This window comes from Acomys russatus, chromosome 11 (assembly GCF_903995435.1).
Source record: "Acomys russatus chromosome 11, mAcoRus1.1, whole genome shotgun sequence".
Taxonomy (NCBI): Eukaryota; Metazoa; Chordata; class Mammalia; order Rodentia; family Muridae; genus Acomys; species Acomys russatus.
Window position 1 is genome coordinate 16,819,561 of NC_067147.1, and position 72,089 is coordinate 16,891,649.

The following is a 72,089-nucleotide window of genomic DNA, read 5'->3' on the forward strand; positions in this document are numbered from 1 at the left end:
TTAGGGACAGGCATAGGTTTCAGTTACTCTTACAAAACCACAGAAGTATGTAGCTCACACTTTCTCAGATGGAAAAACAAAGTCCATAATAGTTTTGCCAATAAAGGGCTAAGAATAAATGAAAATGAAAACAAGTCCAGGGAACAAAGTTCAGGATCCTGCTTTAAAAAAAAAAAAAAAAAAAAAAAAAAAATTGCTTGAGGAATGCAACAGTGTCCTCTGCTGGTCAATTGCATCAGTGCATCTAAAAGAACATTATGATGTGTGGATCCGGGGGCCCAGGGGTCCTGCTCAAACTATGGCACTAGCCAAGGACAATACATGCAGTAAACGTCGAACCCCTACCCAGATCTAGCCAATGGACAGGACATTCTTCACAGTTGAGTGGAGAGTGGGGTCTGACTTTTACACGAACTTTGGTGCCCCATATTTGACCACGTCCCCTGAATGGGGAGGCCTGGTAGCACTCAGAGGAAGGATAGCAGGCTACCAAGAAGAGACTTGATACCCTATGAGCGTATACAGGGAGAGGAGATCCCCCTCAGTCACAGTCATAGGGGAGGAGAGTAAGAGGAAAATGGGAAGGAGGGAGGAATGGGAGGATACAAGGAATGGGCTAACAATTGAGATGTAATATGAATAAGTTAATAAAATATATTTAAAACAAGATCTGGTTTGTTCTGTGGTGTCTGTAGGAAACTGTTTAAAATAAATGAGTAGCTTTAAAGTAACATGAAGACAAACCCTGCCTTCCTTCATTTGGTTATTAGAAATATCTCACCTAATATATGCCAGGTGTGCTGTAATAAATCAAATGTTATGATGGAAAAGTGCTTTTCAGATGAGAGATACCATGCTTTGAATGCAAATGCAATTTACTTTAATCAAAATAGCCGCCGTGTCCTTTTTAGATATTGCCAGGCTTCTTTTAGAGTATACAAATTGATTTGAGATGTTTTCTGATTTTTTTCTATTAATAATTTCTAAGTGGTGTGACATGAATTTAATCCCAGCGCCTGGTAGGTGGAGGCAGACAGACCTCTATGAGTTCAAGGCCAACCTGTTCTACAAATCTAGTCCAAAACAGCCAGGGCTACATAGAGAAACTCTTTCTCAAAAACACCAAAGAAAAAAATTTTGCATCCACAACTGAGTGGAGAGAGGGGTCTGACTTTCACACGAACTCTGATGCCCCATATTTGACCACGTGCCCTGGATGAGGAGGCCTGGTGGCACTCAGAGGAAAGATAGCAGGCTACCAAGAAGAGACTTGATACCCTATGAGCATATACAGGGCGAGGTAATCCCCTTCAGTCACAGTCATAGGGGAGAGGAATAAGGGGAAAGTGAGAGGGAGGGAGGAATGGGAGGATACAAGGGATGGGCTAACAATTGAGATGTAATATGAATAAATTAATAAAATATATTAAATTTTTTTGAAGTTTTGTTCTGTTTCAAAGTTTATCTGTTTAAAGAAACGCTGATATTTGAAAAACTTTATAAAAAATAAATACAACTATTACTGTATACCCCAGAGGCTTTTAGATAAATGAACCAACAAACGGCCATAAAGTAAGTAAAAAATCTTGAAAGAATCCTGTTCCACCAAGGTGATGCTTTTTGGAAGGAATACTACATGCAGTGTGTTTTTTCTGCCATCTAGTGGTCTTGTCAACTAACTTTCTTGGAAGATTTCTGAACTTTTCCTCAGGAAAGGCTGAAAAGCAGTGAAAACTGAGAGAAATAAAGGTGAAGATCAAACATGGGGAGAGCAAGGGAAGGAGAACAGAAAGCCTATAGAGAAAAGAGAAACCACGAATGGGGGCATCTCTGTGAAAAATTGAGGTCCTAAATCAGAGTATGCCTCTGGGAGAGTAGGTGACTGCTCCCAGGAGACTCTACCTGAGACTCCTAGGTGCAGGAGGCAGGGAGACTGAGGAGGATACCTTCTAACTAGACAAGACTCCTAGTAGAGGGATGAAAACACCAACACACACACACACAAACTTTGATCCCAAACCTACCCTGTCTATAAGACATGCAGCGATAAAGACAGATCAGATGCAGCAGAGATTGAAGGAATGTCCAAGCAATGCCTGAACCAACCCAATCCCATGTCATGGAAGAGAGCCAACCCATGACACTATTAATAATATTCTGCTATGCTTGCAGACAGAAGCATATCAAAGTTTTCCTCGGAGAGGCTCCAACTAGCAGCACTTCAAAATAGACGCTGAGAATCACAGCCAAACATTGGGCTAAGCATAAAGAGTCTTGTGGGGAAGTGGGAGCAAGGAGAAAAGGACCCTGAGGTGACAAGGGTTCCACAAAGGGACCAACAGAACCAACTAACGAGGGTCCAGAGGGGCCTGTGGAGTCTGAAGCATCAAGAAAGGACCATGCATGGTCTGGACCTAGGTCCTCTATGTAGATGTAGCCATATGTAGCTCAGCTTCAGGTGCGTCCGGTTGCCTGCTTTTAGATGCCTTCCCCCTGGCAGGACTGCCTTGCCAAGCCACAGGAGGAGAGGATGAGCTCAGATCTGATGTGACTTAAGGAGCTGAGATGGGTAGGGAGGGGTGTTCTCCTTTCTGCAGAATAAGGGGAGGGGGAAGGGAGGCCAATTAGAATGTTGGAGGAAGCCTGCTGTTTGAGGTTGCAGTACTCCAGGTCAGGACAGCCACTCTGTGCTCCATGTTAGGTGCAGGACTCCCTCTCCCCAGCAGGGCCCCCAGCTCTCTGCCTTACTCCATCTGTTGAGTGTTTTTAGACATAGATGCCCATAACCACATTTGATATATGGCCCTTAACACAGCTCCCTGCCAGCTCTGCCCTCCAGTGCCTATAGGATAATTAGGTACTATGTTCCTTTTCTTATGATAGGAACATGCTGCCAAATGCAAAACAAGCATCCTAATAGTGCCTAGTTCCAACCAATTATGAGTGCCTATCCTGGAAGCTCCCCACCCACTCCCCAAGAGCTATAAAGCCTTTGTTATGTCTGGTTAAGTTTGAACTATCTCCTGAAGTGGTTCCCTGAGTGTTCCATCACTGTTGTGCTTACGGCCTGCCAGGTCCTGCATCTTGTTTTCTGCTTGGTGGGCTGGTGGAATTAGGTATCTCAAATAATTTGACAGCATGGTGTTACATCCATTCAGTTACAGTGTTAGAAACACATTTCTGGGAATAGGATTCTCAGGGCGAAGGGAGAAAATAAAAGGACACTGGAGAAGTCAGAGTGAGGGAAAGGGTACCAAAAGATAGACTGACTCTCATTTTCTCCATTTCACCAACATGCATTCAAAGAAAGGAACGAATAAGCAAGACATTTAAACCACTCTTAGTTAAATGGTTTAACATTGAGGCTTGACTCTTGTTTAGAAAATATTTTTAATGTTTGACTTATAATAGAATGAAAATTGAAAAGTAAAGGGGGAAAACTTGTCAGGGTTGCGGGGGAAATGGGAAGTTAGAAACGGGTGAACTAAAAGGCTTCACTTTACCACAAATTTTGGATAAAGGACTCAGTTAAGTTATTATATGGATTATATCAACCTGAACACCACAGATCACATGTATTAAATTTTAGGCAAGCATTCTTGTGGGAGGGAGTATAAGCTTTGTCACAGGTGAAAGCAGTCTTGGCGGGCTTTGCCCTTGGACACACCACGGATACTCCCTGAGATTAACCTTGATTAACCAGGCATCCTGGGCCTGGAATTCAGGAAGCAGACGTGGGGACTCCACCTGGACTATTGTGTTTCTAATCGACCCTTAATGGGAGAGGGAGACCGCCCCTTGTACGTGAGAGACAGGCAGGCGGATCAGCTTGAGCGCAGGTGAATTGGAAAGAGGATCAGCGAACAGGCCAGAGGCACCAAGGGACCCATCCCATGGAACGGATACTGGAAGGTTCACTCTTTTTTCTCTTTAACCTCCTTTCCCTCTTGTGTAAGCTAGTTGGGTTGTATAATAACGTTTACTTGTTAAAAAACAGAGCCAACACATTCTATTTGCCCTTTCATTAAAACAAGGAAGTTTAAAACTGTTACTACAGGATAAATAAGGGAAAGAAGAATATCATTTTGATGACAATTTATAAGTATCTATAAAGGAAAATGAAAAATTAGGTTCTTGAGCAAATTAAAAGTTAAAATTGAATAGGCAATCTTACAGTACATCAAGGTAAAATAAATGGTCCAAAAAAACATCTTTTATCTTCACAGCACAGTAACAAACCATAGAAGGTTATTTTATTTCAGTTTTACACAGACAAGAAGCCTTGCAGAATTCCTGAACTGTTGGATTTGAACATCCAAAACGTGTCACTAGTTTATCGCAGTTTTTTAATTCATCATAATGAAGGCATGGGTTAGCTGGAAAAAAGAAACAGAATAGTACATGACATTGTGCTTAAAATAGTCATAACCACAGAGCAGAGACATTATCTTCCTAAGAGGCAAAGATTAATGTTCTATATAATAGAAGATTCAGTGATTGCAGTGAGCTGACTCAATCTGAATGCAAAACAACTGATGCACTGAATCAGATCCCTTTGAAGTAAAGGACAAAATTCTTGTCTTGACTTAATCCCTTTTACTTAATCTCAACTTTTTAACTGGTAACACTACAGCTCAACAGACTGGGGAGGAATAATCTTTTCCACACCTCTGTCATTTTGATAACAATAATGCCATAACAACAATAATAAAGCACTAAAGTTTCAGTCATTAAAAAAAATTTGCATTTGGTTGTTGAAGGATATAGGTACTCTTAAGAGGAAGCGACAGAGGACCTCCAAAGTCTCTCCAAACACATGTCCATTCCAGCGGCTGATCCGGCAGGGAACTGTCCTCAGAAGAAATCATTCAGCTGAGAGATATCAGTTGTGGCTTTTATTGTATAAGAGGGAAAGAATTGCAAGCTAATGAAAGAACTGCAATCAAAATCCTTTCCTCAACATGAAGAAATAGACCATGGAGATCTTCCTCCTTCTGAGAAAGAGAGAGAATTAAGTCCAGGTCATAGACTTGGAATCCTTCACAAAACTCAAGACAGAGAAATTAAGTTTCTGAGAGTCCAACGTCTACCTCTATAGTACTGCTTCTGAACGGAGCCTCTAGTCCTGTGTTAGCCCTCTGATGTGGGCTAGATAAAATAATAATATGCAAGGACAGAACAGTCAAGTTCACCCCTCATATTTGCCTCAACATATATCCTAGTGTGTGTAATCAGGGGCTCAAATTTGAAAGTTAGAAAGGAGAGTCTCAAGGCGAGAGTCCTGACTCATTTCATAACAGGCTCCTCAGGAAGAGAGAGACACATGAGCTTTTCTCTGTATGGAAAGAAAGAAACTGTGGACCAGGAATTCTGTAACCAACAATGCTATACTTTACAAAGAATGGAAGATAAACACAAACTCAGAAAAATAAGACCAAAGGGAGGTTTGACCATGCTTGTCCTAAAAAAGAAATCCTAAAGATAATTAAGTAAGCTGAATAAATGTAACTATAAAATGAACAAGGGAAGTATATAAGTCAATGGTAAGAGTAATTCTTCACACAAATTTAGGATCCTTCCAAATTAAAAATGTGACAAATAAACTTCCCTTCCCCTTAATATAAATATTAAAACTAAAATAATTAAAATTAATAATAAGTTAGTTAATACATTCTATTAAGACACATAGAAAGGTGTAAAGTGAGACTTTTTAAAAGTTACTAATGTAAGAGAAAAGTACTGCAATTATAGGCTTTCTTATTGATTTATTTTCTTTTTTGTTTATATTATTTTATCATTATATTATTTTTAACACTTTTAAATTGTATAATAAAATCTAAAGGGGGTATTTCACATCTGGTCCTGGTTTCTTTACTTGACAACCTATTACAATAAAAACAACTATAATAGACAAAGAATAATAAGCAAGCAATCAAAATGTATTACTATACTAAATAATCTAACTACAAGCAGACTGTAGAAGAAGAAGAAAGGGAGATACTTAATAACTAAAAAGCAGTGTTGGCCATGGTTGCTATAAGATTATGGAATTATGGAAATATGTGGAAATTACAGAAGTACATAGAAATTGTACAATTTATTTATCAATAACCAATGGAATGAGAAAGAAATGCTATACCCATTATTGACGACTTTGAATGTAAGAATTTATTTCATTTTTCCACTTAAAAGACATAGTAAATTATTAGACAAGAAATAATACAAATATATGTTGCTTACAAGAAAATCTCTGAGGACACACATAGACAGACAGTATATAGATGGATTAAGATATGCAATGTCAATAGTTAGAAGAAAGCGAGACTAATGCAGATGAAATGGACATTAGGCTGAAATCAACACAATCAAAGAAGGTCAGTACATAATTAGAAACATTCAGTGAGTGAAATAATAAAAATTCAAGTACATATGCATAAAAGCTTATAAATATATAAACCAAACATCAGCCAGCTTCCAAATAATAATATTTGAGTTTAGAACTCGACTTTCATCAAAAGACGAACTGTGCATAAAGAAACTCAAAAAACAGAAAGTTAATTCATGAAGTAGATCAAACAGACTTTATACATAGAATAACCCAACCAACACTTACATAGCACCCATTCTTTTCATCCACATATGCAAAATCTTCTAGGATAGATAATATGATAAGCTAACACTAAGGTTATAACACTTTTAAAATAGCAAGCATTTTAGAGGGACTGGTAAACTGAAAGAAATATGCATAATTTGTGATCAGCAGTAAGGCATCCCAGGAACTGTCAAGAATAGCAGTCACACTTATTTAATAGTTTACCTTGACTGGTTCCAATTCATACTTTTAAGCTTTTGGATGGGAACTTGAGTATTCATACATAGATATTCTAATCCTCCTTTCAACAGTAAAGTCAAAGAGTTTGTGCTTTACTCTGGGACTGAGGGGAAGGTAAGCAGAAAAAAAACATGTAGCTATATCTCATGATAACATTGAGATGAAAATTGTAGAAATATAGAACATGGGTTAATGCTTTACTTAAATGGCATGTGGTCCTTAAATCAATATCCTAGCTTCAAGCAGCACAAATTACAGAACAAAATCAACTCACTGCACAGTCCATCTTCGCAGTGATTTGGACAGTCTCTGCACGGTGAGCCTTCCTTATAAGGCATATTTAGTGAGTACTGATTATTTCCCCTTGAAAAAAGAAAAGAAGTAGAGTTATAATGAAAAAAAAATATACCACTTTAAAATATGTATTAACTTATGTCAGCAACAGCTAATTCAAAAGGTAAATTGTTTTAAGTATGTTTGGAGCAAACAGAGCTAACATTTGCAGTATTGTCTTTGTGCTCAGCCACTACCAATTCTGTCTAAGTATACTTGTAGCCATTATGCCCCTATCTCTAGCAGTCATATCCTGATAGGACTCAGGACATCTGTACAATTAAGTCCAGATAGTGGGGCTACAGGGTGCAATTTATATTTATTTATTTATTATAATCTTCACAAGAACTTTGGAAAATATTTTGGAAAACCTGTGGTTCTTAATATAGTTAAAGGAAAGATACACAATTCATTTGCATTGGATCGTTTTTAACTCATACCACATGAATGATGAAAAGCATGACACCAGTTATTGTGTTTTGCAGATACACTCTATAAGTCACAAAAACACATAAGCATGGATAAAACTAAAGAAAGTCCTGGGTATGGGAAAGAGTATAGAAGAAAGAGTATAGAAAATGTTGGAAATTTCCCAAAGTGCAAAGAATTCTTGCCTATTATTATTATCTAAATGTTATTTAGATAATATGCAGTTCTTAGTTAGTGCCACTTTTAAAGTTACATAAGATGCAATGGAGACAGGTAGTCACTTAAGCAAGTGTTGTAGAAATCCTTTATAATCTATGAATATTCCCCAGTACAGTAAACCTCATTTAACATGTAAATATGGTTTATATTTTATGACTTCTCATATTCAATGACAAACTCAGTATCTTGCTGTTCTGCAGGTATACATACTCTCCTAAGACACCATAGTGTTCATCTAGAAAATGCATACCGAAAAAGAAACATAAGGAACTGTCATCAAATTTTATCAGTCATTTCAAAGTAGAAATTAAAGCCAAATATCCAAGGTCTTTGGCCAGACTTGAAAAACCTCTGTTTCCAACTGTCCTTCCCTAAAGTCACTCCAATAGGCAGTCATATTTACCTTACTAGAACCTTCTGCACAATTGTACATGATAGGACAAGGATGTACCTCTGCTATTCTCTGAGCCAATTCGTTATATCTTCTAGAATCTGTGCCTACGACCTGTGATGGTATCAATTAGAATACATTAGTTTATATTTAAAAATGGCATTTTAGTTTTGTGTTTGTATTGCATGCATGTGTATAATGTTTGTATGCATGTAATATGTATGCATATGTATGTACAAACACATGTGTACAGGTGTTAGTGAAGGACTGAAGGAGCATAGAATGCCCTGAAGCTAGAGTTATGGGCAGTCTTGAGACTCCAGTTTTTGGGTTCTGGCAATAATTCTTGTACTTTGTAAATGAAACTTCTCTTCAGTGCCGTATCAATTTCATTCTAAAGGAAACACATGAGTCAACACTGGGACCAGAAAGCTGAGCAGAGGGTACAGCACTTGTCTAAATAGCCTTTCATTGCCTAAGCCAGTTCAAATTCACTTCCCTGTTTGATAAACACTTTCTATTGAATGACCCATCGCAAGGCCACCGATCAATTGTTTGAATGCTTATTTATATCTTTTAATTACTTATGTAGTAAAAACAAGATGAAAAATAAAGGTTTCAGAATGCATATGTGACATTTAGCTAACAATCTAACTACAGAACATTAATTTATAATACTTGAAACATTAGACAAAAATATTTAGAACATTAATATATTTAGAAAGAATAATAAACTAGTATTACATACTCATGACAGTAGTGACACACATAGAGGTACATAGCTGCCTTTTGTCGGCGACATAATGCGACATCACAGCCAATAAGGTAGGAAGAGGCCCAGACCATCTGCAAAGATAAGAGATGGCATTATTACAAATTTGCATGCTCCCTAAATGACGACATCGGCATCATTATCAAGATTCAATGTAAACATGTAGGAGGTAAAGCAACAGCTCAGTGGCTACGAGAACCTGCTGCTTTTTTTTTTTTTAGAGAACATGATTTTGGTTCCAGCACTCATTTGAACTGCCTAAAACCATCTCCAAATCCAGACCCAGCATATCCAAGGCCTTCTTATTACCTCTGTGAGCACACTTGTCCATACACACACAGACACAAAGACACACACACACACACACACACACACACAAATTAATCTTAAAAAAAAAAAAAGCAATTATGTCTTTAGTTTGAATTCAGCATGGCTCTTACTCAGAAGGAAGTCATATGAAAATCTCATGTGTTTAGGTCACTTTACTGGAACAAGAAACCTGTTATGTTAATGCCCACTTAAAAACCAGGAGCAATGCCATCCATTCTGCTCATTGTCTCTATATCAAACCTATGTGATGAACAAGTGAATATGATAAAATTCGTTTGTATATGAATCAAAGCCAAGAAGGGGATTTTCTTATTGGTCAAGCATAGGGTACAATGCTTAAGTGGCTTTCAATGCAAGTTAGACCACATCAAATTGCATTTCTGTGTAATGTTTTTGTTTGGTGTGTGTGTGTTTGTGTGTGTGTTGTTGTTGTTGTTGTTGTTGCTTTTAGTAGTTTCTTGGTTAGGCTTCAGTCTTTCATCTCTAAGATGGATATAATAATGCTGCCCTGTGCATCAATGTGTACAGAGAGAGTTAAATATGAAAATGTCTAAGAAGTTGGAGGAGGAAGTGAGGGTGAAAGCAATGGAGCCTATTGTCTTCTCTGAGCTCTGCAGTAGCCTGGCTAGGATTTCCCTCAACTTGCTGTTGTTGTTGTTAATCAGAGTGGTTTGCTCTCGCTGATTTTGTAAAGCATTACTTTCTCTTCACAGAGGGAAGCTTTTGTGCGTGTGAATTTCTGTACACAGCATGCAGCATTTAATTATCTATAGTGAAGAGGGTTGTGCTTTCTCCAAATCCATGGCTCAACCCACTGCCCAAACATTGCATGACGCAACTCAATATCTGCAAGTTTCACATCTCAATCTGTCTTACACATGTATACTGGCCTTATGAAATTTTGTTGAACTCCAAATGTTATAGGACATACACTTAGAAAAATGATAATGAAAATAGAATATTTATTTTGCTATTTTCACATTGTATATTGATTACAGTAAAAGTAGTGGGTGTATTGCTTCTCTTTTTCATTCAGCTCATATCCAAGAAAAAGCACAAATAATGTGAAAAGTATTGATGTTATGAAACAATTCTATGACCATATCAATGCATTTGCATGGCTCTGCAGATAATGAGAGCATTTTTCCTCTTAAATGTAAGCAAATAAAGACTAATTTCTTTTTAAAGGTTATTTATTTACAAGAAAGGATAAGCAGGTTACCAAGATGAGACTTGATAGATAGCCTATGACAATATAGTGGGGGAAGAGATCCCCGTTGGTTACAGACCTAGGGGAGGGGAATAGGGTGAAAGTGAGAGGGAGGGAGGAATGGGAGGATACAAGTGAGAGGAAAACAATTGAGATGTAATCTGAATAAATTAATTAAATAATAAAAGTTATTTCTTTAGTTTTTGAGTTTATTATATAATTACAGCATTTTCCTCTTTCCTTTCCTTTCCTCCAACTCTCTTATATACTTTTCCTGATTTTTTTTCAAATCCACACCCTCTCTTTTCATTAATTGTTGTTTTTTACATGTATATGTGTTTTTCTATATTTCCTAGTACCTTATCAAATGGGAGAAGTCACTTTTATAAGTTTACTTGGCGTGTCACTGAGTTCTTTTGACAAATGAAAGGATTATTGAATTCAGTAGACTCCATTGCTGCACAAGGCTGAAAGAACTGAAATCTTTATGAGTGAAGAAAAGGGTAGAGCTGACTTTTGTATGAATGCGTTATAAGGCTGAGGTTGATATCATAATATGTTTGATTGGTTTTTTTCCCCATTAGGTTCTCATTCTATTGAAGCCTTCTAATCTTATGGTATCACACAATTAAATTGTTAACTATTAAGGCATCTTGTATTTTTAACACATTTCATTTATATTCAAAGGTATTAATTTTGAAAGGAAAGACTACCTGCTGATATTTATTAAGGAATTCTTCACAGACATCTATGACTGATTAATTTATATTATATTTTGGGGAACTTTTCGTGTCAATCTTAACTAGGATTTACTTTATGTAAGTTATGAGACTCACCAATGAGTACTTCTGAGGCTTCTGCTTTGTGGACAAGAACTATTTCCTAATATTTTCCATTTGAGAGATTTAAATATTCTTTCTTCTAGCATACATTTTGTTACTTTATATTTAGTGATTCAAGTTCTGTTTTCAAAATTGACTTAGACTCTATATGGCACACAAATGATCGTTTAAAATTTTTGAATCAAATTCAGCCAATCCCTTGTTTACTGTCCTTCACTGATTGCTTTCTGCATTTAAAATAAATGTGAGTTCTGTAATGGCTGACAGGTTTTACTCATATCTCATCACTTTGTTTCTGTGGGGAACACCTCTTGTATTCCTATTGATCACTTTCTACCTTTCTTTAACACCAAGAATGAATGAATAATAAAATTTAAGTTAAGAAAATTATTCTGTTTAAAAGACACAATAATAATACACTACTTAGAATCTTTAGCAAAGAACTTTAAGTATTTTAAGGGGAAATATGCAGCACATTAATTACAAGAAATTAAAAAAGATCTAATGTGGTTTGAAAATTGATACTGCTCCTGCACAGTGTCAGGTGTTGAACATTTTAACCATTGGATAGGTTTACTCTTCAAGAAGTATGACTGTCCAACAGATACATGAAAATTGTTCAACATATTTAGCTGTTACATAAATTCAGCCAACATTTTGGTATGATTCCAGGTCACTGCTCTCAGAATAATTATCCTCCAGAGAAATTAAAAGAACAGAGACAAATGCACACTTGTCTCTGCTATAGTACCATTCACAATAGCCAAGCCAGCACAGTTACCTGTCAATAGATGAATGTGTTAGAAAGATACAAAGTAGTTTGTTAAACCACAAAGAACAAAATAGACAGAGCTATGGATCTTGATCTTAATGAGCCAAGACAGTCTCCTTAAGTCAAGTATTAGGCTTTGTCTCATATAAGAAATTCGTGGTTAAAAAGAGACATGGTGGGAGAGGAACTGTTAGAGTGATGAAAATGAGAAAGGAGGTGGAAAAAGAAATAATAATCAGGATGTAATGTGAATAAATTATTTAAAGAAAAAAAAAGAAATAGTAAGTGTAGAGAGTGAGTATGGTCAGAACATGTATTGCATGTATTCAAATGTCATAATAAAACTTACTTTGTACAATTAATATATGCTATTAAAAAAGCCAAGTGGGCTGGGGAAATGGCTCATTTCCACATAGATCCAGAGTTCAGGTCTCTAAAACTTATATCAAGGCTCCAGTGGGTGTGTTAACCATTTGCAATTATAGTACTTGCTTTTTATTTTATCATTAAAACATAAAAATATGTTTATTGATAACCTCACACATGAGCCCTATATCTATTACCCTTTTGCTCCCCATAGACTTTAAACTTCTCCAATGAACCCCTCAATCCTTCTTTAATCACTAGTATTACATATATGTCTAGAAATGTACAAATTGTATAGTCAACTTATATGTAGATGTGTGTTCAGAGTTGACACTGTCTTTAGTTCGGTGACACTGCAGTGACCATCTTTAGTTCCTCAAGGTAGGACCACCTGGAATCTCCCCTGATGGCACTGGCCTGTTGAATGATGTTATCATAGGCCTGGTTACATTCCAACTGTAGTGTTGGGATTTCACAGGTTAGCTTCCTGAGAAGGGATTCAGTACTTCTCTGTTATCCACACATTTATCCAGCCATGTGTATATCTAGAAAGATCCAGATTACCTGAGTATAGTGTTCAGTTTCAAAGTCATCATCTGTAGATGGCCATTCTCCATATTTGAAGTACTTGGACTCATTGTACCAGACTTCAATTACTTTTGACCAGGAGGTGGGGTAATTTTCCAAATTCATATTTTCTCCACAAAATGTATCTGAAATGAAGGGAGATGACTATAAAATTTTCATTAAAAATAGAACGCAGAGGTTTTCTTCATTTTATCTCACAAATGTTTTAATGACCATCTAGGCACGGTTTTATTTAAAACAGGAAATAAACTCAGTTGTTTAAGTGTTGAAAATCTTTAGTTTTGTCAAATGAGCATGTGGTGCTGAAGTCTAATAAGACATTGGCATTGACAGAAGGTGAGAAAGCTTGGAAAGGATGGCCACAGATGTCTCCATCTCTGCTTATTGTCTGACAAAGGATGATGGAAAAGGTCTGGATGAGCACTTGCGAGCTATAACTGAACTCTCAAATGGAAAGCAGGTGCAAAGGGTATATATATTCTTCAAAGACGTTGGGTCCATTTGTCATACTTGCCTTCTGTGAGTTTTGGTCCTGAGGAATAATCTGTCTGTCTCAATATTACGAGATCCACGAGTGCTAATGTACTGATCAACATTTTGACATGAGAGTTCCAATGGTCTGTATATGGGGTTGCAGTTGTATTTTTAAAAAGTAGTTTGGAAGAAAGCATTACTTACTGTGTTATGTAATTCTCTAGGAGACACTAAAGATTGGGTAGTACTTAGTTTATATGGCAGAACCAAACCCACCTGTGGTAGGGCCCCAAAGCTGAGGAAATCCCCATTCTGATGTTATCTACACCTGAGATACTCTGAATGGAATTAGATGTAATTTGTTCACCGAAATTTTTTATTTAAATTATTTATTCAGATTACATCTCAATTGTTATCCCCTTGCTTGTATTTTCCAGTTACCCCTCCCTCTCTCTTTCCTCCTATTCCCTTCCCCTAGGTCTGTGACAGAAGGGCACCTTGTCCCCCACTATAAGATCACAGCCTATCAGGTCTCTTCCTGGTAGCCTGCTTACTCTTCCTCTGAGTGTCACCAGGTCTCCCCACCAAGGGAAAGTGGCCAAATAGAAGGAACCAGAGTTCATGTCCAAGTCAGTCCCTGCTCTCCATCACAACTGTGGAGCATGAGCTGTCCATTGGCTAGATCTGGATAGGGGTTCTAGGTTTACTGCATGCATTGTCCTTGGTTGGTACAGTAGTTTGAGCTGACCCTCCTGGGTGCAGATCCACCAGCCTTAATGGTCTTCTTGTAGGTTTCTAGGACCCACTGGAGCCTTCGGTTTCCCCATTCTTCCTTACCTCTCTTTGAAAGGTAGTCTATATCTAAAGTGTAGCGCAAAGCCTCACCTATTGAAGGCTTCTTCCCTGGATGCTGCCCGTGACTGGAGTCACAGAAGCATTGATAAATGAAGCCTACCTGACAGAGGTGGGTCTTTGAAGATACTCATGTCAAGAGTCTACTTTCCACCTAATACGTTTCCCTCTGTATCCCATGATTTGTTTGTTTGTTTGTTTGTTTTCTAATCAGGGTGAGCAGCCTCCACAGTTGTAATTGCCATCACATTATTTGGCCTCAGTTCAGCCCCAAATCACTCAAGCTAAAAACTATTGGCATGTACTTTCTAAAGCCATGAAATAAAAGCTAACCTCCTCCTTTTGAGGTGACTTTTAAAAAACATATACATCTATATTACTACACGTATATACAATAAACTACATACAGCAAGAAGAACCACAAAACAGTCAGAAACTATATAGATGTTACATTCCCGAAGTGATTTTTTCCCCCAGGCCTTTCATTCCAGTGTTGGAAGAGCTGTTGAATACAAGTCACATACGTACTATCAATCCTCCTGTCAAGTGGGTCACTCTCTGATGGATCGCAATACCTCGCCACGGTTCTAGCATTTTCTGCAGCAGTTGGACTCCACTTCTGTATGGCAAGGAAAGAACATCCAGGAACACCGTGAAATTAGCATTCTCAACATAAGATTCTTGCTCTTTGTTAAAAAAAAAAAAAAAAAAAAAAAAAAGAAAGAAAGAAAGAAAAAGAAAAGAAAAGAAAAAAAAAAAAGAAAGAAAGAAAGAAAGAAAAGGAAAGGAAAGAAAGAAAGAAATGGAACTTGCAACATCTTTTCTTATGGAAGCTGAACTTTCACGTAGTTAAATTTTGCTTAAATGTTCTAGTAGGAATAAAAAGGAGACAAATGTGCAACTCATTTCAGTTTCTGGAGAAATTGTAAATTCAAAATTAGGTTATAACATTCAGAGCAGAGCTTATTTTTTAGAATTTAAGGGAAGAAGTTCAGGAAACAGATTAGTATCAGAAAACCAACCCGATACGTTGTCAGTTGTTTTTTTAAATCAACCTGACAGAAACTAGAGTCACCTGGAAAGGAGGAAGCCACACCTGAGGAAATGTCTCCATCGTTGTAGCCTATGAGCACTGCCTATGGGGGCATGGTCCTGACTAAGGATCATGACTTGGGGTGGCATAAGAACTCTGGTGCCCACTATTTGGCCACTTCGCCTTTGGTGGGGAGGCCTGGGGGCACTCAGAGGAAGGGGAAGCAGGCTATCTGGATGAGACCTGATAGGCTGTGATCATACGGTGGGGGAGGAGGTCCCCTTCTGCCACAGACCTAGGGGAGGGGAATGGAGTGAAAGAGGGAGGGAGGGGGGAATATGAAGACACAAGTGAGGGGATAACAGTAGAGATGTAATCTGAATAAATGATTTAAAGAAAGTTAAAAGATTAAAAAAAAAAAAAAAAGAACAAATAAGATAAAAAGAAAGCAGGCTGGGAAGCCATGGAGAATAAGCTAGCAAGAGGCGATTTTCCATGGTCTCTGCTTCAGGCCTTGCCTTGCCTTTCCTCAATGGTATATCTGTGCTCTTAAACTGTAGGCCAAATGAACCCTTCCCTCCACATGTTCCTTTGGCCAGTGTTTTATTACAGCAACAGAGGAGCCAACAAGAAGGACTGCAGGCACGTCACTTTAGCTCTGTGAGTCCCAGTTTCTGTCAAGATGATGCCTAAATTATGCCCAAGCTTTGCTCAGCAAACTCACTGTGGCCATCCTCACAATAAAGCTGTGATATTCCGAGTCTCTCAATTATGTGCTTAGCAAAAAGAAATGACCTCTGTGACTCCAAGCGGAGCCTCGAATCCCCGCCTCAAATGCGATTAAAGCGGTGAAGCAGTTAATGTCACGAGACTGGGTTACAATTTCTTCCAGCTCTTTCTTGCAGTAACTAAAAGAGGACAGCGATATTTTTCTATGTGAGAGAGGAGAGGGGAAACATAATTTTAAAAGCTTTTAAGAATCCTAGCATTTGAATCAGTTCGTCTAGCATGCTCTGAACTCTTCGTGTGGGTGGGACAAGAGTTGTATGCGCTGAGTTGAAGCACCTTGCTATACACCGCTCAAACACAGCCGTGACACCCCGACAATCCTCCAACCAGCATCGTCACAGTCTGCTCACACCCCATGTGGCATGGCACACTGCCAACCACCATTACTGAATTTACTTGTTTTAATCACAGCTTTTGATGTAAATTCTCTAAGGATGTAAGGGCAGCTGCAACTCTTTGAAAGCAGCTTCCTCTGATTCTTTTGGGATTTGTGTTCTGACCAAGTTTTCAGAACACAGAAAGTTCACTGGGTTTAATAACACCTTGGGGGCAGCAGTAGCATTATTGCCGGCACTCTACAGAGAGGGGAAGCCAAGTCCCTTCAAGGCTTTGAAAGCATAAGTACTGTGTGTGTATCTGCTGCCATCTAGCGTCCATTATATGGCTTTATTCTTCTGGTTGACAGTAGCATTCAAAACGTGGTTATTGTTTTTACATTTTTCAAACAAGAAAGATTACTTTTTCGTGTGTGTGTCGAACTGAGGAAATTGAAAAGACCAAAAATTACATTCTGTCTGCAGTAAGACTTCTCAATCAAGAGGATTTCCTAGCTGTAGTTATTTGTTCATCCGACAGAGAGAAGATTGGATATTATTTATCAATAAGAGAGTTAAGATCAGGGTCCCTGGAGATGTCCCTCTTGCACTAAGGATTTGGAATAAAATATATAATATGTTTGAGACTCTTTAAAAAGGAGAAAACGTTACTGGGGAATTAAATAAATTAATTTTAGAAATTAGATGAACAATTTTTCTGGTGCTCACCATGCCGCCTAGGTCAGATTTGAATACACAGTGATCCTCCTGCCTCAGCCTGGGAGTCTGTGTGAATGCAGTTCCTCTAGTCATGAACCACTATGATTGTCTGAAGAACATGTCTCAGCAGTAATACAAACATGCATACCTATGACAACTGATGCTTTTAAAGTTGCTTATCAAATAATACTGTTAATTTTTAATGTGGTCCAGAGATAAATTCCCCAAAACTACATTTCTCCTTTTCTCTCGTTGCTTCCTCTCCATCAATACAAGAGCATACTGTCAATTGGGGTCACCCTCTAGGACAGTGGTTCCCAACCTTCCTAATGCTGTGCCCCTTTAATGCAGTTTCTTTCTTTTTTTTTTTATTAATTTATTCTTGTTACATCTCAATGTTTATCCCATCCCTTGTATCCTCCCATTCCTCCCCCCCATTTTCCCATTATTCCCCTCCTCTATGACTGTTCCTAAGGGGGATTACGTCCCCCTGTATATGCTCATAGGGTATCAAGTCTCTTCTTGGCTACTTTAATGCAGTTTCTTATACTGTGGTGACCACTAACCACAAAATTATTCTGTTGCTACTTCATAACTATAATTTTGTTGCTGTTATAAATCATAATGTAAATATCTAATATGGGAGGGTATCTGACATGTGAGCCTCTACGAAGGCTTAGACTCACAGATTGAGACTGCTGCTCTAGGGCCTGCACTGTACCTGAACATCATTGCTCTAGACTATTCTGAGCTCAAGGATACTTGACTCAAGTTCTTCTGCTCTTATAACATAGATTTGTTGTGATGAGCAGACAGTTGGCATATTCACAGCTCAAAGGACTAAGTACCAATGTATGAAATACCACCAGCGTCCCCAACATCACCACGGATGCTGTTCTTTAAACTTACCATTTTCAGCATGTTCTTGGCTGGTGGAGACACTCTCCTCCTGAAGGCATTGTGTGCATTGACAATTTCTTCTTGTGGGTCTGTTTGTAATTCCGTGACCAGTTTATAATAGAGGGCTCTATAGAGTTTGTGACGCTACCAGAAAATTATTGGTTAATATCCTTTCTTTAAAGAGGCACTTGACACATGAACTGTATTATATATTGATCTATAGGCAACGTGAAACTGGAACTTACAGGGAACCTCCATAATAAAACAATAAAGCAATGTCTTTTCTCACATTCTGTTTCATTTAATTTTAGGAAAATCTAATCTCCTAAAGCAAATTCATACTGTACAGCCAGAATTCTCTAACTAATGCAATAATCTAATATCAATATATTTGCCTCAAAAGATCTAAGGTCCTTGTGAATTTTGCTCTGGACTCTGTAAGTGCAGATATTTTCTTTTATTTATACTTGAGACTTGGGCTGTAGTAACCTAGACTACCAGATCATGAAGGCAGACATGGACTTCTGACTACCCACCTTTCTTTGTTCCTCTGTAATGCAGACTGTACTTGGTGTTAGCTCTGATTTTGGTGGGGAGATGTCATTCCACAAAGTGAGAGGGAAAGAGGAAGAAGCCTTCTATAAGGCTCAATATTTAGCCTCCTAGAGGATCTTTGCATCATGGACATCAGGTGGAGGGATATCAATCTGATACCAATCCGCCACTCCGGTAGCTGATGACAGTATCTTTTCAACAGTAACATTATGTGAATTCTTACCACTTTCAACATCTCTCCATGGCTGATTAGCTGATTAAACACACACACCCACACACACCCACACCCACATTCTACAACAAAACTATTGAATTTAATTTATTATACACTCAGATAAATTAAATTTAGGTGCATGCTGTGTTGTTGTTGCTTTTTGTCCTATTTTGGTTGCTAAAGAGGAATTATCATTCACTGATCACAAATTGTTAGATCAGTCCACCTATTATACCACTAAGGAAGGTTTTCTTCTGTGATTACTGAAGTCATCACTATAGTTAACAACATCCTCATGATCATTGTTGTCATCTTTCTGTGGTCCTGGTGATTGAACTCTGGACATAACACATACAAGGCAAGTGTTATAACACTGAGCTATAGCCCTTGCCCAAAGATTTTATTTTTATGAGCAATCAGATGCAGGCATCGTATATTTATTCCATTGCTTATTCTCTCATGCATCTTTGTAATTGTTCCTTTCAATTTCATATTTAATTTTGCTGTATAACATTCTTAAAATCACAAACAATGTAGCTCAATTGAAGACATGGTCATCTGGGAGGAAAAGTAACAACAGCAGTGCGTGTTAGTCTACTTTCTTCTTTCTAGTCATGGAAACACATGGTTAAATTGTAAAGAAGTTCTTGTGTATGCTTTCATTAATGCCTTCCCCCATCCTTCCTTTCCTTTTTCTCTTCCTTTACTAGCTTTTCTTCCTTTATTTATTTACTTTTCTTATTGTTTAGAAAAAGGACATACACTTGGGTCCAAGAAGTTAAAGTGAAAGTGAAACATTAAACCCCATAACTTCTGGTCATCGAAACGTGACAGTTCATTTAGTCCATATATTCTTTGGTTCCATTCTTGCCTCTGCTGTATTAAGAATGGAACTTGTGAGGCTAGAGAGATGGCTCAGAAGTTAAGAGCACTGACTGCTCTTCCAGAGGTCCTGAGTTCAATTCCCAGCAACCACATGGTGGCTCACAACCATCTGTAATGTTATGTTATGCCCTCTTCTGGCCTGCAGGGGTACATGTAGGCAGAGCATTGTATAAATAAATCTTAAAAAAGAAAAAAAAAAAAAAAAAGAATGGGACTTGTTTAGCTGCATTATTAAGTGAATTAGGTGAGTAATAAATACAGCCATTTCAAAGCAGTGCATATAGGCTTCATGTGGGTCCCCTGATATGGGAACAGGTACTGTCTCTGACATGGACTCTGTTGCCCGTTTGTTAATCACTTCTCTCTGGCAAGGCAGCCTTGCCAGGCCACAGAGGAAAAGGATGCAGGTAGTCCAGGTGAGACTTGATAGGCTAAGGTCAGATGTTAGGGGAGGAGGGCTCCCCCCTTCTGAGGACTAGGGGAGGTGAGAGGGGGAAAGAGGGAGGGAAGGTGGGACAGGGCAGAGACCAGGGAGGGGGTACATAGGGATGTGAAATGAATAAATTAAAAAAATAATAGAAAAGGAAAACATTTCATCCAAGAGTTGTGTGGCAACCTTAAATACAATACAATTCCATAACATGACAATCTGTACATACTCTGACAGGCAGAACCGGTAAAAAGAAAGTAGAAGCAGTGGTGGATAATAGCAACAACAAGAAGCAGTTCAGTGCCATTCCTGGAAAACAAAAACAAAAACAAAATTTTAGATTACTCTCACTATGTAGAACAGTATTTCCTAAGATACCTTAAACTACTTCTATATTGTGTGTTTTTTCTTTTTCTTTTAAATGGGATATGAAAATAAAGTTCAAAAAAAAAAAAAAAAAAGAAAAAAAAAGTTCAGTATTATACTTTAGCTAAGGAGACTCAGAAAATAATATACAGTGGATTCAAATGATATGGAATTCTTAATGCAAACTTCTTCAGTTACAGAGTATGAATATGTGCAACCTGTGTTAATAGGGAATTAAAGTAACAGATGGCATTTAAGTTGTAAACCAACTGGCTAAAGCTAAAAGATATTATCCTACGCTTCCTTCGTTGATTTAAATTAATTCAAAAGGTGCATAACTATAAAAGAAAAAGTAGAGACACAGCAGCAGAAGCGTAGTACAAAATAGACTCCACCAGCCATGGCTCCACCAGCCATGCCTTATTTGAAAGAGTACACAGAAGAGGTGGTCCTGGTGCTCTTAATATATGCATGTGGTTTAAAGATATTCTATACATTCTATTACTCTGTTAAGAACAATTGTCTTTGTGTCTTAACCTAATTGGTACTAGTGGATTTTTACTCTTATTTAATAGTTAATTCTAACATATTAATGACTATAAACTTTTGGCTGGAGAGATGGCTCAGAGGTTAAGAGCACTGACTGCTCTTCCAGAAGTCTTGAGTTTAGTTCCCAGCAACCACATGGTGGCTCACAAACACCTATAATGTGAGCTGATGCCCTCTTCTGGCCTGCGGGTGCATATGCAGGCAGAGTACTGTATATATAATAAATACATAATTAAAAAAAGAATATAAGTTTTTAAAATGGGATGACACTTCTTTCTAATAACCTATTAAACTTATTATGAAAAAGCACTAGTTGTCTTTTATGGAATTCTTTCATCTTGAAAAGCAAATTAGTCAGGTTTTGAAGAATTAAATAGTCAACAGAGCATTTGTGCTTTTTTCTATATCCACATGGTGGTCCTGTCACTGCTCTCAGGTGTCTTATGTATGAAAAACCACACTTAACATGCCGGATGCTTTAGAAAACAAACCATCTAACTTTGTTCTGCCTTTTTTCATCAACTCTTTGCTCTTCATCCTCATTTTCTTCGATGTTTCACACATCCTCACAAACAACCATGTCCAATGATTATCACACATAAGGGGGAACTGGGAGTCCACAAGAGAAGAATTTAGACATTAAAAGCCAGCTCAGGGCACAGCCCAGGCTAGGACAGGGACACAGTGCAACAGATCTGCCAAGAAGAAGTAAAGCAACATTCAAGCCAGTCATTTTCTTATCTTATAGTTCTACCCAGCTCTGCTGCAAAGAGCTGCTTCTTATGTATATAGTACAGGAGGTCAGTGAAGTGGGCCAACACTGGCTTGTACTCACCTCTTTACTGTTTCACTCCTTTACTCTCATTCTTGCTCTAGCTCTGGTTCTCATTTATATTTCTTCCTTCCTCTCCTTCCTTCCTTCCTTCCGTCGTTCATTTCTCTTCTTGTTTTTTTTTTTTTGTTTTTTTTTTGGGGGGGGTTTTGTTTTTGTTTTTGTTTTGTGTTGCTTCCCTTTTCCCATGCCCATTCTTCTTACTGTTTTGTCCCCAACGCCTAGAGACAGACTTGGTTTTTGATATTTAACACATCTTTCTCTCCTCCCTTTAGTTTGTCATTAAGTCAACCTCCCACATATCCGCCCTATTTTTTTTTCCTTTCCATTATTCCTACTCCTATGTATGGTGTATGCTTATTTGCTTTGCTTTCCATCTAGCACCCTGACACTAATCACTATTTTCACTGTGACTACTTAACCATTCTTCTTTTCTCTTCTACTCATCACAACTAACCTGATACTGTATACATGTGTCCTTTGCTCCTTAAGTCAGCCAGTACTTAACAAGTGTCTGTTTAAGGTCCCTGCTTGTCTATTACCAGAATGTAGTAACGTCTGGATAGCAACCGCTGCAGCCATTACCCAGCCACAGCCACAGACTGGTGATAGAACCTGGTGTCCAGAATACTAGCTGAATAGCTGAAAATATCACCACGCCTTTACTACAACCGAGAATCTACAGAAAACTGCAAATGCCCATTGGAATAAGAGGAGCAGCCCGATTCAGAAGAAACAACCAAAATCTTTAACTGACATCTAACCCAGATGGGCAGATTCCAGCACAGAATGTGACAATCTGATAAGCTATCTCATATCCTGAGTGGGAAAGCATATCATAGTCTATAAATCATCTTTAATTAATAGTAAGCTATGATATTGTAAAACATATATTATCACATAAAAATTAATTGGAACATATGTATGTGTACATATTCGTGTAAACATTTTAGATACAGAGATATCTGTAATAAATAGATGAAAAATCTTTGTTTTATGTAATATGCATAAGGAATCGAACAAAATAGTATATGCCTGTCACTTATTATTTGTGAAAAATAGACATAAATACAAAATCTCTGATTCTGACTTCAGAAAAGTGATCATGGGCCAACTGATTTCTCATAGAATTATGATTATTTTAGCAAATTTGTCTCATTCCAAGAACTTCGGTTTAACAAAGATTAGAGTGATTAAATGGAGGAAATCTTTTTTTAATAAAAATACATTTTATTACACATGTATAAAACAAACTACATACAGCAGGGAGAACCATGTGACAATCATGAGAATCATGAGATCTATAAATGTTACATTCATAGTGGTTTGGCTATTTGTATTTGTCGAGCTTAAAGTAAATGTCTTTCCTGTCTTGTTGGGTCTAAATTTTTGAATGAAACCCAATAGCTATTCTATCTCAACTCTAATAACTTAACTTCTTTTTTTTATTCCTTCTCAGGTATCGGAGGAAATCTGCTAACAAAGCAATCTCAAATCCCAGAGCCTGCCTTGGCTTTGGGGCTGTGGACAGGTAGGATGTGTCCACTCATGATAATGTTCCTTGGAGAATGGAAAGTACAAAGAAAGTAGGGGAACTCCTTATGTTCTTTAAAGTCCAAATAGCACTTAGAGTGACAGAGATAAAATAAGAAGATACTATTTAATACATAAGCATCATGAAGGCATGAAGGATTTAGCATGAAAATAGAAGCATGTAGCCATAAGAGGATTGCTGTCAGTCTAAGTAGATGAGATTATAGACAGTGGCTCTCTCAGGCTGTGATGGTATACACAACTCAAAATCAAGAGTTAAAGGGTGGAGTGAAGGAGTGAAAAGTAGCAGGAAACATTGAGTGACATAATAAAAAATGCTAGCATAAACATGAGAGTTGGAGAGAATGAATCAGAAGCCAAGTTAGGCTTGGAGGAGAAATGGTCTCAGTTTAGAAGCCATGTGCCTCCAATGTGAGGTTTGGTCCCTAAATCACTGGGGCGTGGTGCTCCCCAGGGATTGTCCAGTGCTAAGTATCCAGGGTATCTTCTATGATTCTCCACTGACCACACCAGAAAATCTGAAAACAAAGTTGACCTTTTGTCTGAGATGCTAACTAGTTGTCCAAACTCAGGTAAAACAGACACAAAGGAGAAAAAAATTAGTATTTCCTTTTGAACACACTTGTTTTATATAAAATGTGCAACTAACTTTCATGTATATTCTTTAAAAAAAAAAAAAAGATAACACCCCAAACTTGAAAAACTGACTATATAAACACGCCTTCATAATGTTAAGCTTTGACAAACGGACCGTGGGCAATTAAAAGTTAATATTTAGTGAAAAGAAAGAGAAAGAATGTGGGAAAAGTCTGAGGACGATCAATCAGTGCCCTGTGGCCAACATTTGGGAACATTTCCTTGTCTAGGGATTGTTAGACCATAACCTAGTGAAGAACAGACTCTTCCTTGCCGTGACTGAATAACCAGTAAGAACTAACTATGCCAAAGGCCTATTTTTCCTGCTTAATCTTCTTTTCCTTGGCAAATATGCTAACTGCTCTATTGAGCAGACTACAGAAAGGCAGTCAAACCACAGGGGTTCAGGTTGATCTCTTTGTATGTGTGTGTACACCTGTGTCACATCTATAACACTCAGTACACACACTGAGTCTTCAATATCAGAGTAGGTTATTCAACACCTGAGTAGTACACGCCCCATTGTGCCTACAGCCCCCTAAATAAAACAGCATTCTGAACTTCATGGGTATGTATTGTTTTGACCAATACTTAACCTTTCTACAGTTGGCATTTGTATGTTTCAGTGCTCGTTTCTTTTCTACTAAGCCCACCTGAATTATTCATTGTGTAGACAAAGATGTTTTCATTCGTCAATATAGCTATGTAGCAGTACACCATATATCTAACACATAATGTATCAATTTTATCATTTACAGATACTTTGATCTTTTTCATTGAGATTTTAGTAAAAGTTAAAATGAACATTGTAACCATAAATCTTTTGATACAAAATGTTTATACTCCTTTTGGGGAAGGGGTGTACTGTATAACCTAGGCTGGAACTACTGGGCTATATACTTTTGATTCCTTTAGTAAATTTTTACAAATGAATTTTCAAAGTAGTTAATTTTTTAGTGAATTCATGCCTTTAAAAAACAATACATGCTTCTTGTCCTCACCCACTATTTGTTCTTATTTGCACCATTATTTCATTACAATTTAACATGTTTGTCCCAACACTGAGTATATTTTAATGTTTTACCAGACACAAGATGCCATCTTTTGTGTAGTCTTCACTGAATATTTTGTCTGTTGTCATAATTACTTGAGTATATACTTTTATTGGCTTCTGTAGTTATCTATATGTTCTTTATAAGTTTTCAAAATATATCACTGTTTTTTTTTTTTTTTTTTTTTTTTTTTTTTTTTAGTTTGTGGCTTATTTTTAAACTCCCTTTTTTCTCATTTTATTAGTTCTTTGAGAATTCCATACAATGTATTGGATTATATTTACCTCCTTCTCCAAATCCTTCAATACCCACCCCTTTCCTTCTCTAAAAACCCAACACTCTGTCCTGTCTTTTTTTGGGGGGTGTTGTTTGTTTGCATTTTAATTCCATAAAGTACAATTTGTGTTGGCCACCTATGCTTCAATATGGGATCTTCCATTAAAGTTTGATCAAACTACCCTGGATCATATCTTTAAAGAAAATTGACTCACTCCTTTCCAAAAAACATCATGTGTCAATAGTTCCTCAACTATTGGTGGACTTCATGCTCACTTCTCTTCTCCATGTTGGGATTTTTGTCTGTCTTAAACTTGTTACTGATACCTACATCTTGTACATTCTGTCTCAATCACTGTAAGTTCATATCTAAAATATCCCTACTTTGTCCAAAAAATACCCTATAGACAATGCCCTTGGTTATTAGTTATATTACCCTCTTCCTCAATAATCTCTAAGCCGTTGAAGGTGGGTATATGGTACAAATGTCCCATGTTCAGTTGTATATCTTATTTGGCAAAAGTTTTAAAATTATATGTCTAGTTTTATTTTCACCTAACTATATCTAATGCTGTGCTCGTGTGTCTCTATGATAATTTCTGGTTATCTGAATAGATAAGTCATGAAAGTATTTTTCTTGTGGAGATTTATCTAAACTTGACAAAATATTGAAAAATACCAAAGCTTGAAAACTTGCACTACTACATTTTAAAACTTATTATAAGGCTGGCACAGGGAAGCATTGTTCTCATAAGTTTAGAAAAATTGATCAAGGGAATATTATAAGATACAAAAATAAATTTAAACATATCACCTGACTTATGACAAAGGTTAAAATGAAATTAAGGAAGATTCTCTGGAATATCCACTACAAAAACAATTGAACTCTATCTCACCTCTTAAACAAAAACTATTTTACATGCCACATATTTAAAAGTAAATAGTGCATGATTTAATACAGATTATATTTGTTTGCCATAAATCCACCCTTACTTTGATAATAACTCATTTTGTGTGTCTAGTCGTAAATCATGAAGTAAATTATCATCTTTTTGCTTTTCCTATTTTAATTTTTGTTTTATTTTACTTGACTATGTTTTATAGTAATGGTCACTGAAAAAAAAATGTACTCACAAACATTTGAAATATATAATAAAAACAATATTGTCTTAAAGAAAAGTACAGAAAAATAGCACACACAATGGACAACAGAAGCAGAGCAGAGAGAGTAGTCCCAGGGGGAATGAGAAAAGACAAAAGGCACAGAAAAGAGACAGTGCTGAGGAAGGCTGTGAATTTTTTTCAGAATACCAGATCTCTCATGAAGACACCGAGTACTTGAAGAAAGATGGAAGTATGGTAACTAGAACTGCAGAAAGCAATTTGGACAGCTAAAAACAGCTCTCCTCCCCTAAGTCGACAGTTTTTTCTGTAGATTGTTTCGCTTGTGTAAAGGAAAAATGTTTATCCTATCATCCGCACAATGCGTCATGATTCCCCAAGATAACCTGCAGATGAAGATGTGTAAGTCTACTACCTCCTGGCATGTGACCCACTCTTGCTACCTACTTGCTTTGAGTGCAGCTTCAAATAGATTCAGATGAAATAAAAGGTGTCCAGACACCACTAATCTTTAGTTGGATCTATCTATCTATACACTGATAGTGGGAATGCAAACTAGTCCAGCCTCTCTGGATATAAATATGGAAGGTTCTCAAAAATGTACCAATAAGATTCCCACATGAACCAACTATATCACTCCTGGGTATTTACCCAAAGAGCTCCAAAGTCATCACAGAGACATTTACAAACCAGTGTTCATTGCAGCATTATTTACAATAGCTGTATTATGGAACCAACTTGGGTATCTAACCAACAACAGAGAAGCTGGGCAGTAGTGGTACATGCCTTTAATCCTAGCACTCAAGGAGCCAGAGTCAGGAAGATTACTATAATTTCCAGATCAACCTGGTCTACAAAGTCCCGGACAGCCAAGGCTACACAGAAAAATCTTGCCTTGAAAATAAACAAACAAACCAAAGCCCCGAAACAAACAACAGTGGATTGGTTAAATGTGATGTTTCTTTTATCTATGCACATATAGATAGAAAACTATATAATCAAATCCTTTCTAGCCGTTAATATGAGCATTGTCATGTCATATGACTATGAGAATTGGAAATGACTGAAGATGATATTAAGTAAGTTAAGACAATCTCGTAGAGACAAATGGCACATATTTTCTTATTTGTTATTTCTTGATATAATATATTTACATAAAATCATGTAGAAATATATGATGTACAAGCAGCACTAAACAGGAAAAATTAAAGGAAAAAGAGAAGGGGAAGGGAATGGAGGTAACTATCAGATGTAACTTCAATAGCTTATGAGAATGAACTCAACACATAACACTGTCTTGTTCAGAACGTACTGATCATAAATCCTACTAAAACTGTAGAAATGACTGACCTTTGCTTTTGGTTCACATCAGCATTAGTAGACGTTCTGTGTGTTTTATTTTATAACAATGCTGCTGAATTGTTGCATATGCACTACCTTTACAATTAAATGGACTGAAATATGGTGTATAACTTACCCAAGTCCACAAAGTTCTTAACACTGTGTGCTGTTAAGGATTAGGTCTTTGTCTGCACTGCATCCTGATGCTTTAAATGATATTTCACTCTGAAGATGTGCTCAATGAGGCAGTCAGTACAGGGGAAGGAATGACTTCAGTGCGCCAAGGAACAGCAACACAAGTACTTTATGAATGCAGCATGTTCAGAAGAGGGCTGTAGCCTATAGATTACAAATCATGATCATGGGTATACATCTATTATATGTAATAACTTACAAAACACCACCAAGAAAAATTATCAATGTTAAATTATTAGGCTGAAAAGAAACAGTGAAATTTACCTGCACGACTCTGTAGAATCACAAAGGAATAGAAAGATGACTGAAACGCTTGGTGGTGGCAAAGAAAGTGAAAGTACATTGTTACTTTTATTTCATTCTCTAATTCAAAAATGAATATTTATTGAAGTGTGTGTGTATGTGTGTATGTGGTATGAATATGTGTGTTCATGTATGTATATATTTGTGTTCACATTGTGTGCACTTATGTTTACAGGCGTGTGGAGGCCAAAGGTCAATGGTCAATGGAGAATGTCTTCCTCAATGACTAAGCACATCATTTTATTTTTTTTAGCTCTGCAGCTACAGTTAAACCTTTTTAAAAAAAATTTAGTTTATTATAATGTATTCAGATTACTTGCTGGTTGTTATCCCCTAGCTTGTATCTTCTCATTCTCACCCTCCCTCCCTCTTCCACCCTATTCTCCTCGCCTAGGCCTAAGACATAAGGGGACCTCCTCTCCCACCATGAGACTATACCTTATCATCTCTCATCTGGATAGCCTGCATGTCCCCTTCCTCTGTGTGCCCCCCCAAAGGGGCAAGGGCAAATGATCAAATCCCCACCAAGGGGAAGTGATCAAATCAGGGGAACCAGAGTCCATGTCAGAGGCAGTCCCTACTCTCACCACAACCATGGAGAGTGAGTTGTCCATTGGCTAGATGTGAATAGGGGGTCTAGGTTTACTGAATGCATTGTCCTTGGTTGGTGCAACAGTTTGTGCAACAACAGCCTCCACCCCAGGTCCAGATCCACTAGCCATGATGGTCTCCTTGTGGGGCTCCTGAACCCTCAGGGTCCTTTCATCCCCACATTCTTCACTTCAACACTCCCTTCTCACCAAAGGATAGGTCAACAAAACAGAAGCTAAACTGAGAACTAATGACACTAACAAATATGAATCAAATGGATCTAACAGATGTTTACAGAACTTTTCACCCAAACAAAAAAGATTATGCCTTCTTCTTAGCATTTCATGAAATCTTCCCCAAAATTAACCATATAGTAGGTCACAAAGCAAGCTTCAAAAAAAAAATAAATAAATAAATAAAATAAGGTATTGAAATAATACCTTGTATCCTATCAGATCACCATGGACTAAAGCTGGACCTCACAGAAACAGAAATAACGAAAAGTCTCCACACATTTAGAAACTGAAGAACTCTCTACTCAATGATAACTGGGTCAGAGAAGAAATAAAAAACAATTAGGGACATCCTAAAATTGAATTAAACTGAAGTAACAACATACCCAAATTATCAACAAAACCGAGAACTGGTTCTTTGAGAAAATCAACCAGATAGACAAACTCTTATCCAAACTAGCTAAAAGACAGAGAGATTCTACCCAAATCAACAAAATCAGAAATGAAATGGGAGCCATAACAACAGACACTGAAAAAATACAAAGATTCATTAGGTCTTACTTCAAAAGCCTGTAAGCCACAAAATTTGAAAATGAGAGAAATGGAAAATTTTCTGGACAGATTCCACCTACCAAGGTTGAATCAATATCAGGTAAACAAATTAAATAATCCTATTATTTCCTATGGGATGGGAGCTGTTACAATAAATTGTATCGGTACAGCCTAAGTAGCCAATAACTGAGCCAGAGAGACTGAATAGTACTTTAAAACTGCAAGCACTACACTGGGCAGAATCTAAACTGATACTAATCTACTCGTAAGTTAAAATAAAATACTCTAAATCTCATAACACACATATATCCCAAGCACTTGCCACTCTGATCCTAGGAGACTTTTCCACCTCCTCTCTAGGAAGTCCCACCTTCCATTTCCTCTCCTTCTGCCCAGCTGATTGGCTAAACAGTGCTTTATTGACAGTTGTTACATCCACTCAAGACATTCTTCCACAGGGAGCAGCCATCAAAATTCTCCCATTCAAAAAAAAAAAAAAAAAAAAAAACACCTTATTTTTTTGAGATGAGTTTTTTTCACTGAGATTAGTCTATACCACCTAGCCAGCAAGTCCTGCCCATATCCTCAGTGCAAAGACTAAAACAACATGGCAACAGCTTTTTCTTGTGTGTTCTGGGGATCAGATTGAACTCTGGTACATATGTGTGTAGTAGGGAGTTTACCTACTGAGTCATTTCTCCAGTCTTTTTTTAAATCTTAATATTAATATGTTTATTTTTACATGTTTGGCTGCTTTTATTAAACAAAGATAAAGGCTATGAAATCTACAGAGGGTTTTCTTTAGTGCCTGGTGTATAGTGTTTGCAGTGCATTTATCAGATGACACTATCTTATTCCAGGAAGGTAAGGAGGTTTCAAGCATGCAGAGAAACCTAGTCCACTCTCATAAAGATCACAGTGATTACAGAAAATAAACATCTTCAAGAAGGCAAGATTCTGATAAACAATCAAGTATATGGAGAAAACAGACTGCCTTGAGAACTCTGGGAATATTAAGTAGCTTTGTACTAAATGTTACATAGAATAAAACTAAGTATCCAGATGTCTTTTGAATTTGAGGTTAGGACAGGAACAGAATCTTTAAAAGCAAAGAATGACAATCATGCCAACAGACAGAAAGCACAAAAAGAAATAGAAAACTCACTCTGGGACTAATGCTTTTAATTTATAGTACAGTGGCTTTTAATTTTGTTTATTATTTAAGAAGCATCAAAGACGGAGGTCAGGAACTGTTTGAGCTGGCTATGATTGAATACAAAATAAAGTAAAACTGTCTTCTCAGATGAATTATAGGGAATTTCCCTTATTTACACTCTTTTGCTCATGCATAATTTGCCGTGTATATGATTAAAATCAGAGACACTTTGAAAAAGGACATACACAGTAGAATAATAGTTTGATGATTACATCTACCTCTCCCTATAATCAACCTATCATCTACATCTATCTGTCTGTCTGTCTATCATCATCTATCTATATTCTGTGTATATCTTTAATTTTTCATATGTATATATATATATATATATATATATATATATATATATATATATATATATGTATACAATTATATAGAAAGCTTTCTCTCCAAGGCCCTTATATATTTTTGCACTGTAGATTAAAAACATTATTTAATAAAAAATATTTCTTGCTATTTTTTAGAGAAAGGTGCCTTGAGACTCTACAAGGGAAGAAAATAAAAACTAGGCAGCAATGAGTTATTTTGTTACTGGTACTCAGGTGGGAGTTAAATAAAAGTTAAAAGAAAAACTGAGGCTTGTAAAACAGTTCTCTTTCCTTGATAAGGAATTTGTAATAATGCCTGAAAAACAGCCTAGAAGACATGAAAACTAAGTATCCCTCAAAACTTGCTAACCTGTAGACAGAATAATTTGGGGGAATTATAGTAAGTTGATAAAGTACCAAAAGTAAACTAAAATATGTTTAAACCTTTGGAGACAAGATTTCCAAAGTAAAATACAAAGATTACTGAAGAATTATTTCGTCCACGTTGTAAGAATAAAACTGGGAAATAATTTTGTTTCTTCACTAAGCCAGCCTAGTTTATGTATTGAGAATGTATGATTGTCATTTATTTCCTGCTACACTGCTGTTTACAAAGATGAGTGTTGATTCGACACCAAGTCAACTGTTTATAGAAACTTAATTGCTTTGGTTTTATCTGTTTGTCCTGTCAATCCTTGGCATTGCTCTACCCAACACAGTGCTGTCTGTATTTATATCAGTGATGACTTCATATAGAGTTGCTATCCAGCTTTAAATATGGTTTCAGAAGAATTTGGAAAGTGTTGGAAAGCACAGAGTAACTTGATTTGCATGCAAGCCCCAAACATGGTGCCAGTTGGCTGCTTCTGCTCATCTCCCTCCTATTTTCATAAATTGTTCTCTTTCTGCTTAAGCTTTTCAGCATAGTAGGAAATGCTCTACAGTGACTTTTCTCCTAAAACAAAGAATCAGGACACATTGGTCTAACATATGATGTAACAACATGATAGAGTATTTTAAATTGGAGCTATCCCAAAAAACCCTTGGGAGATAAATAAAGACTAATGTGTTTGTGAACACTTCCTGTTTATGAAAATGAATTCATTTAACAGAAACTTTAAAAATCCGTCATTCACTTAGAAATCAGCTACTAGAAATTTAGTAAGCATAAATGTATAATACACAATGAAGTAAAGACCCAGGATCTATGTACTAAATATTATAGACAATAATGTGAGTTTTTTCAAAAATAATTACATATATTCTAGGTGAAGTATTCACAGTATAGGATTTAACATTGGTACCACCTCCTTTTGTGATACTCTTACGCTCATATGTGCAGTCAAAATGTTTCTCTTGAGTCAAGTCAGATGCTTGATATTGGAAACTGAGCTAACTACTCAGAGAGAGTGAAGTCATAGCGGTTGGAGGAGAATCTACAACACTAATTTACTAAGCCAGCATAATGCTTAAGAATATAAACACTTGTTCTTATACCTGCCTCCAGATAAATGGAGTCTCCATCTCTTATCAGGGACACTTCTTTTTGAAACAGATGTAGACCATTAAGGAAAGCCAACCGATCAAAGTATGGACTTGTGGAGCGCAGTACCACTGAGTATATCTACAAAACACTCTCACACCTAATGCTCAGAAAGTTTGGGGAAGAGTGTCTGGGAAGATTATAAGAGCCAGAGATCAAGATATTTGCTGCAAGTTTGTGTCTCTTAGTAATATCAGAAGCCATAGCTCTAAAGTCTTAGCAATATATCTTCCCAAACATGGCCTGAACAAGGATAACTCCAATCAACATGTTAAACTTGACAGAGAAGAGTCCACAAGACTTCAGTCCTACCCAAAGAAGCGTGGATGACTCAGGAAATCTGGAAAGGGGAAGAAATGGCCTTCTTATGAAAGAGTACACCAATTGGTTTATTTAGTGTGAAATGGGCAATCCTGAAAGCACACAGGTGTATTACACACACAGAGAACAAGTTATATTTAGTGAAATATTTAGAAATTTAGTGAAACAAGGGCTAATGAGTTTGAGAGTAGAAAAGGGTATATGGGAGTGTCTGTAGGGTGGAAAGAGAAAAGAAAATGTAATTAAATTATAATACATAAAAAATCTTTAAAATGTTTTGTTTGGTTTTGTTTTTAGTGTTTTCAAGTTGTTTTCCCCATGGCCTCATTTTTATGCTCCATTGTCTCTAGACAAGATTCCCTTGTCTCTTGTCTTCTTTTTTCCATGGCTGGACTCTTAGGATAGTTTACTGGAAATCAACTACCATTCAGAAGATTTCTACTTATGTCCCAAAGCCTTCCTAGCTTATAAAATTGATTCAATCCACATAAAAATTTCACTATATTATACTAAAATTCTCTCACATAAAGAATAAAATAAATCATTTTTATAATTTAATTCTAAAAGAAGGTATAGAAAACATGACCTTTTGGCTATTATCTTACAAATTATAAATTTATAATCATCCTAATGTATACCCATCTTTCTATTCAAGTTGTGTTTCCTGCCTAATCCTGCAACAAGTAATCCAAAGATTTTACAACTTTAAACCAATAAAAATACTCAACGATTTCTGGGTATTTAGTGACACAGATTTGAGTGTGGTGTTTCACATAGAGCTGACAGATGTCAGTAGAAGTCACAAGCGTTTATTACCCTTTTGTCTTGTGTCCAAGTTGACTTATTAATGATTGTCTTTGTTTATTCATGGGGAGTTTTGTGTATTTCCCCTGTTTGTCTTCCAGAATACTGAAAGGCATTGCAGTTGGCAAACATGTCTGTGTTATGATAAATTTTAAAACGCCCTTTTAAGAGGTTGTAGAGATGGCTCAGTGGCTAGTAGTGCCTATTGCTCTTCCAGAGGACCTATGTTCTGTTCTCAGAACAAACATCTACTGGCTCACTGTGACTCCATATGCTGGAGATCTCATGTACCCTTCTGGTCTCCACAGGGTCCAGCATGTAAATGGCACACATATACCAACACACACATATGCATCAATAAAAATTATGTAACATGAGTGAAATAAAGACATTAGCAATTTTGGTGCAAAGAAAATGATTAACTTCTCCACAGAGCTAGGTAGAGATCCTAATGTACAGCGTCTATATATTCTTGAACAAGTGATTCAAGAACAGAATAATTTGTAATGCTTTTAATGATCTTGAATAGTATATAGCCATATACTCCTATGTACTAACTACAGAAAGTGGCCAAAAGTTGGCCAAGTACACCAGAGTTCACAGACGGGCATAGGTATCATAAGGCCTGGGTGTTTCAAGAATCCTAGGTATTTATTTATTTATTTATTTATTTATTTATTATTTCCAATATATAAAATTACTTATTGAGTTATCTTTAATAATAATAAATAGATGAGAGAAGCATGGGAGAATAGCAAAGTAGAAGGATCCAGAGCGCCCTAGAAACCTACAAGTAGAACATTACGAAAGGCAGATTTGGGCCCAGGGGTCCCGCTCAAACTAAGGCACCAGCCAAGGACAATACAGGCAGTAAACTTTAAACCCCTACCCAGAACTAGCCAATGGATAGAACATTCTCCACAGTTGAGTGGAGAGTGGGATATGACTTTCTCACGTACTCTGGTGCCTCACATTTGACCATGTCCCCTGGAGGGGGAGACCTGGTGGCACTCAGAGGAAGGATAGCAGGTTACCAAGAAGAGACTTGATACCCTATGAGCATATACAGGGGGAGGAAATCCCCCTCAGGAACAGTCATAGGGGAGGGGAATAAAGGGAAAATGGGAGGGAGGGAAGAATGGGAGGATACAAGGGATGGGATAACCATTGAGATGTGACAAGAATAAATTAATAAAAAATTTAAAAAAATAATAAATTTATCTTAACTGATTATATAATATATATAAGTTAAAATACCAATATTGACATATAACTACTATCTACTGAAATATAAGGATATGGTGTGATTTAGGAGCTTCACATATATTTATTTGTCATATCTTGACAGAAACTATACAGGAACATGGATTTCATTCAATGAGAAACTAGAGGTAAAACAACAGTAGATTTACATCAATGCCATTTGGCCAGGAAATTAGTGAGTGCATTGCATAGTAAAACCTTAAGTCTTATAACTACAACCCCATTGTACATCAGGAAATAATTAATAGCTGGTCTAACATGGTACAGCTGTTGCGCTAACCAAGGCTTTCTACGTAACATTATCCACATCACAAGTTACATTTTCCTCCAAGGGTCTATAATGTTTTCAAACAGTGGCATGAACTCAGTTAAAATAATTCTCTTGGGTAAAGAGATTAGTTCAAATGACAAAATGCAGAAGGTACTTTTATCTCTTTGGTTAATTGAAACAAAACTAATCAGTAAAAATATTTTAAAATTATGATACATTTCTCAACCTTTTTTCTTAGTTTTGTAAAAAATTCTGGAGGTTGAGGTTAATCTCTGAATGATTACAGAATTAGCATATGAAGGAGACTAGTTGGCAAAAAGAAAGGCTGACCACCCCTAGCCTTCCTACATGGGACAGAAATGCTTGAGGAAACTGGTGTAAGACAAATACCTATAAAAGACCCATCCTTTGTGTTTTGCCTTTGAGTATGTAACTCTCTTATCAGTTCTGGGTCACTTTTTCCCTAAGAAATATGTTGTTAATAAATTGCATCTGTTTTTACTACTTTCCATGTGTCTTTGTTCCTTCTTCTGGAACATAAAAATCTGGAAATCCATTGAATGGCAACTGAACTCAAATAGCCAATGATACCAATAAAGTATATAACTTTAAATCAATATCAAAATGCATGTCTATATTCTATATTTCTTTCTGTTTTATACATTTTTGAGAATTTTTGCAATGTGTTTCGATCATATCCAAACCCCCATCGATACATTGCCATTTTCCTCCCCACCATGTTTGCGCTCTCCCTCTCTCTCTCTCTCTCTCATGCAATAATAGTGCTGTTCATATACCTTTGGATGTGTAGCCTTCATTAGAGTACAGTCAACCCACCAGGGCCTGAGACTTTCTCTTCAGGAAAAGTAGATTCTCTCTTCCAACAGCAATATGTCACCAATCACTCCCTAGCTAGGGAAGTGACTCTGTGCTCACTTCTGTTCTCCGTCCTGGAATTTTGTCTGGCTTAAGCTTATACATGTCTCAAGTATGCTGCATCAACTGGTGTGAATTCATATGTGAGCCATCCTGTGTGCAGAAAACACTGTTTCCTTATAATCATTGACCAGTTCTGGCTCTTATTTGTTTTCTACCCCTTTTCTACAATGATTCCTGAGAGTTAGGTGTAAGGAGTGTACTATGGATATCCCATTTAGGGCTGAACATTCTGCACTTTCTTATTTCTTGCACCTTGGCTGATTGTGGGTCTTCTTGTTAATTACCATCTACTGAAAAAAGATGCTTCTCTGTGAAAGTTGGGAGATGTTGTGATCTATGGGTAGAAAGATAAGTTATTAGGTGCTTGTTTAATACTACTTCTGCAAACATGTGCATAGAACCTTCTAGAATCACGAAAACTAGGGGTGGCACTTCCAGGTGAGTACCTAAGGTAACCCATTACTGAATTTACGTCTCTTATTTATTATGCTTCAGTGTCTATAAGAGGCATTATTACTGTTTTGGGGTAACTTCTTTTCTTTTTCAAATTGTTTTATTGTATTAAATACATTATACATAGTGTTAGGTTAGGGAAGACAATTTTTTTCTAGTGTATTATATGCTTTTACCACAATGACACCCTCACATTCACTGTTCGCAGCTTTACTCACTCCTCTTTCTGTCTCCTCCCTCTTCCTGCCTCCCTCTTATTTCATACCATAAATGAAAATTGTCTTATATATCTATAACAACTCTGCGATACATAAATTAGAGAAACTCTATACTAATATTGCCTTTTACTTTGACTTATTTCACTTACTATAATGATCTCATTACATTTACATTTTAATAGTAGAGGATATTTAATTCTTCTTTATGACTATATGAATATATGTACATATATATATATATATATATATATATATATATATATATATATATATATGTACATATATTTTTTTTGATGATTTGCACCTAGGCTCATTCTATCCCTAAATACTGTGAGTAGTACTATAGTAAGCATTCTACACATGCACCTTTGTGGTATAGCTCACGACACATGAAGTATGTCCCAGGATATGCTACTTATCAGCAAACATTTTAAAAATCCCACAGATAAGCAACACATACAAAAACAAAACAAAATACAAATTTCTTAGGCTGGTAGAATAAAAACTGAATCCCTCCTTAGCATGTAAAAAGACCTGTGTTCAGTTCCAAAAACTATCCAAAACATAAATTAATAATAAATAAGTAACAATTATATATTTAAAAAGAAAGTCAAGGGTGCTGCAATGCTGTTCAGCTCCCAGCCAATGTGTAATCCTTTTTAATTCAGTTCTAAGTTCAAACACTCTTGGGTGATAGGAGCTTCAATTGCCTTCATTTTGCAGACAACTAGATTATGATTCTGACAGCTAATTTCAAATCCCAGAACCTTTAAGCTGGTAAACTGGAATACAGACCCTTTAGTTTTAGAGAAGTTGGTATCTAGGGTTTCACATGACTTCTTTAAAGGACAAATAAAATTAAATAAAAATAATGTTTCTCTCACATATTTTCTGTGGCAGTAATATGTCTAACTTATTTGTAAATAGGTCATTAAGAATAAGAAGTGGGCCCACAAATAATTTTGGGAAGGTTTTTTTTAATGTATCTACAGTTAAAAAAAAAAAAACAGATCAAGTAGTCTGGATTATTAAAAGAGCAACTCAGTTCCCTGAGTTCGCTGCAGTTACAGTTAACAACAGGTGATGCAATTAACTTACTCCCAGGATATGCCTGTTTAGGTGCACCTGATTTTGTGTGTACTTTCTCTGTGTCGCTGTTTCTCTGTCTCTCCATCTCTGTCTTTGTCTCTGCCTCTGTCTCTGGATCTCTGTTTCTCTGTCTCTCTGTCTGTATGTCTCTCTGTCTCTGTCTCTGTCTCTCTCTGTATGTTATTGTGTCTGTCTTTCTCTCTCTGCTTTCTGTATGCCCCCTACCCATCTCTGTCTGTCTCTGTCTCTCTGTCTGTTTCTGTCTCTCCCTTTCTCTCTTATCTCTGCCTCTGTTTCTCTCTCTTCTCTCTTTGTCTCTCTCATCTCTGTCTCTGTCTCTCTCTGTGTCCACTTTGCCTTCTCTCCTGCCACCCCCCCCCCCGCCTGCCTGTCTGCTTCTCTACCTCTATCTCTCTTTCAGGTAATGGCCTTTCTCTCTCCCCTCTCCCAATAAAACTCTTATACTCTATTCGTTGTAGGCAGGCATAATATAGTTTCTCAGGGGTACACCATAGGTACCTGACATATACCTCACTGGCATTTTTTATCCTATCAGTTACACTAAGGCTGGGCAGATAGGTAAAAGTGTTTGCCACCAAACCTGATGATCAAGGGACACATTGTGGCAGAAGGAGAGATAAGTGACTGTTGCAAGATGTCCTTTAATTTCTATACATAGAGCATGCCATGCCATCACACACACACACACACGCACGCACGCACGCACGCACATACGTACATATGTATGTATGTATCAGTACCAGGTTTCAGGATTTTTAGTTCATCTCTGGAACTGTGAACTCTAAGGACAACATTTTTTCGGAGTAGCTAATGAATGGCCTGCCGACTGCCCTTTATGGAAGAGTTGTCACTCTGGATTTGGGTTAAAATTAGCCATTACTAAATAGTAATAGTATCCATGGGATTAGTATCCAATCTCTGGATAGTGATAGGAATATAATGTTTGTGTCTTCTGTTTTCACAGAGAGATAAAGTGATTTCATTAACTAGAATTATGAAGACCATTTAATGACTAGAGAAAGGCGGTGCTATCATTGTTTCATCAAGCTTAACTGACTTATTAGCTTTAATATCTCTTTTCCGCACACTTGTTTCCTTAATAAATTAATCAATATCTTCCCCACAACATGAAAGTTTATTCTTTAGCCTTTGTGTAATATCCTTACATAGTAAAGATTACCTTCACACGAGACTTATTTCTGACATCTTAAAGGAAATAGTAGCTTTGTTTCCATTTTCTGTGCTTCTTGCTTTGAGTTGTAAAATTACCCTTTGGCCCACAGATGTGAGGACTTGAGTTTGGTTTTGGTAAAGCTAATTAACAAAGACAGACATTTACTGGTTCTCTCATAATGCTTTCAAGTCCTCCAGTACTTCATCCCAGCCGTGCTGACTTTGCTGTGCTGTAACTGAGCTCAAACATCTTTCTTACCTTTATTCCTTATTATAATGGTTCTTTTCTCTCCTTTCAATAAAAATGTCTATCTACTAAATCTACATTTGTTTATTTACACAAACCACATGATACCAGTCTATATTAGATCTGTACTTAAATCACAATTTTTTCCCCCTTTACACATTTTAAACACTTCAAGTGGAAATGGAATTTCCTCTCATTCTGACTGCAGAAAAAGTGTCCTGGAAGAGACGAGTCTTGGTTTCTAGAAGCACGGAAAGGAGAAAGGGAGTATATCGGCCCAGTGTGTAATGATTGTCACGCCATTCAGTCCCGATTTCGTTGTTGTTGTCTCCTTGCCAACTTTTCTTTGTCCTGTGCTTCATTTTGCCGAACTCAAAGCCTGTTTTTTACCGTTTGCAGTGTATCAGATCCCTTTTTCAGCAGGGAAAGCATTCATTGGCATATGTAAATAAAGAAGGGGCTAAGCCTTTAAATAGACTTTTTTCTTTTCATTTACTATTTTAGGGTTTTCTTTTCTTTTTTTATTTAAATTTTTATTTGTAATGCGTTCACTTCACATCCTGATTGTAGGAGTGGATAAAGAAACTGTGTACATTTACACCATGGAATACTTCTTAGCTATTAAACACAGACTTTTAACAAATGTTTGTAAGTTTTCTATTACAAGCATATATATGTCTGTCTACTACCAAATTTGGATAAAGAATATGTTTTAAATGAATATTTCCAAATTTTGTGTCTTATATTTGTTTGTTGATTAATTATATGCCAAACTAACAAACATCAAACATGTTTATATGTCTGATATTGTTGAAATTCACAGGCATGCATTTCTGTATGTAAAATATTTTTAAAGATAAGACATTGTCTAAGTGCCAAGTATTTTTTATAATGGAAACAATGTAGATTCATCTATCTTATCAGAGCCAACCACATAGAAACCCCTCTAGTTTTAAAATATTATAAACAGTATGAAATTTGTGTTCATGAGAATTGAGGGATTCATAAAGCCTTATAGGTATTCCACAAAGGTCTTTGCTGAGTCTAAAAGGAGAACTGAGTCAGGGCACAGGAATCCCTCTGTTCAGGAAGAGGTGAAATGTGTTGTAACTTCAGCAGGACCACTGAGCAGTGCGGATGGGGGTGGAGCTGGCCAGCAGATGGTGCCAAGGCAAGAATAGCAGATGCTCGTGAGTGAGAGCTGAGCAGATGGTGCAATGGCACAGGCCACGTCAGCCTCAGCAGCAAGAACTATAATAAGTTCATGTTAGAAGATTCTGGAACAGCTGTCCTGAAGCTAGTATGATAGGAGGTCATTAATTTCCATCATCATGATCATTTTTTAGTGTGCACTGTTGCTCAGTGCTAGCCAAAGCCAACCAAGAGCTATTGAAAGAGCAGAAGGATAGCTTTAGATTTTAGACTTGGGTTAGTAAGATATTGTTCAACGTGAACTTGTAGGTAGAAGAGAATGCAAGGAGACTTAATGTCTACAACATGCGTTAACATTGATATTGACATACTTTATCATATATATATATCTTAGTTTTTTTCCTAGTTTTTGTTTTGATATGTTAAAGTTCAGATACATGACAGTGCTGTTGAATGTCTCCTAAGAATTATAAATTCTTGTTTATTCCTTAAATTCTTAAGTCAGAGATATATTATTAGCAAACATTTTTTATGCACCCAGAGACACAAGATTAGAGTGCTCACATAACCATAATTAAGGGAAATCTTTTAAACTTGTAATATTAGTATGAATAATTTTAATTATAAGTGAAAGAAGTTGGTTTTTGTTTTGTTTTTAGTTTTTGGTTTGTTGTTGCTTTTGTTTAGTTGCTTTGCTTTTGCTTTTGCTTTTGTGTGTGAGAAGTCAGATGATAGAATTCAGCCTTCATCTCTAGCCAGGTCCAGGTTCTGGCATCCTTCGTTTGCTACCCCTCAGTGACTTCTGTGGACGTCACCTCTCTCTAGAGACCTAGAAGGCTTATTCTCTAAACAAATCTTAGGTGAGCTCTGAAGGCAACCTTGTTCTTACTTGGCTGCTCTTGGGAAACAAAAATCCTCAGGTTTACAATGGAGAAGGTCTTTATGAAGAAGCAAGTATGATGGGCCAAGAAGCAAGTAAGCATGGCAGTCTAGGGATTAGAGCATGCCTTGATATAAATAAGTAAGATTATGGTGGGATGGGCACCTACCACTTAGGAACAATAAGACATTTTATAAGCAATGGACATCAAACTTACTATTGCAGAAAAAAAATTAAGGAAGAAAAGATTTATCTTAGGTCACAGTTCAGAGTATAAGCCCACTATGGAGGTAAAGTCACAGTAGTAGGAGCTTCAAGCAACTGGTTACCTCACCATCCACAATCAGGAAACAGAGGAGGAGGATGACAACCCAGTACTCACCTCACTTTTCCATTGTATAGAGTTCAGTATTCCCCTCCTTGCAGGCAAGGCTTCATACCTAATGAAGATAAATCTCCATAAAGGCCTAGCTAGAAGGCTGTCTCCCAGTGGTTAGAATCTAGAGATCCTGTCCAGCTGGCAGGTAGCGCTAACCATCGCAGCTACCCAGGATTTGTCTTGGGAATGGGAGTAATATGCACTTCAGGATATACTGAGCAATTTTCTATTTCAAATAAATAGTTTTCCACATTCCCCTAAGTAATTTTGTATATTCATAGACCCCCTTTCTTTCTGAAATTTCCACAAACTTATCATTATCACACATCATGTTGCATAGTTCCGTCATGATGATTGACATATTGAATTAGAGTATTGGCTTGTTTGGGATAGGATTCCCAAGAGTCTTAACTATGTAGCTGTGGCTGGCCTAGAACTCACTATGTAGAGCAGGTTGGCTTTGAGTTTGTAGTGACCCTCTTCCCTCTGCTTTCAAAATTCCGGGACTGTAAGTATGTGCCACTACTTCATAAACCGATTGTAGCATGCTAGATCTTGCTGTTCCTGCACACTGAACTGAGTATCTAAGTTTTAGAATATCTATAAGGTATTTCTTAAGGGAGAACAATTATAAGAGCCAAGGGCTGCAGAAGACAGTTGGAAAGCACTGTTTTCTGGACATGACAGGAGCATTGTACACATAAGTTTAGCTGTGAGTGTACATAGATGACCTGCACAATGTCAAACTACCCAGGATCCTAGCATGGACTGTGTCTCCTGGGGATGGGATGAGGAGAGTCTGTTTTCTTGAGGGGTGCACACCATGTTTGGCTTATCCATGCTCCAGAAGACATTTTTACACCCATTCCTGTGCACACAGTGAAATGCCAACTCAGGGTATTTGTAAAAAGCACCCATGAAGTGGGCAGGGATGAATGGTAAGAGGATAATAGGGGACTTGAAGGGAAGAGAATGCGGTGCAGTTGATCATGTTGCTTTACATACATGTATAAAATTCTAAAACAAAAAAATGAATCCCCATAAAACCATTAAGTTTTTAAGCTATAATTTTACTTTTATTTTATATTAGTTGGCATTTTATTAAAATTTGTGTTCATCTGATTTGTGGGACTGGCAACTGAATCAAGGGTCACACATACTAAGAAAAGGATCTACCACTGATTTGTATCTCCAATTTGTTTTGAGACAGGATCTTCATAGCTAGCCCAGACTGTCCTTGAACTCACTACTCTGTCCCTGCCTCTTGGCGTTAAGATAATGGGCTTACACCAGCAGGTCCTGCTTCACAGTTGTCTTAAACAAAAAATGTAATAAGAACTCAAAACTCATGGCCTCCTAATTTTTGGAAGACATTTTATTAACTCTTGAAGGTGTTTCCATCTATAGTATAGCAGTGTGGTAGAATCACAATATAGATGGTCCTTGATTGGCCATGGTTTTACTATGTTTTTTGTTTGTTTGTTTGTTTGTTTTTCAGTGTTAGGAGGCTATAGCTGCCCTTCCAGTTTTGAATTTTGATGTTACCCTAAGTTACCAGCAAGCAATTCCATAATACTCTCTGTGTATTCTGTATACCTGAAGAGAACAAGAGTCCTCATCAGCCACACTATAATGAATATTAGCACTTAATATGCCACGTGGTCTATGCAATAGAGTAAGGGGCCTCGGTAGATTAGATACATTCAGTGCATTTCTGACTTACTTCTATATGTGTGTTATTAGAGGGCACTTTAGCAGACTTCCATGTGCTTTCTCTTTGAAACAAAGAATTGGATCATGGGTATAGCAGTAGAAATAGAAACAGTTCATTAAGAAAATACTCTCAAAGTTTGATGTTGGCCGGAGAGCTGGGGAAGATTAGAAGCTCAAAGACCTTGAGCTACCAGTGTCCTGTACCTCAATGAGTCATTTACATAACACAGCTTCATCCTTATTTGAAAAGCTAGATCTTCTTTTTCTAGAATGTTCTGTCCCTTCATGTACTCATGGTGGAAAAGGTACCTCATTCTGTCATCTGGCTTCTTCCACATATTAAATTTGTGTCTCTCCTTCTCACTCTGCTGCACATTATAACATTTTCTTAAGAGCTACAGTCTTGCTGTGAGTAAAAGAGCCTTAGTAATGGAATCCCATTGGACACTTCTTGTCTGTTCTACCTTCAGAAGCAGAATGCTGACCATTTGGAACAGATCATGGTAGGCTACTTAAATCATCAACTGCACCAAGTACTGTCCTCTGGAGAGGCAATAGTCAAACATTTCTAGAAGCTCCTTTATCTGTAGAGAGATGTCCATTTGTGCTCTTGGTGTACATGTATTTAGGGTGTGGATTTGTGTGTACGGTTGGAATTTCAGGCCTGCATTTTCCACATCTGTGGATTCAGCTAACTGCAGATGGAAGATAGTCTCAACAAACAAAGCACAGGTGACTAAACAAGTCTAGACTCCTTTTTCTTACCATTATCTCCTAAAAATACCATCTAACAATGGTTTGCAAATTAATTGCATTGTGTCATACTTTAGAATAATATTTTTAATTTAAATATTTACCTAGAACTGGAGAGATGTTTACACAGTTTAGAGCATTTAAATCTTGTGCAGAGGGCCCAGCACTCATGCCTAGGAGCTTACAACCACCTATAACTACAGCTTCAAAAGATCCACTCCTTTCTGGTTTCCACAGATACCCACATTACATGCATATTTAATACAGACTGACACATACACATAAATAGAAAATTATATACACACTTCAATTCGGGGCCTAGAGATATGGTTTAGAAGTTAAAGGCACTACTGCTGTTGCAGGGGACCTGGGTTTTTCTCCCAGGAGCAATGGTTCTTTGCATGAGTAGCATCCCAGAATCAATTCCAGAGGTCTCATAAGTACTTGTAACTTCTGTTTCAGAGGATCTGATTCCCTCTTCTGGTACCCATGAACACTGAAATGTATGTGCAGATGTACATACACAGACACAGACACATAAAAATTAATCAAATAATAAACAAAAGAGAAATAATTTACGTGGTATAATTCCAAAAGTTGAGTCAAATATATATATAAAATTATGAAGGATTTTTATTCAGGAAAATAACTCAATCCAACTTTTAAGAAACTTTATCCTATATGATTGAATTCTTGAATTCTTCAGTCAGCTTCAGTTTGCAAAAAGACTGTTACAGAATTTTTTAAAAAGAAAAGAGACATTTATATACTCATGTTTTATATAGCAAACTGTACATTACTTTACCCTCACATAATATAAACAGGTTTGATATTCCTGACTTAAAAAAATACAACTACATTGGCTAATTCAGAGACTTGAGTTTTCTGCTTGTTCTTTTTAAGTACAAGTTATCTGATTAGGGGTGAGGGTAGTTTTTATTTATAGGCATACATACAGAGATTTAGAGAGCATTTTGAAGATTTTGTGGTAACAGGGTTGGTGGGAAACTGGAGACTGTTCAGGGAAGTGAGAGTGGTTAGCATGTATCATGTATATGTGATAAGTTGTCAAGGAAACATTTAACTAACAAAAACTTAATCTTAGAAAGAAGAGCCTTCAACCCCATCAGAGACTTGAGAAGGAATAAACTGGATTACCTGAGTATACCAGGAGAGATAGTTTAGTTTTACAACTAGGCTTAGTCGTTTTGGGGTTAAGATGTTTTCAGATCTAGATAGATGTTTTAAGTTGATAATGATGAGATATGGTAGATATTGATTTACATTCAGAATTTTAAACACACCAAGATAGGAAAGATGTTTTCTTCAAAGCTGTCAAATACAAATAGCCAAAACACTAAGAATGTAACATTTATATAATTCCTGATTGTGTCATGGTTCTTTTTGCTGTAGGTAGTTTATTGTATATATGTGTAATAATATAACTATATATGTAAAAATATAAAAAAGAAAAATACAAAAAAGAAAGAAGAAACATACTTAAGGTTTACACTAGTCATATTAGTAAAATAGAACCTGAATATCCTTTGTTATACAAGGTCAAATGAAGAGCAATGTTGCGTATAGGAGTAATTATAACTTTGTATGAAACCCAGTCATGCATAATACCCTTCACTAACTTTAACATACTTATTATGAGGTTTTATTATCTGCTGATTGGAACAGAACACTATGAATTTATGGCTAGTATTTCACAGCACCATTTAATTAATAGAGAAGTATTTTTCTGAAGACTTTCTTTCTCCATTACTTTATATCCAAACATACTAACCATACCTAAGGAAATAATTGACTTCTGTTCTAAGAATTCCTGTAGGGACAAATGATATTTTTTTTCTGGCAGAATTCATGAATACTTGAAAATATGCCAAAATTAAATCACAAGAAAGTGCTGTTTGTCAGGATGCTTAGCACCAGAATGGGTTATTGTCAGCACTGAGCAGATGTGAGGTGATGATGCCGTGGCCGGTCATATTCCCAACTAGACTTGGCAACAAGGCATGTTAACCTTGACTTAGGCTAGAAAATCCCTCTGAAATCTCCTGTCCTCATTAACACATAGACAAGCAAGATTTCAATTCTCCATTTATGTTAATTAACTTATTTTGTTAAGTATACAGAAGTATAGCCTAATACAAATTTACATGAATAAACTGCCTTTTGATGGATTTATACTAAAAAAGAATCTCACACCAGGCAGTAAGGTACTAAATGTGTAATTTTGTTAAGAGTCCTCCCAGATCTATGAAGATCTAGGCAGTTATTAGAACTAGATAAACTGCAGTTTGTTAATATTTGTTTCCGCTTATAGACCTAATTTTTGGACAAATGATTATTTTAAAAAGTATAATGCTAAAATGTATATTTGAGAATGTGGAGTAATTCTAGCAATTAGAAATTAATTTGGTTTAGCATTTGAAAGCATCCCTTTTTATTTATATAGTAGCTTAAGTAACACTGAACAGCCAAAGCAATCCCACACACAAAAATTCCAAAACAAACAAAGCAAAATATAAATAAATAAAAAAGATAAACTGAGGTCATCACAGTATCTGATTTCAGAAAAAAACCATGTGGCTTGATAAAGGACTACATATTTCAATGAACAACTCTAGGAAAACTGGAGATTCAAAAATAAAAAGAAAGTACTTCCCTGTTTCTTTTTATTGAATGTTTTTCATAAAATATATGAATTCTGATTATGCCTTCTCCTCCCTCCAATTCCTTCTAAATCCTTCCACTTCCCCACCGGCCCAACTCCAGGCCCTTTCTTTCTCCATATCCTTAGAAACAAAACATCAGGTAAACAAACAAACAAACAAAAGAAAAGCACAGGAAACTCTTTCACACATTATACTCTATAAAATTCATAAACACACACACACACACACTATTTCTTAAACTGTAAAAAAATCACCTTGAGTAATCCAATGGAAAAACAAGAAAATTCTTCATAATAAATGATAATCAATTGCTTTTGAACAGGTTTCCAATAGACCAAGACATAATAACACATTAACCAATAGGACCTCCGTAAGATTTTTCTTCTTCATCCTTAACTGGTCTTTTGATAATGCCATTGTTTAAATCTTGTTTATAAAGCCATTTCTAAGAGATATTTTTCCATAGCAGATTTACTGGTATCTTGCTTTTGCAATGTTTCTGCCCTCTCTTATATGATATTTACTGAGCAATAAATATAGAAACTGTGATGTAGATGTGTTCTTTGGAGCTGGTTTCTCATAATCTGTTGATCTCTGCACGCAATACAATTGTAGAGTTTTGATGATCATTTCTCTTTGCTATACACTAATGTCTTTGACAAGAGACGGTATTATGAATAATAATGTTGCTAGGGGCACAATGGTGGGCCCATGCCAATGTGTGCCCCTGAGAAATTATGCCCTGCAACAAGATCTGGCATAAAGGGTGCTTATTATGCAAGGGAGGGAGGGAGTATCTGGGAAGAGTAGAGGCAAGTGACCAACAGGGGCAGAGAAGAAGTTAGGGGAATGCAGAGAAGGAGAGAAGTGGGGAGAAAGAAACCATGAGGAACAGAGGGAGCAGACACACACACACACACACACACAGAGAGAGAGAGAGAGAGAGAGAGAGAGAGAGAGAGAGAGAGAGGGAGATGGAGGGAGGGAGGGGGAGGGAGGGGGGGGGAGGGAGGAGGGAGGAGAGAGAGGAGAGAGAGGAGAGAGAGAGGAGGAGGAGGGAGAGCGAGAGAGAGAGGGAGAGGGGAGAGAGGGAGCGAGGGGAGAGGGGGAGAGGGAGGGAGAGGCGAGAGGAGGAGGGGGAGGGAGAGGGCGAGAGGGAGAGGGAGAGGGAGAGGGAGAGAGAGAGAGAGAGAGAGAGAGAGAGATGGAATGGTGGCACTCCTTTTATCTGGCTGCACACATATGATGCACCTGGTGGTAGCAACTTGTCAGCAATTGCTAGATCCCTGAGGGCAGACCAGCGGAATCACCTGTATGCTAACTGATGCTATCTATACTTATCTATGGCAGTAAAGATGAGACGTAGAGTGTAGGAATTTTTGCTGGTCTAGCAAAATGGCAGTCGAAGATCCTCTTTTAAGATCTATGACCCCAGTAGCCCCAGGAGACTGTCTAAGGTTCTAGCACCAGGCATAAGTTACGTCCTGTTTAAAGGACTTTACTCCAATTATACAGCTATTGATTACTACCAACATGCAAGTGCCTGTCATCCCACAAAAAGATACATTGGCATGCTGATCATTGCTGTGGTTCATAGGAGTCATAGCTGGATAGGATTAATAGTTCCCTCCTCAGCTTACATAGTAATTTTCTGATACAACGGAAGCCTGATCACAGGAAGAAAACATTCAGGTTAGATCGAGATGAAGTCATTGATGTACAGCATTTTAAGTGTGAGTTGTCTCAACCAGAGGGGTTGAATTTCAAACTCTGAGTGGATACCAAGGGAACTTTTGTTTTAGAAGACACTGGACTACCTTGACAATATGCATATATTTATACATGTGTGTGTACACACACTTATATGTATCGTGTGTGATTTTAGGTAAATATAAAATAATAAGAGGTTTTATCAAACTATCTTGGTGTTATTTGCTCCTCCTCTCACCCACTGTTTTTGTATTAAACTCCCCCTCCTCAGTTGGAGACCCTTTCTCATGTTTTCAGTCTTTTGCTTCATTGCCACTGCATCCTGCTATAGCTTTTCATTCATTTAGGCTTTCCAGGTTTCTGAAGTTATTCCATTTGTATACTCACATCTGAAGATTTAGAGCTAAAAACCACAGAAAAGAGAGAGCATGTGACATCTGTCTATATGTAACTCATACCATTGTTGGGCACAGAGCTACAGATAGCTGACAACTGCTGAAGAGAGATAGCCTTCTCACAGGGATAATCCTTCTAAGTATTTCTCTAAGACATGGTGGTCATCCCTGAAACCATATACACATAAACAACAAAATGACTCAGTAGTTTTTGTGTGTGTGTGTGTGTATATATATATATATATATATATATATATATATATATATATATATATTTTATATATATATCATCTACTAAGAGATTAATATACTAAGTGTATAAAATTTAAAAATCATACAAAAGAAGGAACACAATTAGTATATGGGTAAATGAATTTGACAGAAATTCCCTTAATGAAGAAACACAAATAGCCAATGAATACAAAAAAAGGTGGTGCTCAACATTTTGAACCACTAACAATATGCAAATCAAAGCTACACGAAGATTCCATTTAGCTAGAATGATTATCATCAACAAAAAACAAAACAAAATATTGCTGACGAGAAAGGGGAAAAATCCTTGTGCATCATTGGTGTGTATGTCAATTTGGTTAACCACTATGGATGTCAGTGTAGATGGTGCTCAAAATGCTAAAACTAGAATTATTATATGACCCACACACATCAACCTGGTTATGCACCTAAAGGAATCAAAATCATCTTACAATAGACATACTATTGGATTTATGCAATGGAACTATAGGGTGAGTTCAGAAATCACACCTTGCCTGTGAGAGGTTTATTGGGAGAAGGCGTTTACAGAGACTGTCTCTGGGGATACACGAAGGGAGAAGAAGAAGGGGGGGGGAAGGGGATGAGTCTCCTTATAAGATGACCCAGTGTATGCGCAGAAAAGACACACGTGGCTTAGGGGACTGTCCCATTCTGGCTGCTGGTGATGATGTGTTCCGTTGTCACTGAGTCCCTGCAGTGGCCTCAGAGATGCCTGTTCCCTCATTCTCAAGGCCCCTGCAGCTGGCTGTAGATACACCTGACTTTTGGTAATTATAACAAATGAGGAACTGGGAAAGGATGATGGTGAACAGGGAGGATATGGATAGAACTCATGCTAATCACTCTGATCCCTGCCGATTAAGGATGTTGTCTCTCTAAGGGTGTAGCTGATCCTCACCATCGGGTCATATTGGATTATTGTTAGCATCAAGTTCTGTGGCCAGGGGTTAACAATCTGCAAAACTAACTGATTAATGGTTTGGTTAGAGATCTTTTGGATTTGGAGTAGGAAGAATATAAAGAAGAAGTTAATAAAAGGCATAAATAATAAGAGAAAGAAAATGAGCAAGAGAAGTGTCAGGAAGGATAGCATCCACTTCCATATGGGATTGTCAAAGGTCCAGGGTTTAGAGGCCTTGAGTTGTTCCCTTAGCTATTGAAGGTCTGTTTGAAGCTGTTGAATTTTTTTTTTTTTTTACTATACTCAACTAGTTGACATAAATGTTGCATTCCTCTTCAAAGAAAAGGCAAAGGCTACTTTTTTCAACTATAAGGAGATCTAGCCCTTGTCGATTTGAGAGTACCACAGCTTCCATAGAATCTATTTGTCCATGAAGAGTTAGTATTGTCTGAGTCACTTACTAGAGATTTTGGATAAACTAGGGAAAAAGCTGATAATATAAGCTTAGTGAAGTGGCCAGTCCTGCTGCTCTAGTTCCAATACCTGCAGTGATTCCTGCAACATCCAGTGCTATGCCCAAATTATGAGAGAACCCCCACCAACAGACCACCCAAGAGCCAGAGAGTCCAAATGCAATCGCAAGGAAGTCTTTACTGTAGGCTTGAATCCGGGCCACACCTCCTATGCACTGACACAGCAGATGCAAGGAAGTGGCCCTAGGTCTCAATTGAGAGGTTTTTTTCTTTTTTAAAATAAGTTTTGGACAAAGAAAATGGTTTTACAGTATATGATCGGATGACATTTGGGCAGAAAAGCTGCAAAGAGGGAATTACAAACCTTGGCATTTCCTGGTTGGGTAATAGGGATGGGCTGTGGGGAAGATAGAACATTTCACTGTAATTGTGTCTCCATAGCCTTGCTTTATGATTCACATTTTCTTCAAATGCATGACAGCAGGTCACTTGGAAATAAGAGACATGACCATATGGTAAGACCTTCTGACTGTGCAATGGGTGTTTAGGTATGCCTCTTTCCATCTTAGCTTGTTTTCCCAGCATCTCGATTAGAAACTGGGCCCATTCATGCTCTAGATCTGAAAGTGCATCTTTTAAGGTATGTCTTTAAGTCATTAGATAACCACTCATGGGAGATACCAAGAAAAGCAAGCCCAGATACAACAAGGAGAAAGCAAGTGTGAAGAGAAAACAATCTGCCAGCCAAGAAGTTCATTTCCAAAATATGGCGCCATAAGAAGCACTGATTTCATGGAAGGATACCAATAAGAGATCATTTCTGAAAGAGAAGAAACGAAAGAGTCATCTAAATGAGAATTCATTTAAGCTTGAATAATCTTAAAAAAAAAAAAACCATTCCAAAAGTAAACAGAAGGCTATGAAATGAAATCAGTTGGATATGTATCAAGGACTGTTGCTTGTAGACAAAAGCACAGTATTAATCTCAGAAACAAACAAACAAGAAGTTACCCAAGTGTATACCCTCATTTTGAGGAGTCTTAGTTCCTTCAAGATTGAAGAGTTGATGTCGATTCTGTTGTGTAAGAGTTTGGAATATTGTCCAACAAACAACCTCACACTTGACTCTCCATCAACAAAGCCTTGAGACTTCTGGCAGAGAAGAAACACAGTGCAAAGAATAGGCATGCAAATTCAGTCCACCAATGTGAATCCTTTTTGATACATTGTTTGCATCCTTTGACCTGCCAATGCTTTGTAGAATCTATTATGTTACTGGCTACCAAAGAATGAGCAAAGCTGGGGGGAAAATGGACTTGAATGTCATAAACATTGACTCAGGTAAGCTTGCCATCTACTTAGTTCTCTCATTTCTGAAATACCTCTAATTATGTCTTTGAAGTAGGCACAGATCTCTGTGAGACAGGTTCGGCACATGCATTTAATCACCGATATCATCTTCTACACCCCTGCTCTTGTACTGAGGAAGCACATCTACGGACATGTTATCTATTCAATTACCACTGAAACACTATTTTTATGTTAAACAATATATTATTTTTTCAGCATCAAGCGTTATAAAACCTTTGTTAAATCATTTTGTGCATTCATGACTTTACTTAATGTTAAAACAGATCAAAATGTAGATGCAGCCCATTTAGGCCCTCAGGGTCTGGACTGTATGGAGTGCTAAATATGAGCAGTGAGCCAAGAAGCTGTCAGCACCACAATAGCTGGTGCCAAGAGAGGCCTGAGCAGACTGCTCACTGCTGGCACTCCGCTCTGCCTGACAGTGATGCTGATGGTAAGGACACACTGCTGCTGTTCTGGTCCTTGTCAGAACAAGAAATCAAAAGCAGTTCTACAAATAGTCATTTCAGTATCTTCTAGGAACCAAGTACAAAACATGACTGCTTTGTGTTAGGGAGAGGGACATCGGAGGCAGGCTGACATCTGTGCTATGAATGGTACATGCCATGCTTTGCCTTGAACAGTTAGAGTCCCATCTCAAGGCAAATGTGATAACTGAGAGTTGAGAAGAGATTTAAAACTCTTGATAATTTTATTTTTAGTTCTACCACCGAGATATTTCTGTAACTAGGCAGACAAATATAAGGTCAGGTAGCTTTGGCATTCATAAGAACCTTCTGTTAAAGAACATTATAAATATACAAATAAAGAAAAAGAAAAAGACAGTCAAATTCTCATGTGAGGATTGGTATTATGTCACACTAGATATGTGAGAAAAAATAACATATAAGTAATTATTTAGTAATCAATTATAAAATCATCACTTTGTAGTGCTTAACTTAATCCTAAGTCTTTTACCTGGTAGTAAAAGGGGTGATTTTCTAGTGTAAAGAGCAGTGACTTATCTCTGTATGCATGTTAGCAAAACCTTTTAGACAGCAAAGAAATCATGATATTGAATAAGACATAGAGATACTTATTAGTGCAGCTTCTGTGCTGCTGTGATATCTGGGAGATCCCAAACATGGCAGAATTGAAAAAAAAAATCTGAGTGGCACAGCATTTTCCATACTAAGAATGCATAGATACATACATGCATGGCACTCTACACTCCCAATGAGAGTGCTAGGCAAACTGACAGGAACCACTGAGCAATGAATGACACCCACAGTGCAGTATAGTTTCCGCCACTGAAAGGAGCCTTGGAAGCATTAAGAATTGCTAAAATAGTGACTAATAAAAGGAAGACTTGGAAGGAGTACTTGTAATTCTGTGACATTCTCATGACTTCCAATCATGCACAAAAAGTGACGTATGAAAAACAAGATGTATTGTAAAAGGATTTTGAGGACTACAAAGCAAGCGTCTTTTTATTAAGGGTTGGTTTTACATTCCAGCTTGATCAACATATACTTTTTAAAGATTTATTTTATTTTCAATTACCTGTGGGTGGTGGGCGTGTGTGTTCACCTGTGTAGAGGTGCCACGGAAAGGAGATCTGAGCTTTCAGATTGCCCGTAAACTAGACTGACATGTGGTTGGGAGCACACTCCTAACAGTTAATCAAGATCTCCAGATCCATGATCACATGAGACTTTCAATGTAAACATGGTGTTTGTTAATGATTCCCTTCATTATTGTAATGTTTAAATTTGTCAGCTCCCACACACTTCCAACATATTTTTTTCTAGTTGCTGCTTATCAAAAGTTCAACTCATCCAGATCTAAAAAATCATTTAAGAAGAGTGTAATAGAACATTTTTATGACTCACCACCCTTGTCAAATACTTTTTGTGACACGCTACTTATTCTTGAATTATTTAATGACTTTCTTGCATTCTGTTACTATGCTTCATTAAGTATTTTTATTACAATATATTTTAATTGCTTAATTTATTTTGTAAGTAACGTTTTGCTTGCATGTTTGTCACATTTGTGCCTGGTATCCGAATGGTCCAAAAGAGAATGTTGGATCTCTTGCAACTGTATCCACTGTCAGCTTTGAGCAGTCATAAGGGTTCTGGACTTTAAACCTGGCTCCTTTGGGAGTGCAGACAGTGCCCCCAGCTACTGAGAAATATCTTTATCTCGACTTCCACATTAATTCTTAAATTGTTGCATTTCCTGGTTAATTCTTTAGTTGTAAGGGTGATTTTTCATTAAAAAAATCTTATTATATGCCTGAAGTAAACTGTGGCATTTCTATAACTCTACGTAATGCACTTTAATCTTTTTACCTTCTCTGTACCCAATTACCTTCTAATTCCAGGGTAATCCCATTTGATGTCATGTCTGACTGTGTTTGTATTTTTGCTGCGGATTAAGTTTCCACACATGAAAAAAGGATTATCACATGGGACGAGCTTTTCCAACTTACTTCATGACTTTCCTGAAAACAAGATAATTTCACTGTATCGTTATGTTTGAGTTGCATTCAACAATGGTTGTTTCTTCTTTGTGGTTTTCAAGGCAGGCTTCTTCTTTGTAGCTCTGAGTATCCTAGAACTCACTCTATACATCAGCCCTCCTTCTTACACAGCTTCTCTAGGTCTGTAGATTGTAGCACGGTTATCCTGCACTTCATGACTAATATCTGATTATAAGTGAGTACACAGCCTTCTCCAGTGCCCAGAAAAGGCTTCCAATGGAGAGATTGGTACACCAACTCAGCCCCTAAATCTTAGACTCACAATTTGTCCTGCATACTAGAAGTACAGGGGTAAAGATAGAGCAAGAATTCAGGGAAAGGTAAAGTGAAAGATTCTGTTTGTTTTTGTTTTTTTATTTTTTTTATTAACCAGTGATTGGTCCAGCTTGAGATTCATGCCATGAGAGAGACTCCACCCCTGACACAATTAATTATATTTTGCTATATTTGCAGACAAGTGGCTGGCATAACTGTCATCTGAGAGGCTTCACACAGCACCTAACGGGAACAGATGCAGACGCCCACAGTCAAGCATTAAGTGGAACTTGGGAAATCCTGTAGAAGAGGGAAGGCAAAGAATTGAAGGAGCCAGCGATATCAAGGACATCACTCAACAAAATCAACTAACCTGGGCCCAAAGGGGACCAGCGAGAATGAACTGTCCAACAGAGAGCATTCATGGAATGGATCTAGGCCCTCTGCACAAATAACAGTTGTGCAACTCTGTCTTCATGTTGGATTCCGACAGCAAAAGCAGATGCTCTCTCTAACTCAGCTGCCTACCTTTTAATCCCTTTTCCCTAATTGGGCTGCCTTGTTTAGCCTCAATAGGAGAGATGAGCCTAGTCCTGCTGCAAGTTGATGTGCCAAGGAAGGTTGATAGCCAAGGAAGGCTTTCCCCTTTTCTGAAGAGAAAGGGAGGATGGGAAGGTAGTGGAGAGGAGGAACTGGGAGCAGTGGAGGGAGCAAAACTTCAGTCTGTATGGAAAATAAGTCAATTAATTAACTAATAAAAATAAATTAATAAAGGTAAAAGTAACTGTATATTGACCTGGTAAAATAGTGATTGAAAAAAAAATTCTTGCTTAAGCATTTGGTATTTTATTTGCTTTTTTGTTTTTATGCATTATTTTGGAAGAGTGAGAATGATCATGAACTTGGGTGGGTAGGTGATGAGGAAGATCTAGGAGGCATTGTAGGCGGGAGAAGAACATGATCAGAAAGAGGATGTCAAAATAGGAAAAATTCTAAAGATGAAAATTTATATTTAGAGGCTGGCCACAACTGCTACTATATTAAGATAGAAACCTGTCACTCAGGCTGCATCTGAATATTTTGAGTGGTACTTACTGCCAGTGTATCTACATGCATACATGACCATGTGTAAGTGAACTTACGTGCTGGATACTTTTTAACATAATTTTTATCAATTGATGGCGGACTTCGTACATCCTAATCTGATCATATTCATTCTTCATAGCTCCTCCCAGATCCAAGCTGTGTCTCAAACCAAACAAACTTTGTGCTTTCATTTTCATTAAGAAGTCCACGGAGACGAATTTGTACAGCCATGCATTCTTCCATCTGTAACCTTACTAAGAATATTAATACTGAAAATCAAAATTCTGTGACCTTGGCATTTTTGTTTTTTGCTAGTTTTTGTTTGTTTGGTTGGTTGGTTTTTGGTTGATTGTTTTGTTATTGTAAAAGACTTCCTTTATAGCCCTGACTGTCTTAGACTCTACATAGGCCTGTTTAAACCTGTCTGTCCTCAAACTGGCTGACCTTGAACTCACAGAGATCCACCTGATTCTGATGCTGAGTATATCTCCATGACCATGATCTTGACTTTTTGATTGTTTATTTATTTTTCTAGGATTTATTTTTAGAAATTAGATACTTTTATAGTCTGGAATAAGCAAAATTTACTCTAAGATAAGTGCGTACTCACAGGCTTAATCCCAATATTAAAGTTTCTTTCCTTTTCTTTGTTTCTTTTTGTTATTGGTTTGTTTGGTTTTTTCATATTCTTGGTTGAATTCAACCTCCTTTAAATCTCATTTTAAGCACTTGTTATTGTTATCATTAAAAATAACTAAAGTGAGATGCAGCAGATCTGATATATTTGAGGGATATATTTGAGGGAAGGGAAGGAAAAAGGAGTTAGGACCTGAGTGGGCCATGAAAGTAGAGAGAGAGAGAGCCAGAGAAATAGTGATGGAGACAGAGAAAGAGAGGCAAAAAGGTGCCCCTTAGAGAGAGAGAGAGAGACAGAGAGAGAGAGAGAGAGAGAGAGGTAAGAAAGAGACAAAGTGACAGGTTGGGCCTTTTCTATGTGTTGCTCAGTAGAAGGATGTCTGGCACACACAGGTGATGGTGAGATCAGGTTGGTAAGCAACCTAGAGACAGGCCAATCGCTTTTCCTATAATTAAAAAACAAACAAACAATCGAGGATCAAGGAAGAGGTGATGAGGCAGGATTGAAGACTGTGGACTACTTTTCATGCAAGGCAAGTTAAAGTATATAAATGTAGGCTCATTGGAAGCAGTTCTTGGCCTCCATACAAGAGGGAAGGAGGGACGAAGGGAAAGAGAGAGGGAGAGAGAGAGAGAGAGAGAGAGAGAGAGAGAGAGAGAGAGAGAGAGAGAGAGAGAGAGAGAGAGAGAGAGAGAGAGAGAGAGAGCAACAAAATGTCAGATTTATCAGATTTATATGGTGAAGGGGAAAGAAAAATCTTTGCCCTGGAAGGCTGAGGGTAGATGCCAGGGTATGCCAGGCCCACCCTGCAGCAGATAGTGACCAAGGAGCACTGGGAGAACATGGAGCTGTTTGTCCTGGGTCGGAAGCACATCACTCCAGCCTAGTCAGAACACTGCTACATGGGCGTGTTCGTAATTTCATGATCTTTCCTCTGTCCCTTCCCTTTTTCTGAGTCGTCTCGTTTTGAAAATAGCGGTTTCAAATATAAAATGTTTTATAAAATAATGATGGAAAAATGGTTCCTGTAAAAATAATTAATGTTTCTTTGAACAGACAACAATCTTAAATCCACAGGGTGTGGCTATGTTTACTCAACAATACTAGAGCTTATTCTCTGTACAGTTTCTTGGTGTCCGTAGGCTCTAATCTCACAGGCTAGAAGCCACTACAAGAAGAGAGCCACTAATCAGTGAGAAAATGATTATGAATATGTAAGTTTTTTCTAAAATTCAGAGAGATTCTAGATAATGTTTATCAAGAGCAGGTGGCTACAACCATAGAGTCAATGAACTGCACGGTGTGGAGATAATATAAAGAAGAATTTCAGAAATTGGAAATTTGAGAGAGAAGATGACGTTAGCAAATTAAAATACCAACAGCATAATACAGCTTACAAACACTGGATACTTTTTGAAGAAATCTCAGATTACCTGTCATATGCACGTTGTAGTGATTAGTTCCTAGATGTTACGTTAAAAATAACCATTTTTAGTAACTAAATTTAAATGGGATAGCATTTTAAACATTCGTTTATAAAAAGCAAGGTGCCAGTAGAGCGAAAATGGCATGATAGAGAGACTCAAAGGTTATTACATTATGGGAATTGTAAATAAAATAGCATCAAGGCTCTTTCTGTGCCCCACACTATTGTTGGAGAGATGTGGTTAAAGTTTAAAATTTGTTTTTAAACAATTTTTTACACAAGTGACTTTTATGCAACAGCTTAAAGCAAGCAAATCTCTCTGAAAATAATGGTTACTTCATGAAGAAGACATTCCATCATGTAAGGAATTTGTTATTCATGGTGAGAAAGTAAAAAAAGAACAACAACAACAAAAACCCCAGAAGATATCTACTTTATTTTTCCCCATGGGGAATCCCATGATATAGATTTACTGTAATGTTGCTGTAAACATACGTTTATTGCACAGTCATGCTTTCTTGCTGAAAGACATGATGTGATGTGAAAATTAAAGGTATTAGATTTGCATGTCATTGCTCCAGATGTTGTAATTATGTAATTATGTCACAAAACTCATCTCCACATCCCCTCTCTAGGGATTTCATGATTTATCACCTTTGCATCATTACACAAATTAACATCAACACAAACTCTCTGGGTTACCTTTGCAATTTTAAATGATATAATTGCTTTAGAGGCTTGTACAAGCCATTAATCAGAGACACTTTAATTGAATGTAAGGTGATAATTGCCTTTCACCAGCAAATTAGGTGTGCAAAACCTAAGAGACAAACTGAAAGGCGATAGTTCTTGTTGTTTAGCTGGATTGAGGTAGCATTGAAATCTTAAGCCATTGCTCAAACAGAAAGACCCAAGAACCCATACATGCTGTAGCATCTATTTCCTGTCTTTTTTCCTCTTTTTAAGCCACTCACTTAACACACAGCATTAGGAAAGGACATGCTTCTATTCTTAATGAGTGCCCCATGCTGCTGAAAGGTGACAAATTGGCAACTTCAGGGAAAAAGAGTCCCGCATCCGGAGACTGGGTACCAGATTGATGGTGACAGGGATAAATCCTCCCATCACACCTCCAGCAGCTCATCTCAGCCAAGATCACAGAAGCTGGCAGCCTCTGATGTCTGCTCAGGATTCACGTTCTGTGACCAGTATGGCTTCTGCCTCTCTCTGCAGACACCATCAGCAGGGGGGCTAATTACCGTTAGTTTGTGACTTGGACCTCCCTTCCCCCAAGATTAGTTGAGTGGCGATCTCTTCCTTTATAACAATTCTCTGTCCTGCTGTGAACAGCCATTAACATGTTAAGGACTTGTTTTCAGCAATAATCCCATGGGACTCTGTTTCAAGCCCAGAAAAGAAAGATGTAATAAATCCTTTGAGTTTTCCAAGTCTCCACTAGTCTTGTAATGGTCCTAAAATGAGTTTTGCATTTTTTTTAAATCTGCAAAATATTTTTTTTTCTCTTTACAGGCTGTATGATTTTGCTCACTGTCTGGTCTTAGCTTCTCCCTGCATAAGCAGTTTTAGGCTTTATTTAAGTGTCTCATTTCCAAGTGTTCCTGACTTTATGCAGGGCTCGCCACACATCACTCGTGCCTCATTTTGTAGGGCGAGTGAGTGATTAGCATCTTTCACAATTAGCCAGGCTTTGGTCTGCTGATTTCATTCCCTGATGAAGGTGCTAACTTAGCGTGAAAGTGTAATATGTGGGATGATTTATTAAGTCTCTTCTGATGGGTGGAAATCACGTGCTTGCTTTTCCTGTTGAGAAAGTTGCTGCATGCATTTGGGAGAGAGATGGTATTTGAAAAGTGGGGCTGGTGTGACTGAATGTGTGAATGTATAATGAAGTCAACACAGACAGCCCCTCTCTGATTAAATTGTTTTACAATCATATAGCAGTTCCGTTAAAAAAAAAAAAAAGGACACTGAATGGAGAAATATGTGCTGATCATCAAGAGCAGCTTTCAGTCACAGTGTCAAAGGAGGTATAGAGGGAAACATTACACCTCTTTTTTTTTTTTTTTTTTTTTTTTTTTTTTTTTTTAGTTTTTTATTAATTTATTCTTGTTACATCTCAATGGTTGTCCCATCCCTTGTGTCCTCCCATTCCTCCCTCCCTCCCATTTTCCCCTATTCCTTTCCCCTATGACTGTTCCTGAGGGGGATTACCTCCCCCTGTATATGCTCATAGGGTATTAAGTCTCTTCTTGGTAACCTGCTGTCCTTCCTCTGCGTGCCACTAGGTCTCCCCCTCCAGGGGACATACACTTTTTCTTTTTAAAGCAACAAACAAGACTTATTACAGTGATCTGAAGTGAGTTTGCCAAAGTAAGCTGTGTATATAACTCTTTTTTTTTATTAATTTATTCTTGTTACATCTCAATGTTTATCCCATCCCTTGTATCCTCCCATTTCTCTCCCCCCCACCCCCATTTTCCCATTATTCCCCTCCCCTATGACTGTTCCTGAGGGGGATTACGTCCCCCTGTATATTCTCATAGGGTATCAAGTCTCTTCTTGGCTACTTGCTGTCCTTCCTCTGAGTGCCACCAGGTCTCCCCCTCCAGGGGACATGGTCAAATGTGAGGCACCAGAGTACGTGAGAAAGTCGTATCACACTCTTCACTCAACTGTGGAGAATATTCTGACCATTGGCTAGATCTGGGTAGGGGTTTAAAGTTTACCTCCTGTATTGTTCTAGACATCAATTATTCTGAAGAAAATCTCAAATTAGACAAATTTGCTCTCATTCCATTAGCTTTACTGAAGTTATCTTTCTTTATTTTATTTCCTATTTTAAGCATAAAAGTCTCATATTCAGTTTGTTTTGAGATAAAGTCTTATTATAAATAACTCAGACTACTCAGACTAGTCTTGAACTCATATACCTCTTGTCCCCACCGCCTGACTGTGGAATTAGTATAGAACTCAGCAGGCTGTATTATGTACTTTGCAATATATGTGTATGGATATGGATATATAAGTGTGTGCATAGACATGTATGTGATATGTAAATCAACATAACTAAGGAGGAAGACGCCATGTGAATTTGAAAGCAAGGGCAGGGTACATGGGAGAGTTGGGAGGGAGGTAAAGAAAGGGGAGATGATAAAACTGTATTATAATCTCAAAAAAATAAAAAATTCAGCAATTATGTCAAGCATTGCCACTCTTTTAAAATATACATTATTTTGGCGTGTGTAGCAATTCATTAACTTTTTAATTACAATATGTTTTCTGGACCCTGGAGATGGCTCAAAGCTTAAGAACACTTTTTATTCTTGCAGAGGATTAGAATTCAGTTTCCAGAACTTTTACAATGACTCAAAACTATCCATAGCTCCAGGTCCAGGGATTGTTTGTCTGTTTTGACCTTTATGGGCACCAGGTATCCACATGGTGGACAGACATACATGTAGGCAAAGCAAACACACACAAAAACTTAAATAAATAATTCTGAAAATGCTTTATGTAATTCTACACACGCAGATTCATAAGTATTTCCCTGTAATTTTTTGAATAATTTCTTAAAATCTTAAAAAGAGTTACAAATTTCCCTATTTAGAATTCAAATTACTTATAAAGGAGAAAACATACAGTGCTGAAACTCATCAGTGTTTTAAACATAAATAATAATTATATGGGGTTTCTTTTTATAAAAGATTATTTTTAGTAAAAAAGTTTTTCTCTTATTAAAACATTCTGATCATATATGTTAATATATCATTATATGTGTGTGTATTTGTCTGTGTGTATGTGTGTGTGTGTGTGTGTGTGTGTGTGTGTGTGTGTGTGTGTGTGTGGTTGCATTCAATTCTGTGCACCAAATTTTTGCTTGGTGTCCTCAAAGACAGAGTGGGTGTCAGACCTTGTGGAATTGGAGTTATAGTTTTAACAACTGTGTAGGTTCTTTGGAAGGACAGCCAGTACTCTTAAGTGCTTACCCATCCTTCCAGCACCTGTCTTAAGAGATTTTAAGAGAATAGAATGATTTTTTAATTTACCTACAAAACATGACTAAGAAATGCTCAATATCTCAGATTTCAGTACTTTATTCAAAAAATTGGCATGTCTTCCACATGTAATGCAACAGTTCAATTCTTTACACACACACACACACACACACACACACACACAAACACACAAATTGCTATTGCTATCTTTCTGATACCTCAAAGTTCTCATCTCAGTCAACATACTTAAAGTACTTTTTGAAATTTGATGCCATATTTAATCCTTCTTGAGTCACCTTTTCAGGGTCACTCATCTTGTATACCTTGCCTCACTATAAATTAGGTGCATTGGTTTCCATGGAAACACTTCTTGGCCACTTTCATTTTTGCTGACTTGTTTTCCTTCTTTTTACCTCTTGGTGGCAGGGGGGCGGGTTGCGGTCTCCCTGACACTGCCTTGGGCATAGATGCCAAGATTACCACTTTAACCTCATTTATTTACACTTTATGAATGACTTCCAACTTCATCTTCATCCATACATTTTTGGCTGATAGACATCTTGAATACTCAGGGGCATTAATGATAGTATAGAAAGCAGCATTCAACGTTAAATTGCCTGACCAGTGTAGACCAGTGGAAACAGAAATTTAAGCAAAGAGTTTGGAATTGAGGGTATGAGCGCACATACATATGAGGGATAGTCTTTGGAGAAATGAAAAACACTCAGGAAAAAGGAATTACTAATACAAATTGAGCCAGAGGTGTTTAAGGGTCAGCGAGGATGCAGCATAGTTGGAAATGGAAGAGAAAGGAGTGTGTGTAGGTCAGACAGGACCTGGCAGACCATAGGTTTTGACTGAGAATGAATGGGGATTTCAAAGAGAATTCTGGGCAAGAAATCGGAAAAGTAATTTCTATAAGTCACTAAAAATGTAGCATGCAGACAGAAACAGGACAGATCATAAGGGTTTGTTGCACTGAATATTTGTGAATTAAACACCTCCAATATAAAGTTGTGTCTGACACCAAGAGTTAGACCTAGAATTTGACTTCTTGTACCCCAGTCAATGTCTGTGCTGATATTGTCTGTCAGAAGACTTAGATGTCTCTACAACTGAAGTTATCAGGTGGAAGACATGATTGTCATGTTCTAATCAATCTGTTAGCAATGGGGTGTCTCCACAGTCAGCTGCAGGGGATTCCTGCACATATTCCTACAGCTAGCACCAGAAACTAGAGACAGCAGGATGCTTCATCACCAGCTGCCAAAACAGGACACATCTCCAACTGTCCCTGTAGGCCACATGTGCTTTCCCTACGCATGCACCAGATCACCTTGTAAGAGGACTTGTTCCCTTCCCATCATGCCCTCTCTTCTCTGCCCCACACACAGACAGTCTCTGTAACCTCTTTTAGTAAAGCCTCCCACATGGGAGCTGTCGCTCTGCGTGACGTTGTGGATCCTTTGCATAGCTCTGCCCTTTAAATCCCAACATTTTGGTGCAGAACTCAATAAGCTCTTCTATCAGCCACACTGCTCACGGCCGTTACGCTGCTGGAATCACATCGCTGAGACCTATTTCTGTTGCTGAGGTCACACCGCCTTCTCCCAGGTCCACTTTCCTGCTACCCAATCACTGCATCCTACATACAACATTGGCTTGATTGGTGAATTCCCTTTCCTGGTCAGCATATGCTTATCTTGGTCTAAGAGACTGACCTTTGATCATCTGGCACCTTTTGAAGCAGAGAAACTCCCAACCAAGCTCTTCACAGTGTTGGTTGATTCTTCTTTTTGGTCTCCATTTAGGACTTTTTCCTGTGGGTGAGGTTTTCCTTCTACCATCACATTTCATCTCTCAGTTTCCTCCTCACATGCTTCTGAAATCCAGGTGCTAGCTAAACAATTTTGCAGGGGCAGCCTTGCCCTTGGTCCTTGGCCAGTGGCTGACCTACTTCTTCAAGTCAAAGCTTGTTCTTCATATTGGCACAGGAGACAACTTCCTGAACAGAACACCAACGGCCCAGGCCTTAATGTCAACAATTAATAAATGGGGCCTCATGAGGCTGAGAAGCTTCTGTAAGGCAGGAGACACTGTCAAGAGAACAAAGCGACAGCCTACAGACTGGGAAAAGATCTTTACCAACCCTACATCTGACAAAGGTCTAATATCCAAAATATATAAAGAACTCAAGAAATTAAACACCACCAAACCAAATAACCCAATTGACAAATGGGGCTTGGAACTAAACAGAGAATTCTCAACAGTGGAATATCAGATGGCTGAGAAACACTTAAAGAAATGTTCAACCTCCTTAACCATCAGGGAAATGCAAATCAAAACAACTCTGAGATTCCATCTTACACCCATCAGAATGTAAGATCAAAAATTCAAGCAACACCACATGCTGGCGAGGATGTGGGGAGAAAGGAACACTCCTTCATTGCTGGTGGGAATGCAAACTAGTACAGCCACTTTGGAAATCTATCTGGTGCTATCTCAGAAAACTGGGAATAGGGCTTCCCCAAGACCCAGCTATTCCACTCCTTGGAATATACCCAGAAGATGCTCCAGCACACAACAAGAAAATTTGCTCAACCATGTTCATAGCAGCCTTATTCATAATAGCCAGAACATGGAAACAGCCTAAGTGTCCATCAGTAGAAGAATGGATAAAGAAACTGTGGTACATATACACTATGGAATACTACTCAGTTATTAAAAACAAGGAATTCCCGAAATTTGTGGACAAATGAATTGAGTTAGAAATGATCATAATGAGTGAGTTAACCCAGAAGCAGAAAGACTCAAACGGTATATACTCACTTATATCTGCATACTAGCTCAAGGGGTATGTCCGACGAAAGCCTTCACTTACCAGGAAACGGGGATAGAGGGGAGGACATCCTATTGGGACTCTAGATGAGAGAAGCATGGGAGAAAAGCGAAGTAGAGGGATCCAGAGGGTCCTAGAAACCTACAAGGAGAACATTATGAAAGGCAGATTTGGGCCCAGGGGTCCCACTCAAACTAAGGCACCAGCCAAGGACAATACAGGAGGTAAACTTTAAACCCCTACCCAGATCTATCCAATGGACAGAACATTCTCCACAGTTCTGTGGAGAGTGGGGTATGACTTTCATACAAACTCTGGTGCCTCATATTTGACCATGTCCCCTGGAGGGGGAGACCTGGTGGCACTCAGAGGAAGAATAGCAGGTTACCAAGAAGAGACTTGATACCCTATGAGCATATATAGGGGGAAGAAATCCCCCTCAGAAACAGTCATAGGGGAGGGGAATAAGGGGAAAATGGGAGGGAGGGAAGAATGGGAGGATACAAGAAATGGGATAACGATTGAGATGTAACAAGAATAAATTAATAATTAAAAAAAAAAAAAAAGAAACAAAGCTTGTTCTTGGGATGGTTTGACAGGTCACTGACTCCTACTCTCCACCATGGGAATAGCCATTCCTCCAGGATCCCCTCTTGGATGCCTTCTGGAGAATTTCATATCTCTGCACCTCGTGCTCACTTTACTGGCTTCTAAGCTCACATGCCTCTATAACAAAACTTGGCCTCAATATCTCTTAGAAAAAGATCCAAATGACTGCCTAAGGGCACATTAAATCCCAATTTTGTAGGGAACACTTTAAATTACTGCCAGTGGTTGGGTAAATGGAAGGAGGTTCTCTATGTCCAAGCTTTTTTTTTTTTCTTCTTTGCGCCAACCCTTCTCTCTGTTTTTCCAGTTCCCCTACTCATCTCCTTCTATCTTTAAAGCCTCAACTTCAAGAATCATCTACTACTTTTGACCATGCTGACAATCTCCTCTCCTCCTTTCTGGCCCCAACCCACAGCTCTTCCCCTCTCTTCACCTTCTTCTACCTCTTCTCCCACTTCTTCAGCCTCATCACCTGCCTCTCCAGCAATAGGCCACCCCACTCATCCTACTCTGGCACCTACTTTCACCACACCAGCAGCACTTTTAGCCCTCCTCTCCCACCCATACCTGCTGTCACTCAACAACAAAGCCCCCCTCTCCTCCCCCTCTTCAGCCTAAACCAGGTTCAGTTCTTCCTTTGCAGGAGCCGGCTGCTCCAGATGCCTTGTTAGGGTGCACGTTCCCTTCTCGTTAACTGAACTCTCTCAAATAGAAAAGAGACTGGGATGCTATACCTCTAATTTGTTTACTTTCATTAAATAACTTCAATATATCACACACTCCGTGTGTATGTATATATATACATACATACACACATATATTTATATATGTACACACACATATGTGTGTACACACATATATGTGTATATGTACACACATATATGTATATATATGTACACACACACACACACACACACACACACACACACATATATATATATGATTCTTACCAACAACTTACTACCTGAGGAACACAGGCAAGTGCAAAGTTTGGGAACAAGATTGAATGCTTGCAGATGAAGTACACACCCAGAGGGGCTGAGATGGTACCTGACCAAGACCTCTAGAGATCAGTTTGCGACCTGCCTCATGGCTGGTCTCTATAAGGCTGCCCTCAAGCCAGTAAATTATGAAAAACTCCAGGAGGTCATTCAAGACAAAATTGAAAACTCGTCTCAATTTCTAGAGCACCTTTCAAAGGCCCTCTCACAGTATACCAATGTAGACCCTGACAATCCAGAGGGCAGACAACTTTTGATGACCTATTTATTTTCCTAAAGTATCCCTGACATTATGGCCAAGCTTAAGGGATGGAGTGTGGATCCCTAACTCTACAGGCATAAATCTTAATGCTAGCTTTAAGGTGTACCATAGGAGAGATGAAAAAGCCAGCAAACAAAAATACCAAATGTTGTCCAAGGCCATCCGGAGAGCTTTGACCACTATCTGGGCTCCCTTTCCTCCTAAGATTTTAAGACCACTGGATTGCTGTTTCAAATATAGTCAGGAGGGTCACTGTTTCCATGCTTGTGCTAACCTCTGTAGGCCGCCAGAGCCATGTACCACCAAGAGAGACATTTGCTGTTGATTTTCCCCATGTCTCTTGTGGCACAGGGACATTACCTCTCCTCTCATTCCCCCATTATTGGGGTCGGAGTATAGACTTACAAACCTCACCAGATTCCACCACTCAACTGCATTTTCAGGGTGTTCCTCTCCCCCATTCTCATTTTAGTGGTGCTAACCTGTCCCATTCCCTAAATGGGAAAGGACCTTCTAGCCAACATGGGAGCCTCTGCTTCCGTTGCACCTCCATTTGCCTAACCCCAAGCTCGCCAGCAGCCTCTCTATTCCTTCTCCTAGCTACCCAACCTACTAGTTCTAACACACCATATCCTTTGCCAGCCTCTCAGGTGGACCGCCAAGTCTGGAATGCCCAAAACTCCTCTTTGCTAGGCACCATTACCCTGCTGCCATCTAGCTGCAGGACCCTACCCAGTATATCACCCAACCTCAATACCTACACTCTTTCCAGAGCTTCAGGGGACTTAGTGCTATTATCTCTGATCTCCTAAGGAAAAAACAAAAAACAAACTTCTTCGCTTCACCTCTTCTCCCTTTAACACCATTATACTTGCATTATACTCCCTTTAAAGTTAGAACTATCGAAAGTTACTTGATTTAAATCTTGTTTCACAAATGAGCAAATTTGATCCATGGGGTGTTTCCTGTGATGGTACTTGCAACAAATAGAACATTTATTTTTCAGGACAGATTTTAGCTGCACTTATCTGTGGGCACAAGAATAAGATATAGAGTGTCTTGAGAAATGACGCTGTTCTAACAAAGTGGTGGCAGTGGTAGTAGATTCTTTCTAAAGTCCATGATTTGTTAGTTTGGGGAAATAAACTATGTTTCTAGTCTCAGTATGAGTTCCTTCCTGTTTCGGAATGTCTAAGATATAGATAAAGAACTCTAGACATCTATGGACTACTGGGAGAGAGATAATTAGCTTTTCCCAGCCTCTATGAATGAGCCTCTATATTCTTTACTCAATACAACATGTCCTGTCCTGAGTTCATGTACATATAAACAACAAAAATGAGACTCAGCAGGTTGTGTTTACATATTTGTTGTTGTTGTTGTTGTTGTTGTGGTGGTGGTGGTGGTGGTGGTGGTGGTGTGTGTGTGTGTGTGTGTATGTGTGTGTGTGTGTGTGTGTGTGTGTGAAACAATGATAAAGAAAAGAGAGCTGTTAATTTGAGGGTTTGGGCATCCTGAGGACATTAGAAGGAAGATACTTGGTAAGGGCAGGAAGGTGGAAAGAAAGAGGAGAAGTGATGTGATTTTTTTCTTAATTAAAACTGTATTAAAATGAAAATAAGTAAAAGAATAAACTCAAATTGGTTCAATAGTTTTCCCTTACCCATGGTTTGAAAAAGAATACCATCATAATGTCCATTTTCTGACTCATCTGAGTTCCTACCATCCCTTTCTATGCAATTTCATTTTCTATCTATGGAGAATGGACAAACCCAGAAACTACTTAACAGAACTCTACAGTTTTGGGCATATATATATTTACAACATCTTTCTCCTTTTAAACTTTTCTAATATTGTTTTTAATTTTTTTCTATGATGCCTTGTGCTAGATACACTTTCTGGTTTTTGTTTTGTTTTGATTTTTCTTTCTGAAACTATATTTCAATCAGGCTAAATTTACATTTGACCTTGAAACATTTGTCTGGTTTATTCAGAAAGCTGTGTAAATATTATTCTTATAAGCATGGAGAATACAAGGAGAAAAAGAAAATATAACGTCCCCAGAGGTTGATCCCTACAGTGTGTAGGTATCAAATTTTGAAAATGTGTCAAGACTATTTTAAAGTTACTGAAAAATTTGTCACCCAGTGCCTAGTGTATGTACAATGTGATGCATAAGTACTTTTGAAACTTTGATTCATATTGGGCATGACTACCCCAAATACACTCATTCTACCTCTTTACCAAGTCAAACCCTAGAGAGGTAAGTTGCCTTCCAGCTTTCCCTAAGGTAAACCAGTTACCAATACAGAGTCCCTCCACTGCAGCTGCACTTATGACTGGAACAATGTTGATAGCTATCAAAAATTCTAACAAGCTTGGAAGAAAAATAAAAAGTGTGAACTGAAAAGGAAAGGAGCTCAACTTGGGTAAAAGAGAGGTACGGTAATATGTCCTTAGTAACAGTAGTCACTAATTGCCCAGGATTTACATCTCTGTCTAGTGGAAACACTTTTGAAAATCTAAAGAGTACTCCAGTTGAGAAGTGTTGGTGGGTATTGAAGATTTAATCATCTTTAACTGCACGTGGAGAAATCAGAGGCCTTTAGAAAACATGCATAGATTTCAATATATAACATTGTAATTCTGAAATAAATACAGCAATGTAAATATATTTTAAATGTGTTTTAAAGAATCCATTCATGAAACATTGTAGCTGTGTCTAGAAACAAATTGGATTTTAGAAACACTGTCTGTGTTCTGCTTTGTGAATAAAACTTGTAATTGAAAGCAAAGAAGTGAAGAAACTATTAGATTTGTTATCTTGGTAAAATAAAGCTATTAGTGGGATTATTTAGTACCAATAATAGTTGTGGGAGGCAGAAAGGATACAGTTTAAGCCTCCTGGAGGGGACAAGAACTTCAGAAGGCCAACAGAGTCAACTAACCTAGGCCCACGGGGCTCAGAGACTGAAACACCAGCCACAGAGCATGCATGGACTGGACCAAAGCCACCTATATATAAGTAACTGGTGAGTAGCTCGATCTTCATGTAGGTCCCCTAGCAATTAGAGCGGGCATTCTGTTGGATTCTGTTGCCTGCTTTTGGATTGCGTTCCCTTAGCTAGACTGCCATATTGGGCCTCTATGGAAGAGGACATGCTTAGTCCTGGTGTGACTTGATGTGCTGGGGTGGGTTGGTATGGGAGGCTTCTGTTTTCTGAGGAGAATGAGATCGAGAAAAGGGGAATGACGTTGGGAGGGTGGGACCAGGAGTAGAGGAGGGAGGGAATTGTTATTGGTATGCAAAATGAAAAAAAAAAAAAAGAGAGAAATATACATTTGAATGTAATAAGTCAAAATGTGTGAGTAAACAAATAGGGTCACAAACAACAGTGACATTCCCTATTCAGTTGAAAATCTTGCCTTTGGTTCTATGAGGAAGACAGAACATTGTTAATATCATATAGTCATCTTCAGGACAGGCCCAATAATGAGTGAATGAAAAGTCAAGGCACAGCATGCCAGAAAGCACATGAGTATTTTCAGAAAAAATGTACATAAAATGCAATGGCAGACTATGGCAATGTCCTTCTGTGTTAAAAGTATTAAGTTCACCAGCTAAATACAATCTCAAAAGATAGAACCATGACATGAAAATTACAATGAACATGAACATGACTGTAGCTGGTCATGAGGTCCGATATCTTGAAACTGGCTTTTAAAACTGCAATTTCTTCATCTGAGAAATTTTTAATTGGCTGAACTTATTTTGAGGTTATTTAAGAACAGATAGGGGAAGTATAATGTGGAAATATGTTAGAAAAAACCCCAGCAATAGATGGTATCACATAAAAAGAAAAGTACATTATCATTTGATCTTAGAAGCTTTGGGGAAATAAACTCAGAAGTTCTTGAGACTTGACCATTTGCTCCCAATTAGTCTGTTTATACTCTAGATCACAGAGAATATAAAAAATACACATTACATACAACCATTATGAAGTAAGTATTCTGGAAAGCCTGGGACTTTAAACAAACCAAATAACTAGCATTACAGTAATTAGTTATAAACAAATTTACATACCATTTGAATATTCCTTCTGATTGTGTGTTAGGAAGTACCAGCCTGCCAACTATTTGCCCATAGCTCAATTGGCAGAATGTTTGACTCTTTCATATTGATATTTCAATATATTATATATTGATATTTGAATATATATTATAACACTGTAGGTATTTATGGTACACAAAGTTTTATAGAAATTTTTTATTTTCTCCTTATCTTTTATAGGTCCCTTATTATATGGGACATCTAATAGATATATGAATTTGAATTTACTTATCTTGATTATATTATGTAGGCCAAATAGCTCAGAAAATTATTTTAAAGCAGGAACTGCCTCTGGCATGAACTCTGGTGTCCTCTATTTGATCACTTACCCTCTGGCAGCACACAGAGGAAGGGGAAGCAGGCTACCCAGATGAGACCTCATAGGCTGTGGCCCTATGGTGGGGGAGGAAGTCCCCTTCTGTCAGAGGTCTAGGTGAGGGCAATAGGGCAGAAGAGGGAAAGAGGGCCTATAAATGGGAAAATACAAGCTAGGGAATTACATTCGGGAAGTAATCTGAATAAATTATAAAAAATTTAAAAATAATTTAAAATGTGAGGTGTAAACATATGCTAGGGAACCTGAATAGCAAGCCTAGAAAATGAACTATATTTAAAAATAAAACTAATAAAGGATAATGATTAATTTCTTCTAAAATTTTAAATGATTTTCATAGATATTACTGTAGTTTCCTAAGGACTTAGCTTTCTGGGCCATTTTAATTAAGAGATATGTATATAAACACATTTACAATAATCTGTCCTTTTACCTGTTTTCCCTAGAGATGGACTGGTTATGGCATAGGAAGGATCCAGTAGTTTATGTTGTAGGGCTTTGAACTTTCTGACTAAGGTACTGTAGTCTTCTCACAAAATGTGTACATGTTTTATTTTCATGACAAGTTGCATAAAGCTTCT

The 72,089-nt window shown here is 37.7% G+C and overlaps 1 protein-coding gene across 1 annotated transcript; it reads right to left on the reverse strand.

Moving 5' to 3' along the window:
- Positions 1-4,248: 4,248 nt before the first annotated feature.
- On the reverse strand, positions 4,249-20,557 carry Crisp1 (cysteine rich secretory protein 1). The gene is made up of 7 exons (XM_051152580.1): positions 20,480-20,557; positions 18,176-18,310; positions 14,939-15,029; positions 13,061-13,209; positions 8,953-9,050; positions 7,107-7,195; positions 4,249-4,376 (listed from the first exon to the last, which is right to left on the reverse strand). Exons 1-7 carry the CDS (start codon positions 20,555-20,557, stop codon positions 4,249-4,251), a joined length of 768 nt encoding a protein of 255 aa, XP_051008537.1.
- Positions 20,558-72,089: the final 51,532 nt, after the last annotated feature.

Coding starts and splice junctions, on each gene's coding strand:
- Crisp1 (XM_051152580.1), bottom strand. CDS start 20,557: ATGGCACTGAACTGCTTCTTGTTGTTGCTATTATCCACCACTGCTTCT. Junction 7,196..8,952: donor GTGTGTCACTACTGTCATGA/GTATGTAATACT, acceptor TCTTTTTTCAAG/GGGAAATAATCAGTACTCAC. Junction 4,377..7,106: donor CTGCGAAGATGGACTGTGCA/GTGAGTTGATTT, acceptor TCTTTTTTCCAG/CTAACCCATGCCTTCATTAT.